The 72,089-nt window shown below is 41.8% G+C and overlaps 1 long non-coding RNA gene across 1 annotated transcript; it reads left to right on the top strand.

Annotated features, from left to right (window-relative positions):
• Nucleotides 1-27,101: 27,101 nt before the first annotated feature.
• LOC125465992 (uncharacterized) lies at nt 27,102-61,868 on the top strand. Its single transcript, XR_007250346.2, has 3 exons — nt 27,102-27,269; nt 61,295-61,367; nt 61,631-61,868. It is a non-coding gene; the product is annotated as an uncharacterized LOC125465992 (long non-coding RNA).
• The last annotated feature ends 10,221 nt before the right edge of the window (nt 61,869-72,089 follow it).

Below are 72,089 nucleotides of genomic sequence, written 5' to 3'. Positions count from 1 at the left end.
ATGTGCAGGTTAGGTGGATTGGCCATGTTAAATTTTCTATAATGTTCAGGGATGTGTGGGTTAGATGGATTGGCCATGAGAATTACAGGGGTACGGTGAAGGCTCTGGGTGGGATGCTTTTTAGAGGGTCAGTGTGAACTCGCCGAGTCAAATGGCCTACTTCCACACTATAGGAATTCTATGAACCTTTTCATTTTTCAATAGTTTTATTGTGGAATTAAATGCGAAAAGAAAGCAAGGATTATGGAAAGGATTACTGCATTTTTATTGGGACAAGTTACTGGGCACTCATTGTTGGGGCTGTTTCTACTGTTATCTATTCAAGCAGGGCAGGGGAGGTTACTACAGTCAAGGCAAAGCTAGGGGCTGTGTGTGAAAGGAGATTCTCCTAGCAACAAGTGGCTGATTGGTCCATGGAATGATGAGCAGCTTCCCATGTTCCTGAACAGCTTGTAGGTGTGAATGTTTGTTCAGAAGCAATCAAGATTCTGAAAAGGATGTTGCTGTCCTTTTCTCTGCAGTGTAAACATCCCAAGCCTGTAGGAAACCATTTTATTTCTCCTCATTGGTTGCCTTGTGGATTGTAATGAGGTCAGTCAGCTGACTGCACTGGTTGGAGCTGTTAGTCTGGTCCAAATTAGGGAGCCCTGGTTGACAGATAAAAATGGTGAGTGTCAGGGATACTGACACTCTGATGCCTGACTCTGTATGGGACAGTGCTATAGTGAAGGACTGTTCATGTGTATATAAAGAGTAACTTGATGATGGGATATCAACCTCCACAATGATATTTCAGTTGCTGTAAGCTGTGGCTTTTAACTAATAAGACAGTGATTTTTAATGGTGAACTAGTCACCCTGCGCCTCCTGCAAACAAGTAAATGCATCTGAAGAAGAAAGACAGAGGGGGTAGCAAGTCTTAACAAACTGAAAGGATTCTGGTTCAATTGTCCCAGTAAACTGTGTTCACAGGGACTATTGAATTATCTTCTTAGGCTTCCCCTCCAACCAAATATCCATGTTTTAATGTTCATCCACCTGTATGTGTATGTAAGGACAGTTTTATAGGGAGGAGTTAAAGTTGTAACTAGTTGAGAGAAATGTTGGTAGTTCATAATTGTTTACCTGTAGCTAAAATCTATTTATATGGAATAAATAATAATTCTGACTAAATGCATAAACCTGACGCATGTTTTCTATAAACCTAAGCCTAAAAGAGAGGTAAATTGGAAAATATTGCATCATTTTATAACTATTTAACTTTTGTGATGACTCAAGAAGTAACAGGACTTGATTTCCAATGTCCTACCCTAGTGAGGGGCAACATAAGTAGTGATTCCACCTCTACAGCCTTTCTAGTTTGTGACTGCTCCTTGGCAGAATATTATACCTTGGGAATTCCGGCACCAAGTAGGATTGAACCATCATGATTCAAGGAAATTAGATTCACTTGGCCATATGCATCTAGATTGAAGCGTCACTGTAGTACAGTAATCTGCAGGAAATAGCTCGAAGACTCAAAGTTCAACACTATCATTAAACTTTTTCTTAACAGGTGCTAAATTGATAACAGAAGATAAATCCAGTTTTGGCTCTTCTTCAGGAATTTGCCTTGTTGCCCATGTTTTCCATTGATGTTCATTGAATCTCTAGTTGCACTTTAGGAGTTATACACTCTTCTACTGCAGTATAATCATTTCCTTCTGTCGTATCACTTCTAATGTGTCAATCTTTCTGTGTTTACTTGATCGTGTTGCTTGACTGTCATCTTCTGAGGAGTCAGGTTCTTCTGTGCAACTTCCAGACAATCTTTTTGTGAAGCAGGGTGCCGATCTCCACAGAAGTGCTTTAGCCTCCATTTCAACTAGTTGGTCCATAAACAGTTTCTCAATGTTTGCTTCAAAATCTACTGATCTTTATTGAAAACATGTGACACAGAATGGCTTTAAGTTTTTGAGCTGAAACATGAAGCAACATGACACACAGTGCAAAGGGCAAGTTATTTGTCCATTTTTTGCTAAATCCCTTCAACTTCCAGCTGCTCTGAGTGATCTCAAGCCCACACAGAAGCAGTGGGTCTTTAAGATTCGACATTCTGCAGACCAAAACCCATTGTGGAATCTTCACTTATGACATAGGCCCGATATGGAAAATAAGAGCAGGGCAATGTCATTCGGCCCATCTAGTCTACCCGGCCATTCAAATAGATCATGGCTGATCTGCCCCAGGCCACAGATCTATTTTCATACCTGTCCCTCAACTCGCTGATATTCCAAAATATCTTTCTCTTTTTTCAATACCTTAGAGGTCTAGCCTCCACAATTCTCCTGAATAGAGATTCCAGACATTCACTACAATCTGGGAGATTAAGTTCTTTCGCAATTCAGTTTTAAGTGCTGTCCCCTTGTTCTTGAATTATGTTTGAGGCAACAAGGTGTAGAGCTGGATGAACACAGCAGGCCAAGCAGCATCAGAAGAGCAGGAAAGCTGATTTGTTGGGTTTAGACTGCTCTTCAGAAATGGGGGAGGGGAAGGGGGTTCGAAAATAAATAGGGAGAAAGGGGGAGGTGGATAGAAGATGGATAGAGGAGAAGATAGGTGGAGAGGAGATAGACAGGTCAAAGAGGCGGGGTTGAAGCCAGTAAAGAAGGGTGTAGGTGGGAAGTTAGGGAGGGGATAGATCAGTCCAGGGAAGATGGACAGGTCAAGGAAGCCGGATGAGGCTAGTAGGTAGGAGATGGGGGTGGAGCTTCAGGTGGGGGGAGGGGATAGGTGGGAGGACAGGTTAGGGAGGCGGGGACAAGCTGGGCTGGTTTTGGGATGTGGTCGAGGGAGGGGAGATTTTGAAGCTTGTGAAGACCACATTGATACCATTGGGCTGCAGGGTTTCCAAGTGAAATATGAAATGCAATCCCTGCGACCTGCGGGCGGCATCGTTATGGCACTGCAGGAGGCCCAGGATGGACACATCATCCAAGTAGTGGGAGGGGGAGTTGAAATGGTTCTCGACTCGGGGGTGCAGTTGTTTGTGACCCGAACATAGGTGTTCCGCAAAGCAGTCCCAAAGCCTCCGCTTGGGTTCCTCGCTGTAGTGGAGGCCATAATGGGTACAACGGATACAGTATAACACATTAGCAGACGTGCAGGTGAACATCTGTTTGATGTGGATGGTCTTCTTGTGGCCTGGGATGGGGGTAAGGAGGGAGGTGAAGGGCCACGTCTAGCACTTCCTGCGATTGCAGGGAAAAGTGCCGGGTGTGGTAGCGTCGGAGGGGAGCGTGGAGCAGACAAGGGAGTCCAGGAGAGAGTGGTCCCTCCGGAAAGCAGACAAGGGTGGGGAGGGAAAAATGTCTTTAGTGGTGGGGTCAGATTGCCATTGGCAGAAGTGTCGGAGGATGTTGCGTTGGATCCGGAGGTTGGTGGGATGGTACGTGAGGATGAGGGGGATTCCGTTTTTGGTTATTATTGCAGGAAGGGGTGTGAGGGATGAGTTGCTGACAAGGTGTAGAGCTGGGTGAACACAGCATGAGTCTCAGATTCTCTAGCATTGGCAGTTCCTACTAACTCTCTGATTACGTTTCCCAGTTTGTGATTTTCCCACTAGCGGAAACATTTCAACATCCACTATAAAACATTAAACATAGAAATATAACATTACAGTGCAGTACAGGCCCTTCAGCCCTCGATGTTGCGCCGACCTGTGTAACCAATCTGAAGCCCATCTAGCCTACACTATTCCATTATCATCCTTATGTTTATCCAATAACCATTTAAGTGCCCTTAAAATTGGCAAGTCTACTGCATTTGCAGGCAGGGCATTCCACACCCTTACTACTCATGAGTAAAGAACCTACCTCTGACATCTGTCCTATATCTATCACCCCTCAATTTAAAGCTATGTACCCTCATGCTAGCCATCACAGGCTCTCACTGTCCACCCTATCTGATCCTCTGATCATCTCTATTAAGTCACCTCTTAACCTTCTTCTCTCTAACGAAAACAGCCTCAAGTCCCTCAGCCTTTCTTCATAAGAACTTCCCTCCATACCAGGCAACATCCCAGTAAATCTCCTCTGCACCCTTTCCAACGCTTCCACATCCTTCCTATAATGTGGCGACCAGAACTGTACACAGCACTCCAAGTGTGGCCGCACCAGAGTTTTGTACAGCTGCAACATGACCCCATGGCTCTGAAACTCAATCCCTCTACCAATAAAACCTAACACACCGTACACCTTCTTAACATCCCTATCAACCCGATTGGCATCTTTCAGGGATCTATGTACATGGACAATGAGATCTGCCTGTTCATCCACACTACCAAGAATCCTACCACTAGCCCAGTACTCTGTATTCCTGTTACTCCTTCCAAAGTCCTCCGAACCTTGTATACTGCAATAAGATCACCCCTCATTCTTCAACACTATAATTAGTAAGACCAGAAAAGAAAATCAAGCAGAGTTGGTAACATCCCCACAAGTTTACACAGTGTCTCAGCAGAGACTAGTCGAGCTACATTCTGAATCAACCATCCTATCTCGGTCCCTGCCTCACATGTTCATTATTCTATGGGGCACTAGAAAAACTGTCCAGCTCTGAATCACCGCAGAATGGCTGGCGTGTAAAACAGAAACGAGGTCAAGCTGAAGCAGCTTTCTTGGCACAGTTGGGGTAATATTGTCGAAGGAGAGGAGTCATTGCTTTTATTCTCCCTCTGGCTGTGTTAATTCTGACCGGAAAGTACTGATGCTGAAATAAGAAGAGTTCCACCCCTCACTTTGTTAACCACACAAAGAAACATTTTAATAACCAGCTTTAAAACATATCATTGTTTAACTTGCAAATTAATGTCAACATTTCAATTTTCATGTGAAATATTATTTTGCTTCACTCTGTTATGCTGAGAGCTTAAGTGAGATGACAGCTATGCAGTGGGGAAATTGTCCCAAGACCATGTTTGAGTTGTGCCTACTCTCCTTATGTCACATGCAATGTATCGTGTCGATATGGAGTCGTTGTGTTGGTATAAGCTTACAGCAGCTGCCTCTTGGGCTGTACATCGTAATAGCAGGAAGTGATGGCTCTGAATCAGCAAACTGGTTGACATTCTGTGGGGGAGGAAGGCATCATCTCTGCCTCTGCTTTTATCTAAATCTTTTTATAGGATGTGTACATTCTCACCTTAGTTATTTTTGGGTTTGCTAAGTGGGTTTACTAGCGGTCTCTCTGGAGCGGTTTTTTAAATTAAATTTTGCTATGGTATTCATTGTTCTCCTGATGATGCTGACTACTGTTTGGGGTATCAGTTTAATCAAAACTTTCAGTACTTCACCCCTCTTCAAACATGAAACTGCACAATAAAAATCAAGAAGCTATTGTACGAGAGGGGGCATCATATTGGTGAGCTTGCATCTAGAGTAGCATTCATGTCGAACTTGTTGGAAGCAGTCACTAGGCTATCACCCGGAATAAACAGACTGCCTGTGAGAAAAGGCCAAGCCAGATCCAGCTTATGTCCTTTGGAGTTTAGAAGTGTCAGGGGTTACATGATTGATGCTGAGATACTTAAACGCTTGACCAAGCGGATATGAAATTGGGGACCATTAAAGACAAAGATGGGGGAAAAGAAATTCTCTCAGAATGTGGTGAGTCTTTGGAATTCCCTTCCTCAAAAGGTAGTGAATGCAGAATTTTTAATTATTTTTAAGTCGGGGTAGATAGATTCTCAATTACCAAAAATTGTCAGGGAAATTGAAAGGTGCAAAAAAGATTTACAAAGATGTTTCTGGAGTTGGAGGATGTGAGCTATAGGGAGATGCTGAATGGGCTGGGACTATTTTCCCTGGAGCATCAGAGGCTGAGAGGTGACCTTATAGAGATTTACAAAATCATGAGGGGCATGGATAGGGTCAATAGCTAAGGGATTTTTCCCACAGTAGGGGAGTCCAAAACTAGACAGCATAGATTTAAAGTGAGAGGGGAAAGATGTAAAAGAGATCTAAGGTGCAACTTTTTCATGCAGAAGGTAGTATGTGTGTGGAATGAGCTGCCAGAGGAAGTGGTGGAGGATGGTACAATTACAACCAATAAAAGGCACTTCAAAGGGCACATGAATAGGAATGGTTTAGAGGGGTTTGGGTCAAATGTTGGCTTGGGACTAGATTCATTCAGCATATGGTGGTCAGCATGGACAATTTAGACTGAAGTGTCTATTTCCATGTTGTACAATTCTATGCCTTGATGACTTTACATGCCGGGATGTAGACTTGAAGTTAAAATCAGACCAGCCATGATCTTATTGAACGGCAGGGTAGGCTTGAAGGGCCAAGTGGCTGACTCTTAATCATCATTCATATGTTTGTTTAGCAACACTTACCAGCAATGGAGAACACAAAATGCTAATGTCATGTTAGAAACAGGTTATGTGTACTATGGTGACAGAAAGGAAACGAGTATATTGTGGCAGCAGTGTACAACATCTATAAGGTGCACTGAAGGAACTCATCAAAGCTGCTTCTACAGCATCTTTCAAAACTGTGATCCCTTGTACATAAAGGAAGAAGGGCCGTAAACAAATGGAAACACCATCACCTGCACATTCCCCTCTAAGCCACATATCATCCTGACTTGGAAATATATTGCTGCTCCTTCATTGTAGCTGGGTCAAATTCATGGAACTCCCTTCTGAATAGCACAGTGGGAATCTATATACCTAGGACTACAGTGGTTCAAAATGGCAGCTCACCACCACTTTCTCAAGGGCAATTAAGGATGGGCAATAACTGCTAGCCTTGCCAGAGGTGCTTATTTCCCAAGAGTGAATAAAAAAAGAAATATCCTATTAAGACACCGAATCTGTATCAACCTGCAATTGGCATCGCCTTTCACCTATAAGGAAGCTCAGTTCTGTTTAATGGATTTTTCATTCATAAAGTTCCTCAGTATTTCACATATTCATTCTTTCCGCAGCAGAAAATTAAATAGCTTTGTGTAAATATGAGTCACAGTCTAAATTTGAATTGGTACATCATGTCATTTTGTCAAACAGAGGTTTTATTTACATTGTAAAAGGATGTGCAATCTGGTTCTCATATCCACTGACGTGAGTAAATTGTTGGGCACGTCTATTTGCAATCAATCTATGACCTGTACATTTTTTGGTCCCAAAGGATTCACGAACAGTCATAATCATCCACAAGCGAAAATGTTACCTATGTCAGTGTCTCTTGATGGTTTAACAGCTCATCAAAGGTAGAGAAGAGTGCAGTTGGAGGTGTTGTTAATGTAAAGATTGACTTAATCTAGAATTTAATCCTCCAAATTTTCAGTATAAAAGCTACCCTCAGGTGTGATGGGGTACTTTGCCAATAGCTCAACGCAATTTTTTTTTCTGATGAAGGGTCTAGGCCCGAAATGTTAGCTTTCCTGCTCCGAAGATGCTGCTTGGCCTGCTTTGTTCATCCAGTTCCACGCCTTGTTATCTTGGATTCTCCAGCATCTGCAGTTCCTGTTATCCTGTGTAACCGATTTGGCAACAGGTGTGCTCTATGTAAGAAATAGTTAAAATGCACTGGTGCATCCAGTACGTGAAAAATGTCTTTATCTTACTGTTTATTCAAAATTACAATGATCTGACCTTGTACAGGAAAAAGTATTGATATACATTGAGAATTAGGTCTGGAAATGCTTAGCAATGTGTTTTTCTTGTCAGTATGCTGCCTTGAAACAAATGGAACACAGCTTACTGGACCATCAATGCAGTCAAACGTGTTCTCGTGTTTTTGTGCTGCACTGCAAAACCTTGGCGCATCCCTCTGGCCTTTGCTGCTTCAGCTGTAGAAACAGGTTGGTGCGTGGGTGGGAGCACATCAGACTCCTCAGGGTCATAAGGACGATAATCTTCCATTAATACATTTTGTCCACTCTACTCATCCATGCCTCAAAGTTACTAGATGTCATCCAGGCAGTTTTATTGGCCTGATCCTGTGTGTTTAATGTTTTGACATTGTATTACCTTTCACAAGCTTTGACAACTTTTTAGTCCTATCCATTTTGGCACAGACCATAGCAGTGACATGTTTGTTGCTTCAATTTCAACCAAGATATGTTTTATCTTTAAACACTAAAGGATGATCAGATAGAAGTCACTGAAATAATTTGGCTTTGTCCATCATAAAGAAGTGCCTTGGTGCATGCTCATTCATGGTGTGGCATTTTACAGCCAATCATTTATCATTGTTACCATAACTGCAACACATTCTCACTTTGATTTGATTTATTATTGTCACATGTACCAAAATACAGTGAAAAGAATTGTTTTGCATGACAAACCATACCTTACATAAGTACATCAGGGTAATAGACAGAATGTAGAATATTGTGTTACACCTACAGAGAAGGTGCAGAGAAAGATCAACTCTAATATCATCATAGAATCCCTACAGTGTGGAAATAGGCCCTTTGGCGCAACAAGTCCACACTGACCCTCAGAGAATCCTACCCAGACTCTTTCCCCTATAACCCATCTAATCTATACAACTCTGAACACTACGGACAACTTAGCATGGCCAATCCACTTAGCCTGCACATCTTTGGACTGTGGGAGGAAACTGGAGAACCCAGAGGAAACCCACACAAACATGGGGAGACTGCGACAACACCAAAATCCTGGGACAAGCTAAACAGAGACAGCCACGGGAATTCCTAGAAGCCTGGTACTCCACGAAGAAAGCCGTCAATAACCACATAGAACTCGACCCCATATACACTCCACAACGGAGAAAAACCGAATGTGAGGCAACCCGGCTCAACAGACCCCAGAGTTTAAAAACCAGGTGGGAAAACATACTGATGATTCATTGGAGGCTGTACTGCTGATGTTACCCAGCATGGTAATGAAACATCTGCGGATCAACAAACCAGCTTGGCGAGCCAAATAATGTTAATGGGGAGAATGCATAAACCCCACACAGACCCTGAGGGTGGAATTGAACCCAGGTTCCTGGCACTGTGAGGCAGCACAGCTAACCACTGAACCACCGTGCTGGTCTGACTGTAAGTCTGAAAACAGCAGGGTAGAAGCTGTTCTTGAATCTGTTGGTGTGTGTTTTCAAACATTTGTATCTTATGTCTGTATGCATGAAGATAAAGTGCCTTGCCTTGAATGAGTCCAGCCACATCACACATACTTGCCTGTGAAATTGCTCTCTAACATGGTAATAACTAAAGCATGCAGAAGTTTGGCTAAACTGGAGTTAGTAATCTGGAACTTCAGTTTATCGTAAGCATCTCATTATTGAATTTTTCATTCTGGCAGCTGGAGTGGTTGGTAACTGCACCAGAATTGGAGTTATCTGAATTTGACTCATCATGATTTGGATTGAATTGTCACAAGCACTCAAATGAGTCCAGTAAAAAGTTTACAGTCGCTGCATTACAGCACCAGCTTAGTTACAAAGGTACCTATGAACAGGTAATTAAGATCAAATACTTAGGCACCAAAAAGAATTAGAAAAGTAAAGAAATAAATGGTGCAGAATTTTAGGTCATAAAAATAAATTAGAAAAATAAAGAAATAAAAAAGTTTAAAATATCTGTCTTTCTGACCTAGTCCATTCTGGCACCTAATCTCAGGGAGACCTCCAATGCCTCACTGCTGCCTACACAAGGCCCACCAACATAGGAATCACTCCACTTTAGGTACCATCTTGTTGCTACTGGGCCCAATTCGCTGACACACTCGCCCCACAACCAAGAGTCCCTCGCTCCACAGCGGAGCCAGGCCAGGCCGTCGCCAATACCACCATCTTGAAGATCCCACAGCCACCGACGCCACTGTGCCCGATCATTGGAAGTGTTTTGCTGCTGCTGCTACTGGCCCAGAACATGGGCCAAATGACCTGGCTGCTGTTGTCAGCTCCGAACTCTGGGAGGGTGACCTCACTACTGCTGCTACCAGCCCTGAGAACATCCTCATTGCCACCACCTCCTATCACCGGGAGAAGCAAGCCAGGCACTGTGCTTGCAACCACCCTTGTTGCAGTGGCCACTGCTGCTGACCAGCCTGTCACACAAATGAAGAAAATAATGTCCAAAAGAAAAGGAAAACAAAACAAAACTAAAGAGCAAAAGCAAGAGTAAAACAAAGAAGTATAACAGATGAGTGCAGATGGACCCCAGGCAAGAGCCTGCAATCAGATATGTTACTTCCCTGTCATCTTGCACCAGCAGAGGAATAGGCTGTTCAGACCATCAAACCAGCTCTGTCATTAAATAGGATCGTGGCTGATCCAATGTTTGTCGCATCCACTTTCCAGACTTTCCTCCTTAATTGTCCTCACTACCAAGAATCTATCAATCTCAGATACATTCAAAGACGATGAAATTGCTAACCAACCTGTCACTGGAAACAATTTCTTCTTGTTTATCTCCCAAAGCCGTGTAAGATTTTCAATGTCTTCCTTATAAGTCTTATTTTAACCTGTTGTTTTATAAGAAGGAAAAGAATCTTTAAAAATTACATGGGGTGAAATTTGATGCATTCATTTGAACTAGAGTAAAGTTGTACCAAGTAGAGTACCAAGAATCTATCAATCTCAGATTTTACATACAAAGATGATAAAATGTTGGAAGAAGAAATGTTTATTGGAAAGAGGGTAATCATCAGAAAATGGATAATGCAGGGTGAACAATGCCTTGCCTTTATTTGTATGTAAAATAACTGCACAGAAGCCAGTATCCCATCACCAAGTCACCCTTTATTTACAAATGCACAGTACACTGACTGTGGCCTGGCCAATTCAGAGTCAGTCCTCAACTGAAGAGATTCTAATATTGGTCAGCTAAGGCTTTCCTGATGGGCCCAGGTTAACAGCGCCAATCAAGAACCTCCTAGTCAATTAGGTCCGCCTGGTTCCATTCACTACATTATCCTTTATCACTTCTTTTTTTAACATCTGAGATAGATAGATTCTTGAACATGAGGGTGTCATTGAATCGTTGAGTTATATAGCACAGAAACAAACCCTTCAGCCCAACTTGTCTGCACCGACAAGATATCCTAAACTGATCCAGTTCCATTTACCAGCAATTGGCTCATATCTCTCTAAAACTTATCCATCCATATACCTTTTAAATGTTGTATTTATGCCAACCTCCCCACCTCTTCTGACAGCTCATTCCATATGCACGCCACCCTCTGCGTGAAAAAATTGCCTCTCATGTCTCTTATAAATCTTTGCCTTCTCACCTTATACTTATTGTTACAATGTTGAAAAGGCATTTCCTATTCATGGCTACGTTTGGAGGGATATGGGCCAAATGCAGGCAGGTGGGAATTGTTTACTTTGGGAATGTGGTTGGCGTGGACTGATTGACTCTGTGACTCTATGCCCTCTGGTTTTGGACTCTCCTAACCTAGGGGAAAGACCTTTGTTAGTCACCTGTCCATTCTTGTCGTGATTTGGTAAACCTCTATCATGCCACCCCTCAGTCTCCAATGCTCCACGGAAAATAGCCACAGCCTAGTCAGCATATCTATAGCTCAAACCCTCCAACCCCAGCCATATCCCTGAAAATCTTTTCTGAACCCTTTCAAGTTTGACAGCATCTTTCCAATAGCAAGGAGAGCAGAATTGAACGTAGTATTCCGGAAGTGGCCTCGTCGATGTCCTGTACAGCTGCAACATGACACCCCAACTCCTGTACTCAATGCTTCTGACCAATAAAGCGAAGCATGCCAAATGCTTCCTTCACTGCTGTGTCTATCTGCAACTCCACTTTCAAGGAACTATGTACCTACCCCCTAGGTCTCTTTGCTCAGCAACAGCCCCCAGGGTCTTACCATTAACTGTGTAAGTCCTATCCTGTTTTGCATTACCAAAATGTAGCACCTCACATTTATCTAAATTAAACTCCATCTGCCATTGCCCAGCCCATTGGCGCATCTGATCAAGGTCCTGCTGTAATCTGACATAACCTTCTTCACTGTCCACTGCATCACCAATTTTAAAGCTATTATAGCTATCCACGAGCTATTACAGACATGTGTCTTAGGGAGGGGCAAAACAGGCATTTTAATATTCCAGGGCATAGATGCTATAGATTCGGGGGGTGGGGGTCAGATGAGGAGGGGGAGTGGCATTTTTGATTGACAATAACATTGCAGTTGTACTTAGGGAGGATATTCCTGGGAGAACATCCAGTGAAGTTGTATGGGTAGAACTGAGAAATAACAAAGTGATGGTCACCTCATTGGGATTATACTATAGGTCTGTCAATATTCAGTGGGAAATTGAGAGACAAATATGTAACAAGATCTTAGATTTCTGCAAGAATAATAGGATGGTAATGGTAAATAATTTTAATTTTCTAAACATAGACTAGGACTGCCATGGTGTTAAGGGTTTGGATAGAGATGAATTTGTTAAATGCCAACAAGAAAATTTTCTCCTTCAATGTGTGGATGTACCTACCCAGAGAAGGAGCAAAACTTGACCTACTCTTGGGAAATAAGGCCGGCCAATTGGCTAAGGTCTCAGTGGGGGAGCACTTTGGGGCCAGTGATCATAATTGTACTTTTCTAAAATAGTTATGGGAAAGGATAGACATGATCTGAAAGTTAAAATTCTAAATTGGAGAAAGGCCAATTTTGACAGTATTAGGTAGGGAATTTCAAAACTTAATTGGGGAAGGCCGTTCGCAGGTAAAGGGATGGCTGGAAAGTGGATGGCCCTTAAAAATGAGATAACGAGAGTTCAGAGATAGTATGTTCCTGTTAGTGTGAAGGGCAAGGTTCTTAGGTTCAGTGAATCCTGGTTGAGTAGGAAAATTGAAGCACTGTTCAAGAAAAGGAAGGAGGCAAATGTCAGGTATAGACAGCAGGGATCCAGTGAATCCCTGGAGGAGTATAAAAACAGCAGGAGTATACTTAAGAGGGAGATCAGGAGGGCAGAAAGGAGACATGAGATAATTTTGGCATATAGGGTTAAGGAGAATCCGAAGATTCTCCTTACATTAAGGTCAAAAGAGTAACTAAGGAGACAATAGGGCCCCTTAAAGATCAACAGGACAATCTATGTGTGGAACCTCAGGAGATGAGTGAGATGTTAATGAATATTTCAAGTCAATATTTACTGTGGGGAAAGATATGCAAACTAGGGAACTTGGGGAATTAATTGTGACACCTTGGACGTGTCCACAAAACAGAAGAGGAGGTGCTGGAGGTAGATAAATCCCTGGGTCTTTTTTTGAATGGTTTCCCTACCGCTGATGTTAGATGCACTGTCTTGCAGTTACCTGGAGTATCCCTACCACCTTTCTTGAAGCATGGTGCCACATTTTCAGTCCTTCGGTCCTCTGGTGCCTCTCCTGTGGTCACAGAGGATTTAAAAATTAATGTCAGGGACTCTGCAATCTCCTCTCTTGCCTCACTCTGCAGACTAGGATACATCCCATCTGGACATGGGGTTTAAATCATTTTTATGCCTGCTAAAACCACTAAAACATCCCCCCTCTTAATGTTAATTATTTTCAATTACAGTCCTTTCTGCTATAACGCGATATCTGTCCTCTTGTGCGGCCTCACAACATAGAAAATCGCACAATAAAACAACAGGGTTTATGGAAAATATAGGGTTCGGGGCAGACCACCAAAAATAATACACAAAATCGAAACAAATATTGTAGTCAGCCAAACACAAAGATAGCACAGTTCCTTTGGCCGTGATCTCACCAACTTGATAGCACTCAGGCTTGTTCCAGCAATACAGCTTGCTATAATTTTTACTGTATTGTGTCTAATGGTGTGTAACGTAGACTCCATTATTCTTGTTGCACAAACAATGTCACACGTTCTTTCATTACGTTCAAAACGCTACATATCATCCAGCTTCTATCAAGTGTTATAGCCTTTCTTTTATGGTCACCACCCGCAGTTTTATCACCAGGATGCTTCTTGTAAGCATTCTTGTTATTTTGTCCTTGCATATTTATGGGTAACAGAAAAATTTGCAAAAAAAAACAAAAATTATGTTTCACCTCTCAAAAAGTACTTCACGACAAAGTGCGTGAGTCAACTGAACATGTGACACTGATGCGAAGACTGTTGGCGTAAAAACATTATATTCCTCTGAGCACTGTGACACTTGAAGTGTTGGGAATGGAATTACGTGATAGCCAACACAAGTATGCAAAAGTTCATCTCTTACAAACAGTGCTCACCCATTCATCAATTGTATTATAGCCAATTTGCATTGATGAAACATGCGTAATAGCAGAAAGGTCTGAATATGTATCACAGTCCTCCTCCCTGATTTCTGTATCTACAAGGCTCATCTCTATTGTGAACACAGATACAAAATAATCATTTAAAACCTCATCTGCAACTTCAGGCTCTGCGCACACAATATCATTTTCATCTCCAGCACGTGCTAGTTTTTACCAGATTATCCTTGCGTCCCCTAACATTCTTACAAAATGTCTTTAAATTGTTCTGAGGAAGGGTCACCGGGCCCATAACATTAACTCTGTTTTCTCCTTCACAGTTGCTGCCAGATCTGCTGAGTTTTTCCAGCAACTTTGTTTTTGTGTCTTTAAATTGTCTTTTGTTTTACTCCCCAGTGCACTTAATGTCCCCTCTTCACTCTCTTGTCTTCTTTTTCAAGCGTTCTGCAATTTTTATATCCCTAAGTTGTGCCCTCGGTATCTGCCATAAGCTTCATTTCCTTTGCTTATCCAATGCTGTATATTCCTTGAGATCCCTGAACTTGTAGGTCCTACCATTCAATTTCATGGGAATATGTTGGCCCTCCATTCTCTCTATTTCCATTTTGAAGGGCTCCCATTGCTCTGATGCAGACTTTCTTGCCGGTAGCTGCTTACCTGTTCATTTTGACCAGCATACTAAAATCAGCCTTCCCAATTTCAGAACCTTTACTTCCAGTCCTTCTTTATCTTTCTCCATAATTATCTTAAATCTTACTGGGTTATGGTCCCTATCATCAAAACTCTCTCTCATTGATACTTTGACCATTAGTCCAGATTTGTTCCCTATAGTTCAGCAAAGCACTGCCCCTCAGTTGTAAGATTTTGTACATGCTGGCTTTAAAAGCTTTCCTAGATTTATTTTAAGAATTCTACCAGCTCAGCCTTTCACATGTCTATCCCAGTTAATCTTGGGGAAGTTGAAATCCCCTACTATTATTTTTATATTTCTGTTACAGTTGCCTGTCTTTCTATCTCTTTCTGACCATTTTGGGGTACAGTACATTCCCAGCAATCTTGTTGCCACCTTTTTCCTTTCAACTTCTACCTGTATTACCTCATTTCAACAACTTTCTAAGGTAAATGAGTCCTTAATTAATGTCGTATCGCCAAACTATTACACCCAATCCCGGTCTCCAGCTGAAGATTCCATACTCCGGAATATCGAGCTGCCAAGTCTTGTCATTCCCTCAACCATGTCTGTCTGATAGCAACAATGTCATATCCCCATGCGTTAATCAACTCATTCATCTTACTCTCAAGGCTGTTTGCATTAAAATAAATGCCACTGAGACTTGCCATGCTCCCTACAGCCTGAACTTCATGATACACTTTCTGTCTTCTAGACTTTCTTGGTTTTCTTTCTATACTTGTCTGTGCATCGCTCCCCCCCATTATGATTCCATTCTGTATCTTCATCCTGCTGCCAGATTAGTTGAACCATCCACCAACACCATTAGCAAACCCTTTGCAAGGAACTCTATACCCACACTGACAATATCATGGATGTATTTCTTTAAAGGTATGCTCTGTTACTGATCATGAGGCAAAATATAACATCACCTTACTTCGCAGTGCAGACATATTGGACAGTGCAATCCCATAATCTTTCCTGAGTCTTTTTTTTTCTGAAATTATTAAATCTTGGCACAGAGCAACAGAAAAACCCTCAATTCATTTATGAACTGCAGTTAGATTTAGTCTCATTCTTATTTTGCAGGTGAAGGGTGTGGAAGCTGAGTTTGGCTAATCATGGTTAAATTACAGGATGGGCTGGAGAAACTCTGCCTAATAATGTCACGTTCAAGGTACTGATCTGACAAGTGCTCTGGTGGGCAATTAGTGATGGCTTCACTAGCAATAACAGTGGCCTAGACACACTGGCTGTCCTTGAACATAAATGTGAGTGGAGGAGAAGATGATAAAGAAGGCATGTAACCTAAGATGTTCAAACTCAAAATCTCCCATCGGCTACAATATAGAACAATCATTAATGCACAATGCACTCCATTATGAGGGAACAATAAGGGCTCTTGATGCAGTAAGACATTTTAAAAAATGATCCGGAGAGAGAATAGACACACGATATATGTGTCTTTGAAGGACTGGATCTGCAGGTGCTATGATTTCATCCTTTAAGGACAGCTGCCCTGCCTTTGGGTTCAGGCAAAGATGTCAGAGGCCACCATCACCAAATTAAATATACCAAATTTATTTAGCACATTGAAGCCTGTGGACATTGTTTTTGTCACCTAATATATAAAATGACATTAAATTAAACAACATTATAAATGGTTATTTATTAGCTGTGCTATCTGGAGCAAAGAAAACATTTCAATATCATAACTAGCTAGAAACAAATGAATAAAAAGCCTGTTTAGCATAATATCCTAAGGGATTTTGTCAATTAAGAATTGGAACCCAGACAATGTTAATGTTCACCTTTTCAAGCACAGGTGAATTATACATGGAGAATATTTATAGAGCTGCCTGTGTTTAAAAATGTACTGTTAATTATTCTGATGTTCTTTCTTTCTATTTGAATTGCATAGCAACATTATTTTAGAGTTTAAGTTGAATTCATTTTAAATACTGAGGCATCATAGCAGGACATTTGGTAAGCTAAATCAAAAGACCCACAGAGGAGAACATACTGAAGCTGTCCTGTTGTCCTTTAAACTACCCCAATGAAGGCAAAGGGAAGGGCAGTGAGGTGTAGAGAAATAGGTCCAGCGTAACTGTATACATCTGTATTAACAGCCAAGAAACAAAATTCAAAAGGGATGGTAAGATTGTTGAGAGGAGAGATGGGTCCAGAGTACAATCTTTACATTTCCTAAACTTTTAAAATAGAATAGAAACCCTAGAGTGCAGAAAGAAATCATTCAACCCATTCAGTTGGCACCAACCCTCCAAAGGGCATGCTACCCAGACCCTGCATGGGCTTTTACCATGGCTAATCCACCTAATCTGCTCACTACAGTGCAATTTTGAGCATGGCCAACCTAGCTTGCACATCTTTGGACTGTGGGAGGGAACCAGAACACTCGGCTGAAACCCATGTAGAGAATGTGCAAACTGCGTACAGACAATCTTCCAAGGATGGAATCGCAATTAGGTTCCTGGCTGTAGTGAGGCAGTAGTGCTGTGATGACATTGAGCCATCCTGCTGCACATCTGTGATTTCTAATCTCCCCCATTCTCTCATGTTCCACTTGATCCTCTCCATTTGTTGCTATGATATAAAACCTATCACATTTTGACCTCTTCTTACATAAAGTATAGAACCCCAATGGTGTTGAAGCACGCCATATGGCCCATCAGTCGACACTGAACCTACAAATAGCATCCCACGCAATCTCTGTTACCCTGCATTTCCCACCTAACCTGCATTTTCCTGAATGCTATGGACAAATTAGCATGGCTAATCCAACTAACCTACACAGTTTTGGACTGTGGGAGGAAACTGGAGCACCTGGTGGAAACCCATGCAAACATGAAGAGAATGCGCAAACTCCACACAGACAGTCACCTGAGGGTGGAATCGAACCTGGCACTGTGAGGTGGCAGTACTAATCTCTGAGCCACTGTGCTGCCCCAAAGTCCTGAAGAAAGCTAAAAGCATGAGTGTTCAAGACAGTTTATCAGTTTTACCTTCTTCATGTGGGTATTGCTGGGCCTATCCATAACTGCCCTTGAACTAAAGGTTTGTTGGGTCATTTTAGATGGCAGTTAAGAGTCAATGATATTGATGTGGATCTTGAGTCACATTTGGACCAGGCCAGATTTCCTCAGAGGACATTATTAACCAGATTTATTTTAATTACAAAAATTAATGGTAATTTTCATAGACAAGATAATTAGTACTGGTTCATATTTCAGATTTATTTATTAAACGTACATTTCACTAGCTGCCATTGTGGGATCTGGGCCCATGTCCCCAAAGAATTAACCTTAGCTTCTAAATTGGTGGCCTATGGCCTCTATACCACCATATTTCCCCCTGAGGAGACTGAGAGTAATCCTAGCCATGGACAAAGTTTGTACGTCAGACTATAGAATACCTCAAATTTGGTTAATTATTGCAGAAACCCAGCAGGTATTGCGAAATCCATGAACAGAATTAATATTTCAGGTCATCTTACTTGGGTCCTTACTGTCTGCGGTGAAAATTGTAAACTCCATTTTAATGGGCAGGATATAACTGCATGCTAAAAAGAACTTGAGCCATTGTAACAAACATTGAAGGAATTTGAAAATAGGAGAGCCAGTTCACACCTCCTCACCTAGTCCGAGAATTACCGAATCATTATCGCATAGGAGAAGGTCATTTAGCCCATTAAGAGTACACTGACTGTCTGTGGAGCACTCTGTAAGGATCCATACCTCACACTACTCACATAGCCCTGAAAGTTTATTTCTCTCAAATCTATATCCACCTTCCTTTGAAACTCTTTGAATGTCTTAACATCCAGAATCTGTGAATGCAGCAAATTGAATACCACTCATGATATAAAATGTTCCTCTGCAAATCTCTTGTGTCTCTCTTTCCCTAAACATTACATCTGTTCCCCTGGTCACTGCCTAGAGCTGGTGAAAATCTCCAACATTTATAAATACAGCTTGCCATGCAATTCTGTGATGCTTCCCAAATGATCATTCAGCATCTAAAGACAAGATGTAGCTGTTTTATCTGAAAGTACGTTGTGGAGATGTGTTACTGACTGTAATGTTTGATAGAGGAACACTCAACTTGCGCTGACCTTCGGAAACATTAGTAATGTATTCCTGAATTAGGCTCCGTGTAATTTCATAAATAAAAGCAGGAAGTGTTGGAGGAACTCAAAAAGTCTGGCAGCATCTGTGTAAAAGGCAACAGTGGACTGAATCTGAGGTTTTTTTGACCAAGTGCGAGTTGTGTTGAGGTTTTTGGGGAGTTTCCACTGCAAGAGTTAGCAGATTTTCTCACTGTATCTTGCAAATGCACCTCACTAACAAACTCTTGTGCCCCAGGGCATCCGTTTCAGCTGAATTCAGCCCCGATATACACTGTGCCATACCTGGAACAACTTGCCACTGCTTGAATTGAATCTTGGACCCATTCACATCGACTTTCAAAAGCCATTGTGCACCCGGGCAAGCACTAACAGCCCTGCACCAACCTGGATATGGCAGACAGGGATAGGCAGTATCCCACTGGCTGGGCAGGGACCCGGAAGTCCTGCTGGATTCAGTGATTCTGTCACAAACATCACCTTGGCCCACTTCACTCACAGCCTGGATGATTATGCTCAGGCTGCGGGCTTCAACTTTATTTTTGGAGCTCAACTGAATTGATCTATCCTGCCCTAGATGGCTTTGGAATTGTTTTTGGCCATCTGCAACAATGTATTCAAATCTTCTAGCACCCTATTAATTTTTTTTTGTTTCCTTGCAGGCACTTTAAATTTGCTCTGAGTCTGATAATTCTGCTAAGGTCCTGAACCCACTTGATGCAGTCATTCTGGGAGCACTGATTCAAGAGAAAAATGAGAAGGCCTTGGAAAATTCACTACATTTTCCTGTTACACCCACAGTGTAAGACACATTTTTCATACTTCAAGATGTGCTGGAAGATCAACCTGTAAATTGCATACATGGCCACATTTTGCTAAATATTAGACAGAGAGTCTCTACAAATTTCAAGGAAGTCAGTGAAATATATATTTAGAAGAATAGTTTATTGCATTCAACTGAAATATATCTTGTCACAGTGATGTGCACTTTAAGATGGCACATCCAGCAGCCCAGTGTAGAAGCTAAAGAATCTATCCATGAGCCTAAAAATATCAATATGTTTTAGCCTCATAGAGTGATTAGGTTCCTGCACATCATGCCAACACTTTATCAGAAATTATCTTTTTAAAACGTTGCATTAGATGTAGAATTGAATTATATTGGTTGCATTTTCAAACTTTAAAAAGTTCAGTACTCAGTCTCTGTAACATCATTGATATCCAGCAGACTGCTAAATGGTACAGCTGTCCCATAGGAAACTCTGCTTCATACAGCTTGATGGATGCTGAATGATTCCAGACCCATTTTGATTGAAAAGATGGAACTTCAAAAAGCTGTGCCAACTGTGCAGTGTAAAATGAGCCAGTCATTCATCCACACCACACATTCAACTGCCACAATAGGGTAGATACTGAAAGGAAAAGGCATACGTGGTACAGACTCTTGTACTTATAGGATCAGCTGTAACATGAGCCAATAATGGACCAATTTGTAAATCCCTTGCAGCTCTGCAAAAAATGCAGTTTCTGCACATTTTCCCACAAGTGCTAATTTGCTGATACTTTTTTGTGTGGAAAATTCCCTTTATTTGTGGGAAAATATGTATTCACTAATCTGGAAGCATAAACTCAGTAGAACGTACAGCTTTAGCAAAACTAGCTTGGGATTTTTGGTATCAGAAATGTACAAACAATAATTGAAGAACTGAAGGGATTTGCATGTATTTGGCCTTGAACTGTTCCAACTATTTTGAGAACGGGTGAAAATATTTAAGGATTAACACTGAAAGGAAAGAAAAGAAAGAACATCTCAAGGGGCAGAAATTATAAACACTCATATATCCATGTATTTTCATATATTTCATACACGTTTGCAACAATGCTTGCGCATGCATACATGATGCAGGCGAGACTCTTAATTTTGTGCATTGCACTTCAAATCAGCTGCCCAAACACAAAATTCTTTAAGAGGCCAAACTGTTCCAATGGTGACAGATGTCCTTTCATGTATTAGTACCCTTCTCACAGCAGACAATGCACCAAATCTGGGATCAAACCTCCCACTAAGTGCGTGGAATGACCGGAGGGAAATACCTAGCAGTCAAACATAGGAATTTTCCCAATTATCTGAGTCAGAAAGGTCATCAACATCATGGTCTAAAAGAAGTCTATAATTAAGAAAAGGAGCCAGTGAAACAATGAAGGGAATGTATATGGGCTGCTGTATCAGTTAGCTTTCTTCTCTTAACATTAAATAATCATCTAGGGATTTATGATCTGGCTGGGCATATCAACTTTGCTGTTTTATTGCTGAAATCAAGCATTCTTGGGCTCAACCTTACTGGGAATTGTTTTTGGATTTCTGCACTTGATTCATTAGATGAGGATGAATGATAAACTCTTTTCTATCATTAAATGCAGACAAATATTAAAAATAAATATATGCTTCTACATATAGAAAAGATCTGATGATACCACTCGAAGAGAATAAAATTGCTAACCTAACAATATGTGTGATCTTGTAGCATTGCATAACAGCTCCCATAAAGATTATTGTCTGTCTCCCTCATCTAAACAAACTCTTCTGCTGCTTCCATTAACTCTGATTCCTTAGGTTAGAAGGTTTAAAAAAAATACAAATCAAGAAGTATTATTACTCAGCGACCACGAAGAATGAACAAATGCAGACATCATTCCAAAATGGCGGCAGAGTAGAACACTTCAGCTGGAGCTCATTTGCTCCATCTGTTTCTTTTTCGTTTTTTAAATCTTCTGTAGTTATTTTCCTCTGTCTTCTTTCTACTTGTCAATGTCCTGAACTCCCAGCCTCAGCACAGATTCAGTCTCTCAGCCTCAGCGCGGACCCAGTGTGGTCGTCTCTCAGCCTGGCATGGTGACCTTTCACCCCAGCATGGTATCCTCTTGACCTGCATGACAGCGTCCCAGCCCAGCATAGCATTCTGTCGGTGGCCTGTGGCAGACGTTTGGCCCGGCACAACCTTGGCTTGGACTTCTGGCCTCAAAGTGATTCCAGACAAGTTTCCCGGCTTTGAGTGCCTCAAGGTGCAGCCTGCAGTGCTCTGGGGTTAAAACCTGGGGCAGAGAGGAGTACTGAGTTGGAAGGACTATTGTTCTGAACATTTTGTTTCTCTATTTTCTAATTTATTCCTACAATCTGTAATGCTAGGCTTTATATTTCTTTATTTTTCTAGTTTTGTTTCCTTAGAACTTGTCCTGAGGAACCTGTAATCAAATGCCTTGTACTTAGGATGGTACTGCAAGTGACGACATGCAAATATTTCACTGCACTAATTCAAGAGCATGTGACAATAAAGCTAATTCATTAATGAGGGGAGGACGGAAAATGGCTTCAATGCATAATACAACAGGGATTGTTTATCTATGTTACCTGATCAGATTCATGTGAAGAAAATTAGCCACAAAGCTTACTGAAGTGTAACTGAAATCATTCTCCAATTTACGTTACTGCCTTGAGAAGAGAAGGGGCATGTAGTCGTATATCTGGGGTCAAATTCAACTGTTATGTTGACCACCATGGTCTGGATGCTGCAGCACACACTATTGAAATTGTTGGTTTCTATCAGACTCATTATTTGCTAATAAAGAACTTGAGTTTGCTATTCTTTTAGAAAAACTCATTTGCTGGAAGCTTTTTGTCTTGCACTCATTAGGAATTGGTAAGAACACCAATGTAAAGAGGAACAGCATTTCAGACTGTTTGAGGAGAGAGTCCTAAGTGGACTATTTCCCAACAATGAAATAATGAAATAAAGCATTGGTGTTGGCTCACTCTAGCAATGCAGAGGGCCTTTAACACAGAAAGCTCTTAGGCCAAAATAAGGAAAAAATGGTGCGTGATTATAACACCCTTCATGACTACAGTGTGCTCACCAGGACTATTTGAGATGCTTTATTCACTTACTTGTTTCATTGTCACTTGTCCTTCTCAATGGTATAAGTTTGCAGCTGATTGGAAGTGGGGAAGAATACTCAACGTCTTTGGTAGAAAAGAGGGTTAGCCTTGATGAACACTGTAGGGTTATTGCATTGTACTTACTGGCTGGTTACGTGAGAGTCTTTTGTGAGAATTCATGATTGACCTAAGTGTAAGTGCACATTTAGCTATTTAGGGGTAGTGGCATTGTGGCAAATCACTGGATGAGTAATTCAGAGACCCAGACTAAAATTCTCGGGAAATAGATTTGAATCTCACAATAGAAGATAATGAAATTTGTAATTGATATTAAAAAAAGCTGGAATGAAAAGCTAATCGAATGGTAACCATGTAACCAATATTAATTATTGTAAATACTGATATGGCTCACTAATGTCTGCTATCCTTATACAGTGTGGCCTACAAGTAACTGCAGCCCCACAGCAATGTGGTTGTCTCTTCAGTGAATTCTGAAAGGCACGAACAAACCACTTCATTCGTGGGCACTGAGAGATGGGTAATAAATGCTGGCCCAGCCAGTGATACCTACATCCCATGAATGAATAAAGAAAAAGAATGTAGCACTGAAGTTGCACCACAGATGCAGGTGGTTCCTTGCAGGGACAGTACTTTATGTCCTTGGGGTGGAGATTATTTTTTTACGCCAGTTAACCCTTTCAGTTACTAACTGTCTGAACACAAAAGATATTACACAACGTTTTGCAAACAAAGAAATAGTGTTTTGGAGTGTAATTAGCTGTAATATAGGAAATACAGCAGCAATTTTGCACACTGTAAGATCCCACAGGCAGCAATGTGATAAGGACTTACAAAAATCTCTTACATGATAAGGATTCATCAGGTATAGGGGAATCACCTCCATTTTTTTAAAATAGTGCAAAGTTACCAGAAATTAGGATAAGTTCTTTATGTAAAAGACTGGTACCTCTCATGGTACAGAGCACCACTTGATGTTTGTGCTCATTCTCCTGTGTGAATCGTGAATGTACAACCTTCTGTCTCACAGGTAAAATGCTGTTAACTGAGCCACAGTTGGTGCATCATTGCGATGATACATCCTCTAATGTTTCATGTTTGAATGTGGTCTATTTAATAAAATGATCAGAAAGTTTAAGGTAAAATAGGAGATGAATCCTCTGTGACAATATTTAATACTGAATTGTTGGCCTAAGTAATCAATAATTTTCTATTTTATGTTCTCAAATGGCAATAACCTAGTGGTATTATTGCTGGACTGTTAATCTGGAGACGCAGGTAATGTTCTAGTGACCTGGGTTCAAATCCCACCACTGCAGATGGTGGAATTTGAATCCAATACAATGATAACTAAGAATCTATTGCCAATTGTTGGGAAAACCCATCTGATTCACTAATACCCTTTAGGGAAGGAAACTGCCATCCTTATCTGGTCTGGCCTAAATGTGACTCCAAATCCACAACTATGTGGTTGACTCTTAACTGCCCTCTGGGCAATTAAGGACTGGCAATAAATGCTGCCTGGCTAGTGACACCCTCATCCCATGAATGAAGGGGGAAAAAAATCAGCATCTACTTAAATGTACTCATGAAGAACTTTGATTTTCATTGTCTGTTTAGATCTTAGAATCCCGCCGGTGTGGAAACTGGTACTTCAGCCCAACAAGTCCACACTGACCCTCAGAGTGTCCCACCAAGACCCATTCCCCTAATCTAGACATCCCTAAACACAATGGGGCACAGACGATCTGCACAGCCTGCATATTCTTCGACTGTGGCAGGAATTTGGAGCAGCCCCACACAAGACACAGGGAGAATGTACAAACTCCACACAGATAGTCACCTGAGGGTGGAAGTGAACCCAGGCCCCTGGTGCTGCAAGCCAACAGTGCTAACCACTGAGCCACCAGGCCACCCTTAATAGGGCTAGTTGAGAAGAAAAGAGGTAAGTGCTGTGGGCACATGATAGCTCCGCCCCCACCCCATAGAACATGAGCTGAGTTATTGACAATAGATTGAAATAAAAGTGAAGAATGTTAATTGACAGCTCAGTTTGAACCAGAGTTCGCCATTTACCAGGACAAGCAAAACGTGCCATGAAATCAATCTATATGTCGGTCATCTGTATATTATCAAGTATGTAAGAACAGTACATTGAAGTTTGTTTTGTGCTTGCCAAAATGAATTCCCTGCTACAGCCAAAAATGGTCAGGCAGGGGTTCAGGTGTGTTGAATTTGTGGTGAATGCCAAACTTCATTGACGACCATCTGAGTTCAAATGTTATGAATTCCTGGAAGGTTGGCTTAGTGGATTTTCAAGGAAAAATGAAATCACAGTTCCCATACAACAATGCCAAAATATCTGTAAGAGAAAAGCAGCAGGCTCAAAAATCACACAACACCAGGTTATCTAACAGGTTTATTTGAAAGCACAACTTATCAAAGTTTTGCTCCTTCTTCAGACTCTGAAATCTCGTGTTTTCAAAAAAAGCTTGTTGGAGTACAATCTGGCGTCATGTGGCTTTTGACCTTGTCCACCCCAACACCAGCACCTCCACATCAAAATAGTAGCAGGCTTCAAAGTCACTCACCTAACAGGTCACTCTTTTGTGTCAAACCACATAATGGGCATCTGTACACTAAGCAAAGCTCATATCCTGAGAATGAGTAAAGTTCCTCCAAATAGTGTTGTATTAAGTAGTGCTTGGGCAGTGTCCAGTGCACACATTAGAGGGCTTACTATGCCATGTACCCTGATCTGCATATGCTAATACCCCTGGTCATTTACTTTAAAACCAGGTTAAATGACAAATATGACAGCGCTGAAAGCAACAGGATGTTAAGCTCTTTGCGATTTTGAGTTTACAGATCAAAACAAGGATCTAAAATTGGCTCCAAATCTGTCAGCTAACTCTGTGGCTGCACTTAATGGTGGTGATAGGAGATTCACTGTTTGATCTCCAGCTGCTTGGAGAAACATTACTCTTCCTTTCGGGAAGACCTGTCAAAATATGGCCAGTAGGGCATTGAACCAGTCAGCGGTAGGCTTTCTGTAAGGTCAAGGACCCTAGGGGGTGGAATTCTGGGCCAGCAAGTGATTCTGACTCATCAGTGGCTGGCAGCACTATTGAACAGCAAATCTAACTGAGAGGAACTAGCTACTGCCAATCCATCACTCACATGAGGCGCTGCTCCATGCCGGTTCCCAAGCCGTAGTTGAGAGTTTGTGGGAGACGGGCTATGAGAGTAAGGGTTTGTGGGAGAGGGGCAATGAGGGTGTGAGTTTGTAGAAGAAGGGGATTATAGCAAGGGCACAGGCGTAGCTATCAGCGGGCTCGACATTCCCAATATTGGGTCCCTCAGTCAGGCACTGAGTGCGTTCGACTGAGGTTACCCCCCCTTGCAACTCCCCTCCCACCGCCTCCATCACCTCCCTGCGCCACATTACCCGAGATCCACATGCAGCCCATGTCCACTTGTTTTTCATGCTCTTCACATCTCCACACTGCAAGGACCTGCCCGCCACTGGGTCCATTAATTAATTTTGTCCTCAACTATCTCTCCTACATTTCTCCACTGTTAGACTGCAATATTTCTCGCTCCTTTTTTTGGTATAGAAATGTAATATTCACAGTCCTCTAGCAACAGCACATAACCAAGGAGGACCAGAAGGATATAGCCTGGGCTACTGCAGTTTGTACAATTATTTCCTTCAGCAAAATTTAAATGCATTGTAGAGCCATAACATTAAAGCTGACAATTTGGCATTCGTTAATTTGTCATTCACAATATTTTCTGAACACTGAGCAAAACATTTTTAAAAACAAATTAGTGCAAAGCTGTTGCTGCTGTCATCCGTAAAGAGTTAAATTTTGAAAAGAATATCAGCAACCTGCGCGGTTTATAAATGTGCGCATAATACTGCATCTGCTTGTCAATCTTGGTCTGACTCCAGCACATTTATTTTGTCTGAAATCCCCTTTTAATTCATCTGCTGTCCATAAGAAAAGCTTATTAATTTCCCGCTGGTCGCCTTGTCTTTTTCATGATGCTGTCAAACACCACTGACATGTAAAAAGGGTTTTGCATTTGTATTAACCTGTCTAATTTGTCAGATAACTTAAGCCCATATTTGCAAGAAGATGTGGAAAAAAAAATCGCTTTCCTAATGACAGTAATCTTTGGCAATGTTACATATCACAGGAGGGGAGATCAGTCGGTCTCTGAGCATCACCAGCTGAATGACAAATAGCTTCCCAAAAATTACCCAGGAAGTGACAGGTAAACATATACTTTTAATGTTTTCCCTGATAGAGCGCAGTTTTGGTTTATTCCTTTGTTCTGTTCATGTTGTGTGTAAACTCTGCGTGAGATTGCTTCAGAATGGAAGGACAATAAACAGAAGATCCGAAATACTCGCCTTCTCTCGAATGATATATGTGTGCCTCAGGTTTATATGTAGATTTTGGAATATTCAAAGAGAAAAAGCAAGGACTTTGAAGGTCAGACCTGTCATTTAGAAAAAACGCAGAACACAACTGGAAAATGTAGCTGTCACTTGTCTCCTATCTGTCGCCTATCGACATTACCCGTGAATCCTACACAGATTGCACATCTACATCAATAACAAAAGCAATGAAATGAAATATGTGGGCAGCAATATCCTGTGAGAGGACACTCTGCCGAGCGGAAGACGGAGGCGGAGAGGAACGGTTTGAAGTGAAACAGCTTTGTTAATTCTGGCAGCTGCCTTTCAGCTCGACTTTCCAATGTAATTTTATCTCAGCCACTAACATCTACCTTAACCCTTAGCCCCCACTCGCCCAAAAAGATCATAATTTTCAGTTTTTTCCTATTTATGTGGTTCTGCTTCTATCCTTTTCAGATTCAGAAACGCAGTGTTCCTAGTCCAATTAAGCGAGCAAGTGACATGGCCTTTAATCCAACTATTGTGATTACACAATAGGCATATTTCATCCTTTCTGGCTTCGAGAATGTTTATATGATCATCTCCACCTTGTTACATTTCAAGTCATACGCCCCCTCTCCCACAAGCAACCAGTTGACCTCAAAATAGTATTTTTAGTTTTAATTTTCCTTTTTTTCGAAAGTTTCATGTTTCACCTCACCTAGGGATGTCCCACAACTATCTTTACAACTAATGAAGCACTTTTCGAGTGTAGTTGCTGTTGTGTTATAGAAAACACAGCAGTCAGGTAGCTGCTTCCACAAACAGAAATGCGTTAAATGGCCGGAGTGTCTCTTTGAGCGATGCTGTTGAGGGATTGATTTGGCCTGGACACTGGATGGAGCTGCCTTGTGCTTCCTCAAAAGAGTGCCTTAGGATTATTAATGTCCACCTGAGACGGCAGATTTTTAATGTTGTAAAAAGTAAATGGTTTGCATGTAGTTAATGTTCATGTTACCTTCATCTCCATTCAATCTGATCATGTCTCACAATCTCTTTGTGATATAGTTTTAATCAATCTGTTCAGAAATGGGTTATGACACATCTCTGGAGCATATGGGACTTGAATCAAAGTCTCCTGGTCCAGAAGTAAAGACACTATCACTATGCCAGAAGAGTCCTAATCCTTAGATGCAAACTGTTCAGATCTCCACAAATTCCTAAGAGGAAGGGATGTATACTGTGCAGTCTTAAGTAATTGTGCCTAGGAAATGAACTGTATTTAATGCTATCATGCAATAAATTACCTTGTTGTCTAGGACATGCACCTCCATTAAAGACTCACCAAAAACACATCCTCCATAACTGGTAATTAGACTGAGCCTAGAGAATGGAGAATTGTTGGCAGCAAACTGCTCAAACTAGAATATTTAACATCTCAAATAAGTTAATGAACATTGCACTTAAGAAGCCAACTCCAGAAAATGCACCTAGGTACCATCTGGTGGCTTGTGCCATTATTGAGAGAAATATCTCATTGACTATTCAAGAAGCAGTCTAATGTGGTCATTCTCTCGGAATCATAACATATAGCCAATGATCCAAGCACCACCATGACCATCCCTGTGTATCCCCTGTCCCATCGCTTCGATAGATCTAGCTGAGGTCAGGGCAAAGTTGTTTACATTATGTCCTCAGGACCTAGGTACAAATCCCACCCTGGCAGATGGTGGAATTTGAATTCAATAAATGTCTGAAATTAAGAATCTAATGATGACTGTGAATCCATTGTCGACTGTTGGAAAGACCCATCTGGTTCATTAATGCCCTTTAGGGAATGAAACTGCCATCCTTACCTAATGTGGCCTACATATGACTCCAGACCACAGCCGCTGTCTCTTAATTGCCTTCTGGGAAATTAAGGATGGGCAATAAATTCTGCCTGGCTAATGACGCCCTAATCCTGTGAATAAATAAAGAAAAAAGAAATGGCTCACAGCCTACAGATCTAATCAATGCTTTGCATTCTTGCCACATTTGCTTGTGGTTTTGGAAGCCAATTATCTAAGCCCCAAAACATAACTGTAGGAACTCCTGGAGGAAGTGGCCCAGGCTGCTTCAGTTATGACCTTTCCATTACCATAAAGGGATTGAAATTAAGATCAAGAGAAAATGTTTGACAGGTGTCAGGTAGAAAATAACACTGAAATTTAAACTGATAACAGAATGTTCAGAGGAGGGATGAAGAAGCATTAAGAGAAGCAAAAAAGGAGTATAATAAAAAAATGGGAATCACAGAGCCTTGTGTAGGCATATAAGAAGCAATGGTAATAGAGGTCACTCAGGCACCACAAAAATTGAAAGTTGCAAGAAAGAAGTATTGGATATTTAAGCGATTCTATTTCCTCTTTGTTACTGTTCTTCAATGTTGGAATTGTAAGAACAGAATCAACAAGACAAACAAATTTCGGCTCAACTATAAAGGTGCTAGGTTATTAAACCATTAAGACCAGAATACAAACTCCTTTATGATTTAACCGATACGTATAATTATGTCACATGATCAGTTGTTACCTGAGTTGATTGTTGGCCTGGATCTGAAGGCTACCATTCCCAATTATTCTTCATCCGAGTGTCCTATTTACACTTCCACACACCTGGGCCCCAGGCATTGATTCACTTTCCACCCTGCTGAATTGCCTGACCTTTTATGCCTCCTTATGTTGGCCTTTCAGTTTCCTGAGCTATGCAGAACTACAATGTTAGGGGCAGTTCCTTATCACCTCTGCTGCTGTTTACACAGCAGAAAGATGATGTGATTGCCCTCATCGTGATGGGCACTTAGCTCATAGCATTGTTCAGGTGTTAACACTCTCTCTATTCTTTCCAGGAACTGATTGTGATTCATAATTACCATTAACTTACGGCTTTGTCCAGTTCTTAATGCACTGCAAACTGATCATGGCTCAGGGCTTCCGTTAAATCGTTCCTTAGTAAGTCAAGGTTAACTCTTTCATGTCGCTCAATGATTATCTGCACTTATAGTTGATAAAGCACTGAGATTGGGTGCAATACACTTAAGGACACTAAGGGAATTGAGAATGAGAAGGGAATTGAGAAGCTGCTGAGTTTAATTTTCAGAGATAACAAAGTATGGAGCTGGATGAACACAGCAGGCCAAGCAGCATCTTAGGAGCACAAAAGCTGATGTTTTGGGCCTAGACCCTTCATCAGAAAAGAGGGATGGGGAGAGGATTCGGAAATGGTTAGGGAGAGAGGAGGAGGCGGAGCGAAGATGGATAGAGGAGAAGATAGGTGGAGAGAAGAGTATAGGTGGGGAAGTAGGGAGGGGATACGCCAGTCTGGGGAGGACGGACAGGTCAAGGGGGCGGGATGAGGTTAGTAGGTAGGAAATGGAGGTGTGGCTTGAGGTGGGAGAAGGGGATAGGTGAGAGGAAGAGATAATGGGAACTGCAGATGCTGGAGAATTCCAAGATAATAAAATGTGAGGCTGGATGAACACAGCAGGCCAAGCAGCATCTCAGGAGCACAAAAGCTGACGTTTCAGGCCTAGACCCTTCATCAGATGAAGGGTCTCTGATGAAGGGTCTAGGCCCGAAACGTCAGCTTTTGTGCTCCTGAGATGCTGCTTGGCCTGCTGTGTTCATCCAGCCTCACATTTTATTATCTAGGTCAGAGGAAGAACAGGTTGGGCAGGCGGGGATGAGCTGGGCTGGTTTTGGGATGCGGTGGGGGAAGGGGAGATTTTGAAGCTGGTGAAGTCCACATTGACACCATTGGACTGCAGGGTTCCCAAGTGGAATATGAATTGCTGTACCTGCAACCTACTGGTGGCATCATTATGGCACTGCAAGAGGCCCATGATGGACATGTCATCTAAGGAATGGGAGGGGGAGTTAAAATGGTTTGTGACTGGGAGGTGCAGTTGTTTATTGCGAGCCGAGCGTAGGTGTTCTGCAAAGCAGTCCCCAAGCCTCCGCTTGGTTTCCCCAATGTAGAGCAAGCCACACCGGGTACAATGGATGCAGTATACCACATTGGCAGATGTGCAGGTGAACATCTGCTTGATGTGGAAAGTCATCTTGGGGCCTGGGATGGGGGTGAGGGAGGAGGTGTGGGGGCAAGTGTAGCACTTCCTGCGGTTGCAGGGGAATGTGCCGGGTGTGGTGGGGTTGGAGGGGAGTGTGGAGTGGGCAAGGGAGTCATGGAGAGAGTGGTCTCTCCAGAAGGCAGACAAGGGTGTGGGTGAAAAAATGCCTTCATTGGTGGGGTCGGACTGTAGATGGCGGATGTGTCGGAGGATGATGCGTTGTATCCAGAGGTTGGTGGGGTGGTATGTGAGGACGAGGGGGATTCACTTTTGATGGTTATTGTGTGGACGGGGTGAGAGGGATGAGGTGGGGGAAATGCAGGAGGCACGGTCAAGGGCATTCTCGAACACTGCGGCGGGGGGGACGTTGCCGTCCTTGAAGAACGTCAACATCTGGGATGTAAGTGAGTGGAATACCGCATCCTGGGAGCAGATGCGGCGGAGGCAAAGGAATTGGGAATAGGGGATGGAATTTTGCAGGAAGGTGAGTGGGAGGAGGGGTATTCAGCTTGCTGTGGGTGTCGGTGGGCTTGAAATGGACATCAGTTTCTAGGTGGTTGCCTGAGATAGAGACCAAGAGGTCCAGGAAGGTGAGGGATGTGTTGGAGATGGTCCATGTGAACTTAAGGTTGGGGTGGAAGGTGTTGGTGAAGTGGATGAACTGTTCGAGCTCCTCTTGGGAGCAGGAGGTGGCACCAATACAGTCATCAATGTAACGGAGGAAGAGGTCCCACTTCCTACAGACAAAGGGGGTGGCCATGGGTACTTGCATGGGCCCAAGCTATGCCTGTCCCTTTGTAGGTTACATGGAACATCCCTCTTCCGCACCTACACTGTCCCCAAGCCCCACCTCTTCCTCCGTTACATTGATGATTGTATCGAGGCCTCAATTCCTCTTTTCTGTCAAATGCACATACCCTCAACTCCTCAATATTTCTAAAACCTACCTCCTCTTTAAATACCTTGTCATTTAACCTGCACAACTCTCTGCGGTAGAGGATTTTCCTCATCTATCAGTTGTAAATAAGTGTTACTATGTCAAGATTCTCAAGAATCTCCACTAGTGGATATATCTTCTCAGCATCTAACCTATCAAACTCTCTCAGAATCTTGTGTTCCAGTAATATGATCCATCTTTCTTGTAAGCCCTTTGAATAAAGGTCTAAGCTGTTTAACCACTCTTGATCTGTCAATCCCTTCATCTCACGAATTAGCTGAGTGAATCTCTTGAAATACCTCCAATAGCAATATATCCTTTCGTAAAGGAATTAAAGAGGTGCAGAAAAGATTCCTGAGAATGATTCCAGGGATGAGTACCTTCAGATATGAAGATAGATTGGAGAAGCTAGAACAGTCTTTCTTGGAGAGAAAAAGGATCAGAAGAGAGTTGATGGAAGTACTCCAAATCACAAGGGGGCTGAACAGAATGGGTAGGGAGAATCTGTTCCCACTTGAGAAATTATTTTTAAGGCCAGCCACTGAGTGATGTTGCCCAATTCATTGTAACTCCAAATGAGGTGAGAAGGCAATCTGACTCCCTTCAGATATTCACCCACCTTCTTGGCTGGTTGCAGCAAGATTCGTTTTGAAAGGTCCCTTCCCTTGTAAATACGTTTCTCCCAGACTCCAATAAACTTATGTTTTAAAAGGAGCCAATTTACCCAGGCTTTTAAGTTGACAAAAAGAGTAAATTTTTAAATCGCTAGACGTAAGAGGAGATAGTAAAGTAATGCATGTACACTCCATTTGGAAATGAAAGGTAAGGCCGTAAAAAGAAATCTTAAAAAAAATGTACGGATCAGAATCTGAATTGTTTACGAGGCGCAGATAGTTAAATATTGTTGCAGTAGATATCACATGTTTCATTGATTCTAGTGGTTGAACAGTCAATTTTGAGATTCTTGGCTATTTAGGTTGATTAAAACACTTTGTCATGATTCTTTTTGTCTTTGGCTAAATGGCAACACTCAGTGAGAGAGCCTGTTTAACATTTTAATTCTACCAGTTGTGCAGGGAGTTTAAATGGTATTCTCACAGCAGTGATCGCTCCACACTCCCCTCCAGCTCCACCACACCCGTCACTTTTCCCTGCAAACACCGGAAGTGCTACACTTGCTCCCACATCTCCTCACTCACCCCCATCCCAGGGCCCAAGAAGACTTTCCACATCAAGCAGAGGTTCACTCGTGCATCTGCTAATGTGGTATAGTGCTGTACCCGTTGTGGCCTCCTCTACTTCAGGGAATCCAAGCAGAGGCTTGGGGATCGTTTTGCAGAACACCTACATTCGGCTCACAATAAACAACTGCACCTCCCAGACGCGAACCATTTCAACTCTCCTTCCCATTCCTCAGACCTGGGCCTCCTGCAGTGCCACAATGATGCCACCTGAAGGTTGCAGGAACAGCAACTGATATTGCGCTTGGGAAACCTGCAGCCCAATGGTATCAATATGGATTTCACAAGCTTCAAAATCTCCCCTTCCTCACCTCATCCCAAAACCAGCCCAGTTCTTCCTCGCCTCCCTAACCTGTTCTTCCTCTCACCCATCCCCTCCTCCTAGCTTAAGCCGCACCCCCTTTTCCTACCTACTAACCTCATCCCGCCTCCTTGGCCTGTCCATCCTCCATGGACTGACCTATCCCCACCCTACCTCCCCATCTACACTCACCTCTACTGGCTTCATCTCTGCCTCTTTAACTTGCCTGTCTCCTCCCCACCTATCTTCCCCTCTCTCCATCTTCAATCCGCCTCCCCCTCTCTCCCTATTTATTCCAGAACCCTCTCCCCCTCCCCCTTTTCTGATGAAGGGTCTTGGCCCGAAACGTCAGCTTTCCTGCTCCTGAGATGCTGCTGGGCCTGCTGTGTTCATCCAGCCTCACATTTTATTATCTCTTATCCTCACTGCTCACTAGTCTGCACACACGAGGACATCAGGCTACTAACACACAGACTAGTGTTGTAAATGCTTTTAAATCCCTTTCTTTGTATATTCCTGAAAGGCCAAAACACCGAAATTCTGCAAGAAGTAACATCTGCTAAGAGGCAAAGATAGTCCATCCTCTTATTATCTCTTCCTGTTATGTTTGTTTCTATGTTTAAAGTTGATCTGACTCTCTACAATTATACTACACGGTCCCAAACAGACCCTTGAGGGACAGTGACTGAATTTACATTTGCAGTCAATTTTTGACTGTAGCAGGTTTCCTTTAAAAAATGGACTTGAAAATTAACAATGTCTGCAATAGTTCAGAGTTCTGATCCATTGTTATAACACTGTCAAGAATGAAATGACACTGATTTAAAGTCAAAGGTAAAAGAATGTTTTCACAGTGAGTCGCTAGAATCTGGAATGTACTGCCTGTGAATGGAGGTAGGTTCAATTGACACTTTCAAAAGGAAGCTACGTAATTACCTGAAAAGGAAGAATGTAGAGGTCTACAGGAAGAAGGCAAGGAAACGGTACCAGATGAATTGTTCGTTCAAAGAGCCATTGCAGATAGAAAATGGTCTCGTTCTGCACTGAAGAAATTCTGTGATGTGTGTTAGGATCAGAATTGGGAATGTTCACTGATGATTGTAAGTGTTCAGGACCATTTGCAACTCCCTAGATCCTGAAGCAATCTGTCTTCATCTGGACGAAGACCTGCATAATATTGAGGCCAGGGCAGATAAGTGGTAGTTACCTTTCCTGGCACAGAAAGACAGTAACCAACTCCAACAAAAGTGAATCTAGCCATCACCCTTTGATATTTAATACCTTCACTAAATCCATCGCCAATCATGGGATTTATCACTGACCAAAACATGAATCAGACAAGCTGTATAAATGCTGTGGCAATAAGAGCAGGTCAGCGACTGGGAGATTTGAGGAGACTAATTCAGTTTCTTACTTCCCCAAGCCTGTCCACCATCTACAATGCAGGCATGAGTCAGAAGCGTAATTGGATGGATAAGCATGGTTCCAACAACATTCATAAAGGTCAATATCACCTTGGATGAAAAATCCTGCTCAATCAGCAGCCTATCCACCAAATTGCACAGTCATTCCCTCCACCACCAACATACAGTCATGATGTGGAGGTGCTGGTGTTGGACTGGAGTGAACAAAGTCAGAAGTCACACGACGTCAGGCTAAATTCCACCAGCAGCACTCCAAAAGCTTGTGATTTCAAATAAACCTGTTGGACTCTAACCTGGTGTCGTGTGACTTCTGACTTTGACCAACATACAGTTGCAGCAGTGTATAGGATGTATATGATGAACCAGAGTAACTTTAGTGAGACTACTTTTACAGCACACTTTCCAAAATGCTGATCTCTGGCAACAAGATGGACGAGTGCTACTGACTGAAAGGAACACCACCTCCTGCAAGTTCCCCTCCAGACCACACACCATCCTGATTTAGAACTATATCACTGTTCCTTCAATGTCACTACACCAAAATCCTAGAACTCTTTTGTTAAAAGCAGAGAGATTGCTCTGACACCATGTGGAATGCAGCAGCTCAAGAAGGCAGCTCACTACCACCTTCTCAAGGGTGATTTGGGATGAGCAATCCTTTCTGACATTGTCGATGAAGCCTACATTTCATGAAAGAGTTTTATAAAAGCCAAATGTATTCGGAAGAAATGATTGTTTTCTTACGCTGAGCAATGAACCCTCATGTATGATGTCAGCAGGCACAGAAACTAACATCTGCTAACATTGCAAGCAACAGCCTATTGTCTTTGAACAAAAATCATGCTACATTTAAAACAAAATGTTATCGAACCAAATCATTTTGCACAACTACTGGCTACAGATTTTTGGAGGATAAGTCAATGTTTGAAGTTGTGAGCTCCATGTATCTCACTTGTCGATAAGGCTTTAGCACCTCTGACACAGTTGTGTCCTTTCTATAGCTGTCAACAGTGCTCTTGGGCTCAATTGTAGTCAATAATTTCATTCAGTATGTTTGGCTTTTCTTTAATAAAATTCCTACTTGTCGCCTACATTTCCTGCAGGCACACTTGCTGTGCTATGGTCTCATGAGTGCTGATTGCAGGAAATCTGTATGGGCGATAAATTCATGCATGTGTTGCATAATTTTTCAGGATGTTTTTGCCTAGCTCTACTGATTTCCAGTTACTGGAATATATGTACAAGTCTGGAGCTCACTGCATGTACAGACTTTCTGCTATACCTATTGTCCAAGTGAATGCAGAGAGCAACATGAATAGACTATATAACAGTGATGGCCTTACTGCTGAGGCTGATACCCATTCCCAGTTAGTTTCTGCGCACTCTCTAACAGAGGTCACCATCGTCAGTAAGGAGCAAGACTCTCTGTGAATTTTCATTTGATTAACTCTTCTAAGGTCAACAGATAGCAGCAGGATTGCCTGACTAAACTCAGCCAACACAACCTTTGTACTACTGTTGTTCAAGCCAGCCTCATTCTACCAGATCTGACTGCTTTATTGAATCATAAATCTGATACTGCATGAATCAGGCCATTTGGCCCATTTTGTTTGTGCTAGCTCTCCACAAAGCCAAATCAGCGATTTCTACTTCACATCCTTTCCCTGCAGCTCCGAACGAGAACAGCCATATAAATATTGTGGCTATAAGTGCAGAAAGATGCTTGGAATTCTGCAAAGTGAGTAACTCAACTACTATCTCCACAAAGCCCACACACCATTTACAAGCCGCAAGCCAAGAGTCTGTTGGAAGATTCCCCAGTTGCTTGGTTCGGTACAGCTCCAGACACGCTAGAATCGCTACACCATCCATGACAAAGCAGCCAGTTTGATAGGTTCCCTGTCCACCATGTTTAACATTTGCCCACTTCACCATCAGCACATGATTACAGCTGTGTGTACTGTCTACAAGATGCTCTTCAGTAATTCAACAAGGCTCTTTCAACAGATTCATCTAAACCCCCAATCTCTACCTGGAAAGCCAAGGGCAACAGGTACATGCAAATTTCCCCTCCAAGCCACATACCATCCTGACTTGAAACTACATTGCCTGCCACTAAGTCAAAATCCTGAAACTCTACCCCTATCAGCCCTGTGGATGGACCTACAATGCATCTACTTCAAAAAAAAGCACCATCACCTTCTCAAGGGCAATTAGTAATAGTCAATTAATGTTGGCGTAGCCAACAATGCCCACAACCTATGAATGACTTTAAAAATCTGCCCCCCAGAACACTGTCAGGCAGTGCATTCCAAATCCTAACCACTTGCTGCATAAGAAAGCCTTTCCTCCTATCGCTGATTTGCCAACCAGCTTAAAAAACTGACAGTTTAGTTTTCTCAGACTTGTTCTTCTCAACCTTACTGCTTTATACAATCTCAGATCAGGGCAGCATGGAACTGGCTATTGGCTTATTGTGTCTGTCAATGGCAACAGTGTTTCTCTTGATCTGCTCTGTCTCGATCACTCGTGATTTTGAACATCTTTACATAGAACATAGAGCATAGAGCAATACAGCGCAGAACAGGCCCTTCGGCCCTCGATGTTGCACCGACCTGTGAACTAATCTAAACCCCTTCCCCTACACTTTCAACAGATTCACCTAAACCCCCAATCTCTACATAGAAAGCCAAGGGCAACAGATGCATGCAAATTTCCCCTCCAAGCCACATACCATCCTCCATATGCTTATCCAAGGACTATTTAAATGCCCCTAATGTGGCTGAGTTAACTACATTGGCAGGCAGGGCATTCCACACCCTTACCACTCTCTGAGTGAAGAACCTGCCGATGACATCTGTCTTAAATCTATCACCCCTCAATTTGTAGCTCTGCCCCCTTGTACAAGCTGAAGTCGTCATCCTCAGAAAAAGACTCTCACTGTCCACCCTATCCAATCCTCTGATCATATTGTATGTATTTATGAAACCTCCTCTCAATGCATTTTTTCTTGAAACAGAACCTAATTCTTCAATTGATCCAAACATAATTAAACTTTCGCAACCCTGGAATAATTTTCAGAGATATTTTCTAAATCCTTTCAATACAGTGCCCAGATTGGACAGAGTGCACCAACTGAAGAACCTTTCTTTTCTCAAAAGTTCATCATGACTCCTTTGAATTCAATGCCTCTGCTTCAAAAACTCAAAGTCTCATATACCAATTTAGAGATTTGCTACGACTGCGTGCTACCTCTCATATTGACATCTCCAAGTCTTTCTGTTCCTGAACCAACTTCAGAATTGAACACTTTGCACTGAATCTGACCAGGAGTTGGCTATGAGCCATTTTCATTATGTTTCACAGACGGTTTTCCTCTGTGAGGTTTAGCAAGACTTCTCACACCACTGTGCCAAAATCACCTCATTAACTAAGTACCACACCTTCCCGAAATAGCACCTCCCTGAACTTGACTAAGGACTCCCCTAGACTTTGATCGATGGCAATTTGCTTGAAGCACATGCATTGCCTTTGGCACATACATGGCTGGTACATGGGCGGGGCTACTACTATTCTAGCATGGTGCTGCATGGCAACATTTCCACCCCCTTGACTGGGGGGTGAGCAGTCAGCCTGATACAATCCATGAGCTAGGTGCTTGCCTAAAAGCAGAAAGTCTCCTTGGGTCTGCATTGTAATGTGAGGTGCTGGAGAGCTCCAAAGTGAAGTACAGGAATATATCGTAGTGGATTTAAGATAGGCCATGAGTTTTTTTTTTATTCATCTGTGGGATGAGGGCATCGCTGGCTAGACAGAATTTACTGCCAATCATTAATTGCCCAGAGGGCAGTTAAAAGTCAAGCATGTTGCTGTGGGCCTGGAGTTACATGTAGACCAGACCAGGTAAATATGGCAGTTTCCTCCCCTAAAATGAACCAGATGGGTTTTCTCCTGACAATCGGCAATGGTTTCTTATTTCCAGATTATACTTGAATTCAAATTCCACCATCTTCCATGGTAGGATTTGAAACAAGGTCCTCAGAACATCAATGTTCTCTGAATTAACAGTCCAGCAATAATACCACTAAGCCAACATCTCCCCTGGTATGGAGAGGCTGGTATGTGCTGTTGTCAATGTCTGTTGACATGAGATGCATTTGACTACTACCCATGGAGCATGCCCTAAGTTATTTCCATGTGTTGTCTGAAATTGAGGAGCAAGTAGTAAGCTGGAGATGGTAAGTGCCCATTCAGACTTTCATGTCTGGATTTCTCAGCACTCCAATTTCTATTCAATAGATAAGAGAATGGAGCCTGCATGGTAATTAGACAGTGATAACAGCAATAATGAGTGATAATATATGTTAGCAGGCCTCTTGCCATTCATTATCAGGAATTTTGTTTTTTTCTATCCAGGAATGATTTAAAAAATGTGAGCTTTTGGGGGTCTCAATTTGAAGAAGACCTTGCTTGACATCTCACCCAATTTTCCCAAATTTCTCACCATAGACCACATGGTTCACCATCTGGGATGATTTCATCCACGATTTTATGTTGTCTACCAATGAGCTCTCTTACAAAATTCCAATCCCCCTGTCTTCCTACTGTTTACTTAATTTTACTCGTAGAAGTATTTTTGATTCCTTTTCATGTTAGCTGCCTATACCTCCTCTTACTCTGCCTTTGCCTTTCATATTTTTAGTTATTTTTGTTCGCTGAAATTTTTGTATTTGGCCTGATTGTCATTTGTGTTACAAAGGGAACACATGTCATTAGTCACATTCTCTTCTTTTTTATCTTCTGTTCAGAGTTTAACTGTGTGCCACAGGTTCCGTCTTTGGGATCAAATGCAACTGTTGTGTTTGTGCTGGCAAATGGAGAGACCACAGAGATGCTGCTTTGCTAGAATTATTCCTAATGGTGTGCAGGGCACCACTGACTCACAAACATAGTTCTAAAGGCCATCTGTGTCAATGGGAAGTGTTAAAAACCATAAGGCCCTCATTTCCTGTGTAGATCTGGCAATGCCATCACTTTGGTGAACGGCCGCTATCCTTGGAGGAGCCATGATGTATTCTGGATTGGCTCGACACAGCAAGCAGAAGCTGGTTGTGGGGAGATACCTGGTCAGCTTATGATGGAAAGGAATTGCAGCCCCTACAATCATGAACCATGGCTCCAACCAACAGACATGCATGTAAAATGGAATGTTGCCACAGCAACACAGCCTCCTTGATGCTGGTTGGCTTGGACTGCTGAATGGCTTGTTTGGATCAGGTTAGTGCCAACAGCAGAGGGTTTGGACCCCTGTTCTGCGTGGGATAAATTCAGGAAATGCCTCCTTAACCTGCCTGTTGTGTAGATTTGAGGCAATGTGTGCCAGGCACGGAAACCAGCCAGGGAACTGAAGAAGAAGATTCCCATAGTGCTTGTCTTGTAGGTGCCTTTGCCTGTGCTGCCTAGGTCACTAGCTGTGAGACTTGGATCTGCCTCAGGTTTGAATGCTGCCAATTTTGGAGCACTACGACAAGACTTGTTAGTGCATAATCCAGGTTGATATTTAAATGCGGTATTAACTAGGCGCTGCATTGTCAGAGGTGCTGTTCTTTAAACTGCAGCCCCATTTACTACTTCAAGTGACTCCAAAGGTCTTCATGCTAGCTTTCAATTAGCAGTCGGGAGTTCTCCTGTGCATTATTGAACACAATCAAACACAAATTATTCAGTCAACCTTAGATTTGCTGTTGTAGAATCTTACCTTGCAAACCTGCTGCCATGCTTAATTTTATATAATAATAGTGAGTAAATTGTCTTCAATGTCCTAATAGGACTGTCTTAGCAGGTGAAAAGGCACAACATAAATCCAAGTGGGTTCTTAACCCTTTTCACTTTCCTATCTTCAACTTTCCATATTAGTTTGCAATAAATCTTCACATTGACACCAAGAGAGTTAACCCTTTTCATATGTAACAAGAGCATAAGATTTACAGCTTACCATGTTGCATCAATCTACAACATCTGCGTGGGAATAGAATAGATTCATACAGGTTTGACATGACTGTTTTATTTTGAAGACTTTCTATCATTTCCTGAAATCGGTACACACTCTTTCTAATGCTGAGATTATGATTATTATCTGAAATACAATTATTTTGAATTTGCTCTAGGGCAGCCCACTTGAAGTCCTTCTCAGTTCCCAGCAGGAACAGTGGCCAATTGGCTACTGCAACTATTTCTGTAACCTCTGGTCGTTGCCTGCTATTGCGTTACCTGGCATAAGTCTAGTGTATGTGAGCAGCATGGTGCACCTCGGAAATACATGAGTAACTTTTTCAACTTTCTTGGCACTCAGACTGAGAGTTCATATCAGAAATAGTCTGCACACATTGACTGATTATCCTTACATTAAAATTAATAATGCATAATGGTGGATTTTGAGTTTAAGCTCTGAATATGGCCGAGGCTTTAAGTTAGGAGCATGAAGATGGAAAGCATATCTCACACTGCGCATTTGGTTACCTTAGAACAGCACACAATGAAGGTGTCATATATAACACAGTTTAACTAATTTACAAAGTAACTTCGAAGTGGGAGTAAGCAACAGAAAGGATATTCATCACTGGTTTCTCCAATGGCCTTGCCACGTTTAGATTTTTGTCCGCATTGTGTCTTTGATGGGTTACGCTTCTTTCAATACAGGTTAGTCTCTGGCACTGGCTGAATGGATGTTCTGGAATATCAGAAGGTTTAACAGTCTGACAGGGCATCACAGCTCAACACATCTGGTTCTCATTGGATGGCATGTTGATTCATCAGGATTACTGGACAATGGCCAGGAGCGAGGGCACAGGCTAAATTCCTTCTCCCAAACTCTGGAGTAGTGAGGCCAATTGATGCATCTATCTTGCAATGAGGGCAGAGGTCAGCTAACTCGGTACAGACCAGAAATGGGACTTGTAGCCCCTCTAGACTGTAATATTTACTGGAGGTAGTTTTGACTTTCTATAAACACTATCAATGGTCTCACACTGTCTCACAAAGTCAAAATTACCACCACTATGTCAGCAGGAGCTAAATAAGCAACACAAAGATAATTTTTGCTCTGAAAAGCTACTTAAAATAGGCAATTATTTGAAGACAAAATGTTCATAATAGTCTTAAATGATTACTATACCCTCAAGTAAAATTTATTTTTTGCTGAATATAAAGCATCTTAAATTGTGAACTAGTCCTTTTGAGTCATCTTCCATCCCATTATAGAAACCAGAAGGTGCACATTTATCAGAATTAGATTTTGAGTAAATACTGCAATGACACCAAATTAGACTGCTGATGTAAAATAAGCCCTGCTTTTTTTGACTGTGTATCAGTTTTATTCAAAAGTGCCATTGATGTCACAGTCCAAATGAAGCTGCTGAATTCTGCCTCTGAGTTGCTGTGACAACAATTTTTAGGGTTTGGCAGTGTCTCAGAATCTACTTATGGAGATTGTTCGATTAAATAATTTAACACATTCTCAGCATTCAAGACGTTAATACAATTGACTGAGCTTTAATTTTTCCATTGTACACATTCTCACAACAAAATCTTCTTCCATACATAACACAGGCAAAAATGTATAACAATAACCTCACCAGATATAATTGCTTTCTAACTGTCCAGAGCCTCTGGGTACCTTATGTTTTCTGAATAATTGCCAAAACATTTTGATGTTTTCAAAACTGAATGGGGAGAAAAGACTAATATTTAATAATTATCTTTCAACACAATGAATTGTTAGCACCCTGTAAAATCTCTATGAACTTGATTCTTAGTGAATGGCTGCACAAAATAGTTGTTTGCACTGATGCAAAAATGGAACCTGTTATCTAAATACCCAAAGCAATCTGGAATTTCTATAACACAGCAGAAGGAATAGAAAATGTTGGCTTGATTTTCTGTTTGCAAGGCACAACTACTGCTGCTGTCCTGCACATGTGGAAATTCTAACATCTCATGTCAACACGCCAGCTTGCCATAATTCAGTAGCAGAGTGACTGCCAGGTTCAGCAGAGTGCCCATCTTTACTAAAACACAGGCAATTGAGATCGTTAACAAATTAATTAACCTAAATATTACACAAAGCATAGTAGGGCCTGGGACAAGGGGTACACCAGGGTCCAATAACCAGGGCACAGACTCCCAGGGGGCTCACTGTGGTCAAGCTGGGGGCCAGAGCTGAGGACGGAGCAACTTAAAGGTCAATAATTTCTGTCCTTGTTCCTGTTCACGTCATAGTCATGGAGGCCTGCAGCACAGCAAAAGGTCCTTCGGCCCATCATATCTGTGCCCCTCAAAAGTAGATAGCTAACTATTTTAATCCCATTTCCAGCTCTTGGCTTATAGATTTCTATGCCTTGGCATCACAAGTGCAGATCTGAGTGCTTCTGAAATGTTGGGAAGATTTTTTTGCCTTACCATGATCACATGTTTGGCATGGGCAAGAGGGTGAAAGTGGGGAGTCGATTTTTCACTACCTGAGGTGTAAAAGCAGGAAAAAAAGGGTAAAACTGTGCAAGATAATAAAGTGTGGAACTGGATGAACACAGCAGGCCAAGCAGCATTTCAGGAGCACAAAAGCTGACGTTTCGGGCCTAGGCCCTGATGAAGAGTCTAGGCCTGAAATGCCAGCTTTTGTGCTCCCAAGACGCTGCTTGGACTGCTGTGTTCATCCAGTTCCACACTTTATTATCTCGGATTCTCCAGCATCTACAGTTCCCATTATCGGTAAAACTTTGCATACACTGGAGGGGGGAAATGGGGAGTGTCAGACAGCCTCCAAGAAGATACCCAAAAAGCGGTTCCCACTTTAGCCTCCCACAAGCCTCCTTCACCTCCACCCCTTTACCCTCAGAGCCAGCCGGGGCCACAACTGAGTTCCGCTAATGCTGGAGCCAATCGAATTATACCGCAGCCCTTGACTGCAGGCCTTCCTCCCATTGAGGGGATGAGGCCCCACTCTGAGCATGTTGATACTCTTTGCAGGACATTATTTCTGTGAGGTTAACTTTATAATGGAGAGGTGCCAGTGAAAGCTTGCTCTCTATGTACGAACATTAAATTAAGCCCACGTCAAAAGACTTGGCCTGAAGTTTTGGGTGTCCCAATTTTGCCTTGTGTCATGGCCAAATTCTGTGCACCTAATTAACGAGGACTTTGTCAAAGTGTTGCCAGAGTAACAATGAGGGCATGATCCAAAGAGAAGTGCAAAATTACTAAGCTGCAGAAATTGTGGCAACTCACAAAGGGAATGAGAATCATGGCCAGAAGACTGTGACAATTTGATTTGGGGTTCAGAAAATCAGGCTTTGAGGTGACAACTAGAAACTCACAACACATTCAAAAGCTCATCCTGGCAAAAGAAGCTAATTGACATTGTTAATATGGCACCATTTGGATTTATGTTTTCTGAATTTGAGTTGTCTGACTCTGAATCTATTTCGTCCTCACAATTTACCGGCCAGAGCCTGGGTTAATGCAATCACGTCATAATCCAACTGTGTATCTGTTTCTGTCTCCTCCAAGAGCAGATTTTGTTTTCTTCCTCCTATATCCACCTCTGCTCCTATTTCCTTGGATGCATCATTAAAAGCTGCAGTTATATTCACGTAATGTTCTTAGTGTACCATATCTTTACGTCACACTTGAATCCTAAGTCGATTTGTATCTTAATGGTAGTAATTATAGCGGAAAGTGTTTCAAAACAACCGCCTGAACTCCACCTCTCTGCTTTCATTTACAAGCTGCAGATGAAACACAGAAGCAGCAGAGTTAAAAGTGAGCCTGCCTTGCAAGTTCAATTTCTGCATGTGTGTTTTTCTATTAAAAAGGGATCTGAATTGGAGCCACCCACACTCGAGTGTATCCAATTCTAGTCAGCAGGAGTGTTTGGGGTTATTTTGCCGCATTTTCTTGGAAATGAATCACTCAGATAAGCCTTTTCATTTTCTTGGCAATGCATCATCTTTGCTCAAAAGTGCCAGCTTCAAAACCAAACGGAGTACAAATGGAATTAATTCCCCCTGGGCCATAACAGCGGTGATGTGGTTGATGCAGAGGACAGCTCGACCAGGTTTCAACATCTATTATTTCAAAAGGACACAACCACCCACAGCATTCCCCTGCAATCTCTCTCTCCCTTCCCTGCGCACTAACCCCCCCAAGCTCCCACCTCCACCCCCATCCCACCACTTCCTTGTGACAGGTTTACAGCTGTGACAACACACTCTTTCTGCGCTGAATGTCAGATGGAGCTGTGGGTGACTTGCTGTCATCAAGCCACATCTGATACAGCACGCTCAGCCTGTTGTCACTACTGTGATCACCCAGGAGAGGATCCAGCTCCAGACCCACTCGCCACCTCAATCATCTCGCAGCGTCATTAATATCATTATTAGCAGCATGCGTGTGACGTCTGAGTGATAGAGGCTTCATTTTCTCCTTTATTTTCTTGGCTCAGACAGGCGAAAGTGAGCACAAACAGCAGCAGCGTGACTCATACGAAATGTGAATGAGACTTTTTTTTTCTGAACGATGGCTGACAACAAAGAGTTTGATTAAATGTAATTAGAGTAGCAATGTGTAATCACGTATGCATCATCATGCTCTAATGATAACGATAAAATAGATTTACAGTGTCCATAGGCCAAGCGGTGTAATAGTAAATAATTCTTGAGAGAGATTCTGCTTGTTGTTATGGAATGTACCTTCTGTGTTCAGTCTGCACAGATCACAAACCTGCTGATGAACGAAGTATCATTGACCTTTCCTTGCTCACAGCTGCAGTAAAACTGACTGGGATTATGCATCAGAAATGCAACTGAAGTACAAAAGGGATAGGTGCTGGGCTTCTTCATTCAATTTTCCATCCTTGAACAATGATCAAGATACAGGCATGCTGTGCAATATTTGTGGAGCTCCACAGAAGTCCAACAAAATAGCTTGTATTTTTTATATTTGTTCTGACGTCAGTGGGTTGCCTACAGTATATAATATAATGCATTCATACGTATTTGAAGCAGCTGAAGGCAAAAGTATCACTTTGCAGATTACCGAAAGGCTGATTCAAATGTAATATGGAACATTTTTGCAGATTGATTCTTTCTAAGTTTATTTGGCACATCCACTGTTCAAGGGGAAGGAGACTGGAGATTTTAGTTGTTGATAGGGACAAATGCATTTTCAAGGCATCCATCCCATTGACAATTTAACAGAAGCAATGACCCATTCATTTAAAAAAGGTAACACCTCAATGAATAATGGATAGAGGAATTTCATGAATACATCAAGCATTGAGGTCAGTTTCTAGTAAATAAATTCAGTATTGGGTGTACTTTGGAGCTTTGTCAAATTCACTTTGCTGAATAAATTTAACATAACCAAATGCTCAGTTCATGTCAAATCCTTCTACATCCCTTTCCCAACATTTCCCTGCTTCTGAGAACACTAAATTATCCTGAAATACAGTACTGGATTGCTGATGACCCTTCTGTACCTTGCCCAAGTAGGTAATCTTCATATTTGGACTAAACAACAGGGCAAACCTTCAATCTGTTGGAATTAGGCTGGTGGCACATTTCAAATTGTTGTCTGTGCAGAAATGTATCCCTAAGACGTCAGCTCTCCTGCTCCTATGATGCTGCTTGGCCTACTGAGTTCATCCAGCTCTACAGCTTGTTACCTCTTTACTGTAGGGCAGTTCGGCAGCCCACTGCGTCAGCCTATTTAATATGGTGCCCATTTCACCCTTACTGTCATTTTTAAAGAATTCTGCTGAAGCATGCTACAGGTCCTTACTGTCCAACGTCAAGTGGAATTCCAGCCAAAGAGGGGAGGTAAAATGAGTTCTCTTCAGTTTTTTAGAGGCCAAGAGGGACTCCGAAAACTCAAACTCTAGAAACGCACCATTGCCATGTCACTCCATTGCCCTGAGGTACCCTGTCTCTTGTCCCAGTGGCCCTTATTTACACCAGCCATGACCTGGTATAAATAAGGCCATGCCCAGAAAATAAACCCAAACTACCATGGGGGCAACCAGGTAGCATGCGCACTGTATCTGAAAATAACCCTGTGGTGAGTGATTTTCATTATCATTCTCCTACAGAGAATTCAAACTGTTGTAAATTATTTAGATTCCAATCATTCCTATTTTATTGTCCTGCTGATTTCTGCTTTTTCTTTTATTAAAGCAGCGAGCAATAATAAAATCATCAAGGGGGAGTTTGGTTGGGAAGTGACTGAGCTGCTGCATTAGGAGCTGGCTGAATTAATATTATTTGAATGTATTTGTAGCCCAAGGTATTGCGTGAGTCACTCATTGTCAGGCTCAATAATCCCTCAGAGCCAGGCACTTTCTGATGTTCTCATCAGCACTCACTGCTAAAAAAGAAATCAATAGAAATAGGCCTTGTCTCTAAAAACAACATGCTCTTCAAGAACAAATATTTTTAGCTCCATAGAGTGTAAGGAAAGATTAGGCTTTTCAGATTATTTTAATTCGAAGCCTCACCAGGAGAACATAAAACTCCCCTTTGAATAAGAACATGGAAACTTACCCAGTGTCCTGGTCAACATCACTGAAAAATAAGTTTACCTAATCATTATCATCCTATTGCTTGTCGAGTTTTCCTGTTTGCAGTTTGGCTGCTCTGTTTCTTACATTAGAACTTGTTTGAGATTTTTGAAGAAGTAATAGAGGGCAGAGCAGTTCACGTGATCTATATGCACTTCAGTAACGCGTTCAACAACGTTTCTTATGGTTGATTGGTTAGCAAGGTTAGATCACACAGAATACAGGGAGAACTAGCCGTTTGAGTATAGAACTGGCTCGAAGGTAGAAGACAGAGCGTGCAGGTGGAGATTTCCTTTTCGGACTAGAGGTCTGTGTCCAGTGTGTGCCACAAGGATTGGTATTGAATCCACTGCTTTTCATCATTTATGTAAATATTTGGATGTGAATATATTAGGTATGGTTAGTAAGTTTGCAGATGACACCAAAATTGGTGGCGTAGTGGACAGTGAAGGAGGTTACCTCAGAATACAATGGGATCTTAATCAGATGGGTCAATGGGAGGCAATGGCCTCATGATATTATCACTGGACTGTTAATCTAGAGACCCAGATAATGTCCTGGGGACCAGGTTTGAAGCCTGCTGTAGGAAATGGTGGAATTTGAATTCAATAAATATCTGAAGTAAAGAATCTAATAATGACCATGAATCCATTGTCTATTGTCAGAAAAACCCATCTGGTTCACTAAAGTCCTTTTGGGAAGTAACTGCCATCCTGACTGGTCTGGCCTACATGTGACTCCAGACCCACAGCAATGTGGGTTGACTCTTAACTGCCCTCTGGGCAATTAGGGATGGGCAATAAATGCTGCCTGGCCAGGGATGCCATGAATGAATAAAGAAAAAAAAATGCATGTGGAGTGGCCGCTGGAGTCTTGTTTAGATAAATGCGAGGTGCTGTGATTTGCAAAGGCATATCAGAGCTGGACTTATACACTTCATGGTAAGGTCCTGGGGAGTGTTGCCAAACAAAGAGGCCTTGGAATGCTAGTTCATAGTTCCTTGAAAGTAGATTCTCAGGTTGACAGGATAGTGAAGAAAGTGTTTGGTATTCTCGCGTTTATTGGTCAGTGCATTGAGTATAGGAGTTGGGAGGTCATGCTCTGGCTGTACAGGACATTGGTTAGGCTATTTTTGGAATACTGCATGCAAATCTGGGCTCCCTGCTGTAGGAAGGATGTTGCAAAATTCAAAAGGGTTCAGAAAAGATTCACAAGGATATTGTCAGGAATGCAGGGTGTGAGCTACTGGGAAAGGCTGAATAGGCTGGAGCTATTTTCCCTGGCGCATGGGAGGTTGAGAGGTGAGGTTTATAAAATCATGAGGGACACAGATAGGATACATTGACAAGGTCTTTTCCCCAGGGTAGGGAGCCCAAAATTAGAGGGCATATGTTTAATGTGAGAGGGGAAAGGTTTAAAGAGGACCTGAGGGGTACCTTTTTCACAAAGAGGGTGGTCCATGAATGGAATGAGCTGCCAGAGGATATGGTGGAAGCAGGCACAATAACAACATTTAAGAGGCATCTGGATGGGTATATGAATAGGAAAGGTTTAGCGGGATATGGGCCAATTGGTGGCAAATGTAACTACATTTATTTAGGATATCTGGTTGCCATGGATGAGTTGGACTGAAGGGTTTGTTTCTGTGCTGTATCTCTCTGTCTCTATGACTCTTAACTGATTCAAGATGGCATTGACACCAGACTACTACTGGCGAGCTACCTACACAGATCTAACGCTAACATTTCTTACAACTGTTCTATACTTTTAAACTTAAATTCTAAACTTGTAAAAATTACTAATAATGCTCTTTCAGATGATCTCACTAATGTTGATTTTACCTAGCACACACCCTGTGCCAAGTAACCTGCAAGCCTCTGTCTCAACCTTTTTGACCTGGACATCACTTGCTGAATATGTTCTACTTGTACCGTTTGTTTACAATGCTTTTCACTGTACTTTGGTACATGTGACAATAAATAAATGAAGCAAATCAATCGATCAATCAAATTCAATTCATGGTTTTCTCTGTGTTCTTGTTGAGTCAGATATCTTGAAGTTAATTTACAAGATTATTAACACTGCTACCAGATCACACATAGTCTGGGTTATTTGCTTATTCCTAAGTACTCACAAACAGTAATTCACCAACATAGCAGTGGAATAGCAGCGCCGCATTCAAGCTCCTCAGCTTGTCTGCTTTTCTTGTTTTCTCTTTCGACTTACTTTTGCTTTTTTACCACCTTTTGTTTAAATTATTTTGCTTCGGTGAGGCATTGGTGACAGGCTGTGCCCAAATATGTTCCAGGATCTGGTGATTGGAGGTGCATGCTCCAGGCCTCAGTTGCAGCTTGGTTAGTTATAGAATTGGAGGCAGCGGCAGGAGGAGATTAGAGGTGGTAGCATCAGCAACAGCAAGCAGCCAGCTCCTCCCTAGACTCCAGGCTGTGGCTTGCCCCATGTGCCTGCAAGGAAACATGACTTAAACAAGACTTTATTATCTGGACGTTTCTTGTCCCTCTTGGCTTTGATTCCTTTATTTCTGCTTCTTTTTTATTCCGGTTTTGTAGTCAAGTGTCTAACCAAGATGGTGCATTTTGCATTGGTGGAGATGATTTTTATTGCAGCAGCGACAGTGCAGTGAATGGGACTTGTGCCTGGCCACCAGTCCCATGGCTATGATGGAGCACTTAACAAGAAGGACTCTAAAGTTGGACACCTTCTTTATTTCTTCATTTTTCTGCTTTTATATTCTACGTTTTGGCTTACTTTCTGTGTTTTAAGATGGCGCCAGGGAGTAGTGCCACAATACAACAATTTTCATTGTATTTTGTACTAAAATAAATAAACTACATCAAGCTATTAACCTATGAACATGACAACAATTCTGTAAAATTTCACTGAACTCAAACTGTTAATACTTCTGTTGAAATGATAAACAAAAATGTCTTGGAAACCTGTTAAATCCATACGTAATTGTTTACAGTAAATCAGAGAATAGAATCACGCTTATCAATTGTTACGGTTTCATTACTTTTCCTTGTGTTACCTCTTCCGGCCCTGTCCTGATCCTTTCTCATCCCTATAATTGTTCATCTTGCTTCAATCTTATTCTTTCTGTTCTTGTGGAATGTGATTGGTAACAAGACATGCAAAGAAGCCACCAATACATGGAAGTTTGCATTTGAAATAAAGCCATTGAGAATCCACCCCATATCACCCTTTCTCCAATTTATGGTCAGTGGCTCCAGTCCCCTTTCAGCTCTGCTGCATTGAATGTGCCTCTGTACATGTTTTAATACAAACAAAAATTCCTGCAAAAGCTCAGCAGGCTTGGCAGCATCTGTGAAGAAAAACCAGAGTTAATGTTTTAGGTCCAGTGACTCTTCCTCAGTTCTGCTGCCAGACCTGCTGAGGTTTTCCACCAACTTCTGTTTGTGTTCCTGATTTACAGTATCTGCTGTTCTTTTGGCTTTCGCATGTTTTAATATCTATTTTCCCAAACAATGTTTTGTTCATCTCCTCTGACTCTTCCAATAACTATGAACAATTATTGTTAGCAGATATTTACAGGGAAATGAATGGGGAGGAGTGCAGTTTGTGGGAAGAAATCATTGGTTGGTGTTCAATGTATCCATAATATAGTAAAATACCTAACACATTCACATTTGTCTATCAATCCACATTTCTCATTGTTACATTATTGTCGCACTCTTCACTTATAAATTGCTATTTCTGCATTTATGATAGAACCTGCCAATTTCAACTTGCCATGAATAATTACACCTCTGCCAGTAGTTGTGATGTATTAACTTGGTTCTTGTTATTTTAACAGAGGCGTTAACCTTTCTGAAACAAGCTGTCTCCTTCAAATAACCAAGAAATGAATTTGATACAAGCATATTAAGTACTGGCATAATAATTTCACTATTGTTGAAATTTCAGCTCCATAACACTTACCTTACACACCAAAGAACAAATATCTAACAGCTCAGATCATTTAGATGTAGCAGTGTTTTGGGCTTTATTTGATACGGTTCTCCCTTGAGGTGAGAACTAATGTCCGGAAAGTAATACATCATTCCACCCATTTTTCTAACAATATAAGCTATAAATATGACAGGTATTTCCCCTCATTTTGATCTCAGTGTAAAATTACATGAAGTTCTCACTGAACTTTCTGACAAAAGGAGTCTATCTAGGCTTGGTTGCATTTTGTATCACATTTTATTGATCATATCACTGAGAGACTTAGATCTGTTGAATGACGATGGTTCTATTCAGGAGTAAGCTCGTGGAAGTCTCTGTCATCTGTGAGGTATTCTTTCTATCCTACGGGGGTGTGTTAACTAGTGCTATGTGCTGAACCAATCATTGAGTGTTATACAATTTCACACTGCGAATTGTCAATGTTCAGCGATGGCTCTCACATTTCTGATTATGTGACCTGGACGGGCAGGACATTATTATATTCCCGATATTAATATTGTGAACTGTAATCTCATATGTTCAGATTTACTCAGCCTGTGCTGAGGTGTTTTTAATTTTAAATACAAAATTGATTCTGTGCTGAAAATATGAACTATTTGTTTCTTGACACACTGAGCTACCACATAGATTGTTATATTGAAGAATAGGGGGGAAATATGGAAGGAAATGAGATAGGAGTTTGGTAAGGGGAAAGGGCAAATGAAAAACCAGCATCAATGTAGTTCATCAACATTATATCAACAATGGTTATTAAACTCTTATGGATTAGATAGCTGAAACTTTTTAAAATCTGTTACATAAAGTGTCAATCTACTGTTAGTAATAGAGATAACAAGGTGTAGAGCCCGATGAACACAGCAGGCTAAGCAGCGTCATAGGAGCAGGAAGGCTGGTGTTTTGAGCCCAAAATGTCAGCCTTCCTGCTCCTCTGATGCTGCTTGGCCTGCTATGTTCATCCACCTCTACACCTTGTTATCTCGGATTCTCCAGCAACTGCAGTTCCTACTATCTGTCAGTCTACTGTTGGTGTCATTTTTGGGCATGTTCATATTTATCTGCAGAATTTTCTTTTCATGCTGGCTAAACAGAATGCTGAACTCTAAGGTTACTCATCAGTATTAATATTGTTATTGCGCTGCTTCCCTTATAAATCTGACATTTTCACAGCCCCAGAGGCTTACTAGCAGATGAAGATCATTCTCAGGCATCTAATTCTAGGTCAGTATAGATATTTTGCAGGATTGTTTGCAGGAAATTGTGCCTGTCGATTCGTTTAGCACCTACCCATTGCTTGAAATTATTACCATCAGTGAACTAGACTTTTAAAAGGAAGAGAGGAAGTGTCCTAGGGAGCCACTGAGAGCAGAAACAAAATCTGAATATTTATTGTATTGATTGGTCCTCAAGTGTGTCATCTCTTTGTAACAATAATATGCGACTCAATTGCATTCTGTTTCAAACTTGTTCATATTTTATCCACCCTTTTCAATTCTGGGATCATTGAGTCACATTGAACTATGATTTCCAAAGCATCAGCAGCTTTGCTCCACCTCATCCATATGATTGTAATTTTTTTTAATGTCTGAGCTGAGATAATGAAGAAGTTTGCAGAAATGGCCAGGTCAACCATCTGTTTGAACTGTTGTCTCCATCATGCAATTTCAAGGAAAAGGAGAGGAACTCGATCAAAGTTTTGTTCCATGAATTCTGTCTTATCTCTTCATCTTCACTCCCCTATCATCATGTCCGTCCAGGTTTCCAATCAAGTTCAATAAATTAAACTTAAAACCTATTGACGATCTTTGAATTTAACGCATTATTGAGCAGAAGTTTCTGTTTTTGAAACTGAAGATGAAATTTTCCCTTCCCTGGATTTGGTGGAGAGGGAGTAAGTGGTTGCTTTTGCCCTGGAGAAAAGTTTTCCCCCTTATCATCACTTCTGCAAGGCAAGAAGGTACATGGGCAATTTTCTCAATGTCAGCAATTAAAGCCCTTAAGCAGTCAAATAATTGCCCCTTTTGAGTTCAGCCTCGCTAGCCTGCCCTAGTTGCTGTTCGTTGGCATTAGCCAGTATTAGTTGCTCATTTGCGCTAGCTAGTGGGTCAGACATCACCCCTCTCTATGTAAGCTTTTAACTGCAAGAGAGACAGATTACTTACAACTGAGACTTGTGATTAGGTGATAAACAGTGACAGGCTTCATTCTACATTTTCTCACCAGAATCTGACGGAAGTCCTCCGGTCCACTGGGTGCATCCCTTAAATATATGCTTGGGTTTGTGAACATTTGTGATTCCCTTTTTTGGATAACTAGATATATCTGGTGAACTCAGTTACAGTGGGCTGGTGTGTTAATGAATTTTCCCTGCATCCTGATGAATGCAGAGAAGGTTCCCAAACATTGACTCACCTATTGAAAGATTCTGAGAACTTATAATGGTAATTTAACCTGCCATCAGGGAACTTTAGTTTTGCCTCACAGCCAATTATTTTCCCCTACCTGCCCTTCTAAAATATCCAGACGGCACAGAAAATTCCACTCAATGTCTCTAATTAAGATAATGTAGATAAAGCAGGTGTTCAAGAAATACGCCTGTGTATGCAGCAGTTAATTTACATATAAAATAGTTTTAAAGCCAGAAAAAGACACAAATGACTTAATAGCAAAGAGGCAGCAAGCAAGATTTAAAGCATTGTAGAATACAGAAGGAAGCCATTCAAGCACATAATGCCTGTGCCAGCTTCTTAAAAGAATTAATCAAATTCTCTTGTTACTTTTCTGGAGACCTACAATTTTTTTTTACTTCATAAATAAAAGTCCAATTCTGTTTTGAAAGTTATTGTAAAGTCGACTTCCAACACCATTTCATGCAAAGTGTTCAAAATGTAAGAACTTGCTTGAATAAAACCTCGCTTATCTCCCTCTGGTTTATTTTGCTGTTGTAAATCACATTAGGAGCAGTGGCTGACAACTTCAAAGGATAGCTTTTGAAGGGAAGGCGAGATACAGCAAGATGACCCTTACAGTACCTTGCAGGCTATCAAAAGAAACCTCTGAATGATGTCTAAATGTTGTGTCATTCGTAGTGGAGCAGAAGGCAAGGGAGCAGAGAGTAAGTCAGAGATATGACAGAGCAGAGGCTGAGAATTCAAATACCGGGCTAAGGCTATTGCAATGTGGGGCAATGTGTAGATCAGCAAACCAATTACTTTAGTGAGGACAACCATTAAGCAGGCCAGTATACAGGATAGCAGATTTTAGGATGAGTTGAAATTCATCACACTGGGCTTCAGAGGATGACATATACAATTTTAGAGAAGTCAGGTTTGGAAGAGACACATGAATTTTAAGTGGCTGTGAGGATGGAAATGGGGATTTTTCTAAAAATGTCATTCGTGGGATATAGGCTAGCTAGGCCAACATTGGTTATTCCAAATTGCCCAGACAGCAGTTAAGAGTCAATCTCATTGATGTGTGTGCAGAGTCACGTGTAGGGCAGATCAGGTAAGGATTGCAGATGTCCTTTCTTAAAGCACTTGAGTGAAGCAGATGGGTTTTTACAACAATCAACAGTGGTTACCATTAGTTTATGATAACACAGTGTGGACCTGAATGAACACTGTAGCCCAGGTAGCATCAGAGGAGCAGGAAAATTGACATTTTGGGTCAGGATCATTCTTCAGAAAATCTCTGAGTTCCCATTATCTATGAGTCACCATTAGTTTAGATCTTTATTCCAGATTTTAAAAAACTGAATTCAAATTTCACAAACTGCCATGGTGGCATTGGAAGCCAGGTCCTCAGAACATTAAAAATTAAATGAACTGTGGATGCCGTAAATCAGGAATGAAACAAAGTTGCTGGAAAAGCTCAGCAGGTCTGGCAGCTTTTGTGAAGAAAAAATCAGAGTTAATGTTTCAAGCCCTGTGACCCTTCCTCAGAACATTAACTTAAGTATTTGGATCACTAGCTCAGTGACATGTCACACCTCCCTTGATGATAACATAAAATGTTTGAGAGAATCTAAATATCTGGATCCTGTGATAAATTGGAATGGGTTGTGAAGTTGAGGCACATCCATACCACACAACTCTCCCATTGTACTTCACTTACCTTCCAAAATGTCTCAGAATTCAAATGGCCACATTGTACTTAGTGATCAATTACAAAATACAAGCACTAGTTGACCATATGTAACCCCAATGCTGAGATCACGAAATTGGGATAAAAAAAGTACTGGAAAGTAGACCTCAGCCAGTAAGGCAGCATTTGAGACAGAAGTTAGCTTGTTGGTCCATTAGATAAAAATTGTGTTTTTTTTTACATTGAATGAGACATATTAGCACCATTGATCAGATGGGTTTCAGGGATTGCTCAATGTGTTAATTATTTCTTGGGATCTGTATCCAGCAATGTTGCAAGAAAGCTTCTCTTGTGATGGCCACAGTGAAGTATTGGTAAAAAAAATGCCAAATTATCCTTGCCCTTAACAGGAAGATCAGCTTATTGCAGAATAAGCAATAGCAGTGCTGTATAGTCCCAGATGAATGTCACAGAAACTCCTCACCTGCTTAATCTTTCTCCATGGCCACCTGGAATAATTCTTCAAGACTGGTCCATTTCAAACATCAGTTGAAAAGACCTTTCATTCGGAGAAGCAAATGATGGTTTCTGCACTTCAATAATGTCAAATTGTTCAATTTTACCTCCCCTAAACCATTCCTGCTCATGGCACTGTTCCAAATGCAGTTCAGTAATAGCTAGTACAGTGCTTAGAAATTGACATAAATAAAATTATTTTTAATCAGACGTTATAGTAACTTAATTTTCATTGGTCTAATCAGTGTAGAAACTCATGATGACCAGTTTGGCGTATCACAGTCCCCTTTGGGATGCCCTAGTAAAGCCCTTTACTCCTGTACTTAAATGGCTTTTGCCGTCCTTTACTTGGAGAATTATGACAGCTGAATTTTAATTAGCCTGATTAACTCAGAATCATTTTGGTGTCTCACAGTTAACATCAAAAACCTCCACCAGGGTTCCGCAAAAAAAAAGACACCTCATCCATTCACAGTAGCAGTAGGAGAAACAGAGTTAATAGCTCTAATGTCTGAACCCTCATCAGAAAAGTTAGGGATGTAATCGGTTTTGAGTAAGAGGTGGTTCGGACAATGGCGAAAATGGAGGTCTATATTAAGGTGAAAGGCAAAAGAGACTGAATGACAGAGACTGAGTCAAACAGTCATGCAACCACCTATCTTACACTACACATTTTTAAAGTATGTCTCTTAGATAATCTTCTGCACTGTTTTGTGTGTCATTGGCTGTTATCTGTTCGGCAGAACAGTCTATTGGCTTGCTCAAAGGCCTCAGCCTTGGGTTATCCTAAATCAATGGTGCATTACGATGTCATAAATTCTCTTGGGGGAAAGAAAGCAAAGTTCCCACTGAGGGGAATCTCATCATAAATGTGTGTTCCAGCACTGCGTGGAGTAGTACCATTATTTTTGGAGTGGGAGGTGGAAACTGCTGATGAAAAGTAAGTGAGAATTCATCATCCAGATTTCCTGGAACTACAGCAGATTCCTGATACACTCACTAATCATTCCGGCAATCTACTTTCCCTGAATGTTTAATCTTATTAATGGCTCTTCAGTCCTCTTCAATCAAATGGCCTTAAAGGAAGGAACTTAAGACTTGCATCAGGAGTTCATATTAATGAATATTGCCTCAATTTTGATGGCTAGAAAACACTCTGGAGTAGAGATGAGGAAGGGAAGAGAAGCAATTTCTTACAAAATACCAGAACTGTTGCAGAATGCAAGCAAGCCAGTCTTCCAAACGAGTAAAGTGAAGCTTGACAGCTTCACAGCAATGTCGCTAATTGTCTGTTGGATGACGCCAACGTGAAAAGCTCTAAGTAACACACTAAAGCCCAGTGTCATGCATAGTCAAGATGGAGTGGATCTCTGCTGATGGTTCATTTTCGCCAGTCTGATGTGAAGCACTTTCTCCTTAATTTACTTATTTCCCCAAGGAACCCCTGGGAATGCTCAATCAATCACATGTCTCTTCGTTTCAAGTGTCTCGACATGCAGCCCTGCAAACAGTGACCAGTATTAAAAGCTGAAGTACCGAATTTGATGCAATTAATCATTTAAAGTGTTTTCATCGGTAATACAAAATTGAATCCATATTAGAATTTGAAAGCCACAGGAAACAACTGGACACAGCTGTTCCCTAATAAAACATGCCAGCAGCTCAGCTGTCCTGGCCTTGCTCGCTATGACATTATTTAACAGTGTTTTAGATTTTTTTTTCTACTTAAATCTTTCATTCATCCTAGTTTTTCTCTACCATCTCTGAATATGGAGAAAAGTTATCCGTACTTTTCTGAACATCAGGCTTATCTTCAAAAGTAAAACCAACCTAAAAATGTGTGTTACCTGTAAGGTACTTAAAACATTTAAGTGGCATTCCTTTGTCTAGCATTTTAATGGAGGCATGAACACATTAAACAACTATCTGCTAACTTCATCCATAATTATTTATAGAAAATAGCTCCATAAATTGCCCTGTTGATAAAAGTAAAGGTGAAAGAATTCTGCTTCTTTAATAATGAACCCAAAAGAAAAGGTGAAAGAATTCTGCTTCTTTAATAATGAACCCATAATTGTAGGCTTTTTCACCTTTCTGAGGCTGGTGAGGACTGGAGGTAAGGGCTTACCCTCACTTCCATCTGAGTGACACAGATGTGGAAGTAAACAAAAACACAAATTGCTGGAGAAACTGAGCAGGTCTGGTAGCATCTATGGAGAGAAAGCAGAGTTAATGTTTTGGATCCAGTGACCCTTCTTCAGAATAGACCAGAGAGCCTTAGGCTCGTGATCTGAGTCAAGGCCCCAGTTGACATGTTATATTCATCTGAGATGAGAAGAAGGTACCAGCTCCCAAGTCATTACCTCTGTTATACTGTTGTTCTCATTTGCATTTGGCAGTAGGACTGATAAAAATTGCAGACGACTTTATGGTCAACAAACATTATCTTTTATCAACATGGTAAATTACACAGGGCGAGATTTCACAAAAGGTTTCCAGAGAGATATAACACCAGCAGTCATTTAATCTTAGTTCACTTCCCCAGATGATGTCAACCCCCTTATTGCATCTTCACATTAGCCCTTTATATTACTTTGACTAATAGCCCCACATCCTCCAGCGCCCAACTACTCATTGGCTGCCCCTGAATAACAGGGTCAAATCCATCTGAGATGACGGCCAAATAGCTTGTTCACACTTATTGGCGTCAACGTGCACGTTTAGGCAGTGACCATTGCTTTGGTTCGCAGCAGCAGCAGATTCAAGGTCTCAAATATGAGCTGAAGCTGACAAGGGAGCTGCAGGCATCAAATGGACATCCTCAGTGGTACCCATTGTTTTCTTGACTGTCAGAATGTCATCTTGCTGTGGCATCAATCTGGAAAGGGCAATAATAGGTCAAGGGATGAAGGATGGTATTTGGGGTTGAGCAGGGGCTGGCTGGTGTTTGGGAGTGTTACAGATTGGAGCAGTAAGCCTGTCTCTGTGGTTGTTGTGGTTCTCCAACTCAATTTCACAAAAGGCCTCACTGTTTGGGCCTACTTACAAAGTCCAACCATATAGCGAATGTATTGAAGGCCATCTGTGCCCAACTGTCAGCAACATTCGCTAATTGTCTACCTCAGAAATTCCGTGCTCCTGATCATGGACTCTGTGGGTCCTTGTGTGGCTGAGGAACCCTGTTCTGGAGCCACATCTCCAACCCCACAGTGGGCAGCTGTTTCTGGGAGCTGCAGGTGGCCCTTGGCCGCATGATCACCAGTATTCCTTTCTTAGGCTCCTTTTCCATATCTGCTCTTGAAGAATTGTGTCCCATCAGACACGATGTTCATCCAGATCGGTTTCTCTCTGATCAGTTAAACAGGATGTGACTATCCACTCACTGGAGGAAGCAAGGAAAATGGCAAGAAAAACAAGTTAGCTCTGGAGAAATACTTGAGCCTTTCTGACATCAGCAGATTATGTGCCAGGCAAGAAGGTCCATGGGTGACCTTTCCAACTTGCTACCAATTCAGATTGTTAATTGTTCAATGAATGGCCACCTAAGGGCCTTAACTCAAAACCAGCCTGTGCAGCTGCCTTCCCAGCAGGTTGAAAAGTGGTTGATTTTCCAACTGGAAACCCAATGCAGCCTGACTGCTGGGTTTGTGAGGAAGAACCTCCTTTTGCCCTAATATGAGGCTAACTGAGCAAGAAGTGATGGGCAAACAGGGTGGCTGTCGAAGGCCACCCAACTGCCTTTATCTCCAACCAACTAACCACACACCACCACCAACAGCCCATCCCTGACACCCCTCTCCCTGTGAGATACAGAAGAGAAGCTCTCATCTCCTCATCATTTAAGGCCCCTTGATCTTCCAATGACAATTTCTGAGACCCAAAACCTTCCAGCCTCTGATTAGATAATAGCTTTTGGCAGTGCAAGGGCTCAGTATCTAGGCTCATCGTTTGCCAAGGATCTCACCAGCCAGTTCTATCATAACTGATTGGAGATTGATCCAGTTGGTGGGGGCTGGGAGTCTGTCACTTGTGAAAATATTCACCCCCACACTTTGTGTATATAACACAAATGATAGACACAAGGAAGATGAAGCCAAAAAAAGTATTTTTACTTTTGGAAGAAAGTTTCTGAAGTGACTATCTCCAAAAGAATGAAAATGACACAAAGGAAAATTAGGCTCAGTGAAAAGAGCTGTGTTTATGATTGTTATCCCAAGACTGGCTGGATAGTCCATGTAGTTCATTCAGTAGTGCCTCTTATTTTTTTTCATTTGTTTAAGGGTGCAAGTATCACTTGTAAGGCCAGCATTTATTGCTCAGCCCAAATTTCCTTTGAGAAGGTAATGGTGAGTGGCCCGTTGGAACCTATGTGGTGTATTTACACTCACAGCACTGCTATATGAAAAGTTCCAGGATTTTGATTCATTAAGGAATCATTAAGGAGATAAGGAACAGTCTTCAATACGGGGCGTTTTTTTAAATTACAGGGGAAATTGGAGCTGGTTGCATTTCCATGTACCCCCTGCCCTTGTTTTTCCTAAGCAGTAGAGATTGTGGGTTTGGAAGATGCTGTTAAAGAAGTCGTAGCAATTTGCTGCTGTGTATTTTGTAATTAGTAGTACAGCATATGTTGTGGGAAGAAATATATTCAATTTTTACAATGATTGCAATTTGTATTTATGCAGAGTTCACCACACAAGAGAAATGTAACAGAGCATTTAACTAAGTGGTCAAGGAAGATTCCTCGCAGAAAACTTGGTGGGTAAACAAATCATACGTTATGTAATAAAGAAGAGTACATAAGGATTTTAGAGCCATGTGTGGAAGTCTCACAGTCAGATCTTTTGAGAAGAGAATTCCAGATGATTCATTGAGAAATTAACATTTTAAAATGTGACTACGTTTGTTTTTCAGAATAGCTTGGAAGTGAATTTCCATTTCCTCATGATGCTTGTATTACGTGCCTTCAACATTTAATTTTCAAATTTGGCTTCACTAGCTTCTTTTAACATTATCCACAGAATAACCTGAAAAGTAAGAAAACGCTACAGGATGCAGTCAAATGACACAGTAAGACTACGCTTCAAAAAGCCACCTGAACAACTGAAGCATGAAAAACTCATTTTCAGGATGCCAACAGAATGCTTGATTGCTGACTGAACGGCTGTCTAATCTTCATTTTCCTTGCTGTCACAAGATAAAACACTTATGAATCTACAAACCACTGTCACCTAGAGGAAAAAGTGCAGTCAATAGGAACAAATGGTGAGTCCTCTGATGTTAGAGCACTTATATGAGTGCATGCATATCATTTCAATTAAAAATACTTAGTAACATGCTAGCCATCTCCCAAAAATGCTTACCAACCAATTGACCACAACTGGCTTTGTAACTTATAAACATCTCATCAAGTTATAAGTAAGTGAAACTGGAAAAGTCACAAAAGATGCAGAAAGGTCAACATTCATATTAGTGCTGACATTCTTTCAAACAAGTGGCAGTAGATTTACAGGACAACGATCCTGGTACGTAGTGTACGGCACTGAATGAGAAAAATATGCAGCTTTGATCACGACATCAGGAAAATCTGCAATGTTGTAATGAAAGAAATGAACACAATTCACTGTTGCTTGATAATGTAATTTTGCATGAAAAGTTGTGTAATAACTTTCAACTCCAACCAAGACATGCCACATTAACGATGATGGTCTAATGATCAATCTCTTGTCAAGAATTGATTAACTCCATGTGTTAGTTTATTTAAAATGGAAAAAGGAACATAATTCACGAAACAGGCATGACAACAAAGTGCCTGATCTCTGGGTATGCAGTCTGCAAACCCACAACAGATTAACTGACAGGCAGAGTCACAGCATTAGACCATAAGACCATAAGACATAGGAGTGGAAGTAAGGCCATTCAGCCCATCAAGTCCACTCCACCATTTAAATCATGGCTGATGGGCATTTCAACTCCACTTCCCTGCACTCTCCCCGTAGCCCTCGATTCCTTGTGAGATCAAGAATTTGTCGATCTCTGCCTTGAAGGCATTTAACGTCCCAGCCTCCACTGCACTCCGTGGCAATGAATTCCACAAGCCCACCACTCTCTGGCTGAAGAAATGTCATCTCATTTCCATTTTAAATTTATCCCCTCTAATTTTAAGGCTGTGCCCACGGGTCCTAGTCCCCCCGCCTAACGGAAACAACTTCCCAGCATCCACCCCTTCTAAGCCAAACATTATCTTGTAAGTTTCAACGAGATCTCTCCTCAACCATCTAAACTCTAATAAATACAAGCACAACTCATCCTTTCATCATGTACATCATCAAATTCATTGAATCCATTCCAAGGAAGGGTCACCACACCCGAAATGTTAACTCTGATTTTTTTCTTCACAGATGCTGCCAGACCTGCTGATCTTTTCCAGCAACTTCTGTTTTTGTTCATCAAATTCTTGTTTGTCTGACATTTCACATGAACACTTCTGGTGGGATACCAGATTGTAACTTAAAAATACTCCTTGAGTGAGGTTTTTTTTGGCTGGTGCACAGCTTTTTGTAGCTACATCAGCATCTACTCTAGTGCACTGCTTCTGGCAAGGGATAGCTTTCCTGACACATACCTTTCAAAGTTGATTGATAGTTATGCATTTCCTGGTATATGCAGAAGGCCATGTCTTTCACCTATGTTCCTATGTTTGGAATTTCTAGTAATTGTGGCAACTGTTTGGTCAATACTGAGTGCATGTAATGTTTATCGACATCCTTGTGCCCATCCTTTGGTAGCTGCGCAATACATTACATTTTTGGTTTGTCCAGTAAATCTTTCTGGAACTTTCCATAGGAGTTGATATGACTACCAAGACAACAATTCTGTCATAAGCTCAATTTCTCTGCATTTATTCATAATGTATTCCTAAATAATGTCTAAATAACTTGAATCCTAGTCAATAAATATGGGAGTTTGAACTGGCATTCCAATATGGTCCAAGATAATAAAATGTGAGGCTGGATGAACACAGCAGGCCAAGCAGCATCTCAGGAGCACAAAAGCTGACGTTTCGGGCCTAGACCCTTCATCAGAGCCCATGCCTTTTGAAAACCTATTTGCCCTTCAGCCGTTAGCCCTGATGTGTTAAATCTGTGTACCATTGCCCTGGGCTAAATGCTAAACAAATCATAATAGTTTGTTCTTAGACTCATATCTAAATCTAAAAATCATAGCTCTGACTGCTGGTCAAACATTTGACATTTTTTTAGGAGTTCTGCTGCACACCAATTTAAACCACAACATTTTGTGGACATTCTGAAAATATGCTTTGGATGTTCTCTTGTTTGCAATTGATCTGATATGTACTCTGATCAATTGCTTTTCTCAGGTGGACTACACTAGCCTCTTGTTTGGTTTGTCTGTCTTCCAGTAAAATATCACTTCAACACTGTCCAATGTTGTCATAAAGATGTTGAAGGTTGTCACAAGTGCTTAAGCAAGATTTAAAATGGTTGACCGTGCTCATGAATAGATTAATAGATTAAATAGTTTTGTTGATTGTTCATGTGCAATTGGCCTCATTAGTATGTTGTTTCCATCATTATTCATCATTTCATTTTAATGATAATGGTTTAATGATCAATTACTCATCATGCATTGCTTAACTCTGGTTTAGAGCATTTGAAACAGCAAAACACATTATCAGTTATAAAGCAGATGTTACAGAAAAGCAACAGATTCTGTGTGTGCAGCATGTAACCCCTGTACACACAACACATGGAATTCTTAACAGTGAACTCTTTTTAAGGCAGCTTACATAAATACATACCTTAGGATGATGTCTGGTGATCCTGTGATGACAATAGCAAGATTTGAAAGATGGGCTTCATTGAGACTTTTTATTTCCATCTCAATGCATTATCTGACTTTGCCTCATCTCAACTCATTTTCTGCTAAAGCCTTCATTCATACCTTTGCTACCACATGACTTGACTGTTCCAACGTACTCTTCCTAGCTTCGATCCTCTGGAATATTTGAGACCATCCAAAATACTGCTCCATGTGCTTAGTCCCATTCACCAGTAATAGATCCACCTTTTGCGGGCAAGTTTTCAGTTTTTGTAAAGCTTCCAATTCTGGAATACCTTCCCTACACCCTCCACCCTTTCTTCTCTCTCTTTCTCTCTCTCTCTCTCTCTTCCTCTAAGGCACTCTTCTAAGACATCTCTTTGACCAAGCTTTTGGTCATCTGACCTACTATCACCTGACATGGATTGATGTTGTGTTTTGTTTCATAAGGTGCCCATGAAATGCCTTGGATTATTTTATTTTGTTAAACTATGCATAAATATAAGTTGTTAGAGTTGATGTTGGCAGAATTTGACTTTGAGCAATGATAAAGATGAATTGGATGACTGCTTTAATCTGTTTTGATTTTATTGCCATGGATTTCATTCTGTAAAACATACTGTGGATAACAACTTGAATTTCTGTATCACCTTTAACATAATATGAATTCCTCAGCAATTTTCACAAGTGTCATCAAATAAAATGTGACTCAATTCACATGAAGGAGAACCAGTGGCCGAAAGCTACAAGAAATCGGAACAAAAGACCTGCATTTATAGAGCACTATCGTAGAGCCAGGCTATTTCAAAAGTACTAGCCAAATATGGTGACTGTTGTAATTTAGGAAACACTTGCAGCAACGTCATAAAGAAGGAAAGAGAGGCATCAAGACAGGGGTGTATAGGGTGGTAGAGCCAGACCTAAGGGCCGAGGCAGCCAAAGGCCAGCATATACCAATGCACAGTCAAAACCCATGCCCATAAGAGCATATTTAGTTAAAGTTTTGATAAAAATAACAGCTATTCAGTCACTTGACACTATCTATCTCATATGTTCACTCATATGGATAAAACTGGATAATTTCTTTTGGATCTCAAGTTATTTCAATACTTTTTTAAAGTTTAGTATTTGTATAGTGTTGTCAAAAGTTTAATTACAGTTGACAACAAGAAAGCCCCTTTTTAGTGGCCACATATATAGAATGAGCTCTCAAAAGGGTAAGATTTCCTCTGCTTGATGCATTTTAATTAAGGTCCTTTGGTGCTAATCTATAGCAGTTACTACTCCATTTAAATCAAACACAGGTTTCAGAGGATCTCCAAAAAATTTGTCACAAGCTTATTGAGCTAGCAGAGGAAATTAAACACCCTGGTGGAACTGATTTGACAAGTACAGAGACCCCAGTACTGAGTATTATAAACGCAACCTATTAACCAGTGAAAGCTACTAACCAGGGCAGAAGTGAATTGGTTCAACATATTTGGGAGTTAAGAGGATTTTCTTGCTCATGTCAGCATTTTAATTGGCTTTGGGAAGCATTTTGCACTTGGAGATGGTACCATTTTATTTGTCTATACTCTGGTTTAACAGAAATTCAGAAAAGGACAATTGTTGAAAAATTCCAAATTCCAGAGTACCAAATGAGCTTTTAGTATTCACAGACAGGAATTGGTTGGCTACAATATGGTACCATACATTTATGAATATCATATTATTCCTCCAAAGCACACATAGGTTGCTTTGTGGTCTCACAAATTAAAAGATAATTACTTTACACAAACTTTCAATTTTAAGATGAAATATGAAAAAACCTCTAGATACCAATATGTTCAAACTGTTCAGTGTGTGAGAGGTTTCTAAGAAAATCAGTGGGGATAAAATTAGAGCCTTTTCACTTATGAAGATAATGGATGTAGCATTGTAATGTAAACAAGATGGAACACATTGTCTTGACTCATGAGCTGCCTCCATAGGAACTGTTACCAAGTGGTTCATGATGACAATGCCAGATGTCTATTGCGCTGCTTGAGAGAACAATGAAGGCAGCTTCATCTGAAGCATTCAAAACAGAATTAGATTGTCATCTGAAAAGGAGGAATGTGCAGGAGGAGAAGGCAGAGTGACACTGAGTCAACTGTTCATTTGGACAGATGGTACAGAGATCGTGGGCCAAATGGTCTCCCTTTGGAGATTGTGTTGTGGCCAGGAAGTTAACCCTCTAATACAAACCAAAAATATGATTTTCAAATTGTTTGCCTGTGTTGGCTTTCCCCAAAAATTGGAATATATTTCCTGTTTGGGATTACTGAGAACAAATGATCACTTTAAAGCCTTGAGCATGTGATGTTTATATGCTTTAGTTTCAGCTTTAGCTCACTGGTAACACTATCACCTTTGAGTAAAAGGTTTCTGGGAGTCTGGACTCACTTTAGACACTTGAGCACATAATTCAGGCTGATAAACTCCAGTGCAGTACAAAGGTAGTGCTGCACTGCCAGAAGAGCTTCCTTCAGAATCAAATGTTAAACCTTAGTGGTCTTCTGTCCTCTTGGGCGAAGGGTCTGAAAAAGCTTATCTGGATGTTCTCACATTGTCATTTGCAAGGTCTGATAGAGTGTGAATAGACAGTCATATTTCCGACACACTAATAAAAATGAAATGCTGCAGATGCAGGAAATCGGCACCATAAACAGAAAGTGCCAGAGAAATTCAACAGGTCTGCCTGTGGAGAGAGTGAAACACAGTTAATATATCTAGTACAATATGACCTCTCTTCCAAAGGTATTCATCATTCTTTTGCGGGAAACAGGATGTGAAGAGATGAGACCGAAGTAACTGTGAGTCTGCGTGTTTCTAGTGGACACTGGTGAACAGCCTATGCCCAGAAATTGAAATATTGAAGTCATGGAAGGAAAGGGAGGTCAAAGATGGACCAGTGAAAGTGAAAGGAGGATGGAAATTGGAAGTAAAACTGATTAATTTTTCCAATTCTAGATGCAAGCAGGAGGTTGCACAGATTACATTATTGGTGTGTCAGATGAAGAAATGTGGGTGGGATCCTAAGGAGTACTGGAACATGGAATATTCCGTGTATCCCATAATGAGATTGATACCGCTGGGATCCATGCTGGTACCCATGCATGGTACTCGTCACCACACTTTGACCTGGACAAAATGAAACAAGTTAAAGAAGAAACTGTTCAAAGTGGGAATGAGTTCAGACAGGTAAAGGAGAGTGGTGGTGAACAGGGACTGAGTGCAGGTCTCTTTTCCAGTCAAGAAGCAGAGAATCTTCAAACTATCCTAATGAGGGAATGGGCATGTAGCGGGATTGCACATTCATGGTAGTTAGGGCCAGGAATCTAGAAATTATGCAACTGATATAAAGCATCAGGGAAACCTTGAAGGTAAGTTAGAAGATACTGAGCATAGGGAGAGAAATAGGGGGAGGCGGATCGAAGATGGATAGAGGAGAAGATAGGTGGAAAGGAGACGGACAAGTTAAAGGGGTAGGGCTGGAGCCAGTAGAGGAGAGTGTAGTTGGGGAGGTAGGGAGGGGATAGGTCAGTCCAGGGAGGATGGACAGGTCAAGGATCCGCCTCCCCCTCTCTCCCTATTTATTTCAGAACCCTCTCCCACCTCCCCCTTTTCTGATAAAGGATCAAGGCATGAAATGTCAGCTTTTGTGCTCCTAAGATGCTGCTTGGCCTGCTGTGTTCATCCAGGCCCACACTTTGTTATCTCAGATTCTCTGGCGTCTGCAGTTCCCATTATCTCTTATCACATCATGAGACCTTTTCCATTGGAATTAGATTCGCAAAGAGAAACAGTTCTACTTTAGCTTCCACACATTCCTCGGCATGCCAGTCTGGATTGGGTCCTAAAATTCACTCTAATATACATTCCCCTTTGAGACTATCCATACCACATGAGCTAAAATGTTCAATTTTGATATTGTTGTTGCCCCAAATACCATTTTCTTCCCCAATGTGGTCAGAATATGATGCTTGGGATCCATGTATATGATGAAGTGATTAACTGCCAACATGAAATACATTTACCACATCAACGTAAAGTAAATGATTTGAACTTTGATCCAACACCTAAAAAAGTGAACTGTTTTTCTCTGTCTCTCACTCGCTGCAGAGTCAGTTCTCCAATTACCATATATCCTTTAGCAGCTTTCAATCTCCATCACACACTTGACTGGTGTGAACAATTAATTGTAGTTCAGCGTTATTGTGTTTACTGTATTGTCCCACCCTGTTGCAGCAATGTGTTGTGGTTTCAGGGAGCCAGAAGTAAGGATTTGCACTGTAAATTAAGCAGAGGTTTAGGATAATACAGTCTTATCCCCTACTGCACTTCCCAAGGGGTCTTTTTATTTTCTGTTTAAAATCTTAGTATTGGAAATTTTGCTTAGTGATTAAATAAAGGGCAGCATTAGGACATCTGAGGTGTACAAGAGGCTGAATAGTAAATAGATGTTTCAAATCAAAGAGCTTGTTTTTCTGACAAATCAAATTTAAATCTATTGACCTGAATTGAATTCAATTTGCTTGCCAATTATATACATATCTCTGGCTCCTGAAAAAGGCCGTGTACTGGACATCTTTACAAGTGTATTACACTGGAGATTCCAAGATAATAAAATGTGAGGCTGGATGAACACAGCAGGCCAAGCAGCATCTCAGGAGCACAAAAGCTGACGTTTCGGGCCTAGACCCTTCATCAGAGAGGGGGATGGGGGGAGGGAACTGGAATAAATAGGGAGAGAGGGGGAGGCGGACCGAAGATGGAGAGCAAAGAAGATAGGTGGAGAGGGTGTAGGTGGGGAGGTAGGGAGGGGATAGGTCAGTCCAGGGAAGACGGACAGGTCAAGGAGGTGGGATGAGGTTAGTAGGTAGCTGGGGGTGCGGCTTGGGGTGGGAGGAAGGGATGGGTGAGAGGAAGAACCGGTTAGGGAGGCAGAGACAGGTTGGACTGGTTTTGGGATGCAGTGGGTGGGGGGGAAGAGCTGGGCTGGTTGTGTGGTGCAGTGGGGGGAGGGGATGAACTGGGCTGGTTTAGGGATGCAGTGGGGGAAGGGGAGATTTTGAAACTGGTGAAGTCCACATTGATACCATATGGCTGCAGGGTTCCCAGGCGGAATATGAGTTGCTGTTCCTGCAACCTTCGGGTGGCATCATTGTGGCAGTGCAGGAGGCCCATGATGGACATGTCATCAAGAGAATGGGAGGGGGAGTGGAAATGGTTTGCGACTGGGAGGTGCAGTTGTTTGTTGCGAACTGAGCGGAGGTGTTCTGCAAAGCGGTCCCCAAGCCTCCGCTTGGTTTCCCCAATGTAGAGAAAGCCGCACCGGGTACAGTGGATGCAGTATACCACATTGGCAGATGTGCAGGTGAACCTCTGCTTAATGTGGAATGTCATCTTGGGGCCTGGGATGGGGGTGAGGGAGGAGGTGTGGGGACAAGTGTAGCATTTCCTGCGGTTGCAGGGGAAGGTGCCGGGTGTGGTGGGGTTGGAGGGCAGTGTGGAGCGAACAAGGGAGTCACGGAGAGAGTGGTCTCTCCGGAAAGCAGACAGGGGTGGGGATGGAAAAATGTCTTGGGTGGTGGGGTCGGATTGTAAATGGCGGAAGTGTCGGAGGATAATGCGTTGTATCCGGAGGTTGGTAGGGTGGTGTGTGAGAACGAGGGGGATCCTCTTGGGGCGGTTGTGGCGGGGGCGGGGTGTGAGGGATGTGTCGCGGGAAATGCGGGAGACGCGGTCAAGGGCGTTCTCAATCACCGTGGGGGGGAAGTTGCGGTCCTTAAAGAACTTGGACATCTGGGATGCCTTAAAGAACTTGGACATCTGGGATGCCTTAAAGAACTTGGACAATGCTACACTTGTCCCCACACCTCCTCCCTCACCCCCATCCCAGGCCCCAAGATGACATTCCACATTAAGCAGAGGTTCACCTGCACATCTGCCAATGTGGTATACTGCATCCACTGTACCCGGTGCGGCTTTCTCTACATTGGGGAAACCAAGCGGAGGCTTGGGGACCGCTTTGCAGAACACCTCCGCTCAGTTCGCAACAAACAACTGCACCTCCCAGTCGCAAACCATTTCCACTCCCCCTCCCATTCTCTTGATGACATGTCCATCATGGGCCTCCTGCACTGCCACAATGATGCCACCCGAAGGTTGCAGGAACAGCAACTCATATTCCGCCTGGGAACCCTGCAGCCATATGGTATCAATGTGGACTTCACCAGTTTCAAAATCTCCCCTTCCCCCACTGCATCCCTAAACCAGCCCAGTTCATCCCCTCCCCCCACTGCACCACACAACCAGCCCAGCTCTTCCCCCCCACCCACTGCATCCCAAAACCAGTCCAACCTGTCTCTGCCTCCCTAACCGGTTCTTCCTCTCACCCATCCCTTCCTCCCACCCCAAGCCGCACCCCCAGCTACCTACTAACCTCATCCCACCTCCTTGACCTGTCCGTCTTCCCTGGACTGACCTATCCCCTCCCTACCTCCCCACCTACACTCTCTCCACCTATCTTCTTTTCTCTCCATCTTCGGTCCGCGTCCCCCTCTCTCCCTATTTTTTCCGGAACCCTCACCCCATCCCCCTCTCTGATGAAGGGTCTAGGCCCGAAACGTCAGCTTTTGTGCTCCTGAGATGCTGCTTGGCCTGCTGTGTTCATCCAGCCTCACATTTTATTATCTTGGAATCTCCAGCATCTGCAGTTCCCATTATCTCTCTTACACTGGAGAAGTGGGTTTAATGACCATTGACATAAAAGCTCTAATTTTCCCCTTTATTCGTTCATGGAATGTGATTGTTACTCATGTTTCCCTCATTCTATCTGGATTGACTGGCTTGCAGGGCTGTTTTCATAAAACCATAGAATCAAAGAATCCCTAACAGTGTGGAAACAGGACCTTCGACCCAACAAGTCCACAGCAAACTGCAGACATCCCACCCAGACCCATCCCTATAACCCACCTAATCCCTGAACACTATAAGCAATTTAGCATGGCCAATCCACCTCGCCTGCACATCTCTGGACACAGCATTAGAATCAGCCACATTGCTATGAATCTGGAGGTAAAAACCAGGTAAAAACTTCCAGCCTGAGAGGGTATGAGTGAACCTGATGGGTTTTTTACAGGAAGATTTTGATAGTTTCAGATTAATTGTTACTGAGGGCAGTCTTAAACTCCGGAATTACCAATGAAATATCACAAGCTTCTTTGGTAGCAATTGAACTCATGTCCCCAGTCATTAACGCTAACGTTTTGGGTCCAGTGACCCTTCAGAACTGAGGAAGGGTAACAGTACCTAAAGCATTAACTCTGATTTTTTTCTTCACAGTTGCTGCCAGGCCTGCTGGGCTTTTCCAGAAACTTCTGTTTTTGTTCATGACTAACAGCATCTGCAGTTCTTTGTGCTCCTGAGATGCTGCTTGGCCTGCTGCGTTCATCCAGCTTCACACTTTATTATCTTGGATTCTCCAGCATCTGCAGTTCCCATTATCTCTGCAGTTCTTTTGTTTCTTTTCCACAGATCATTAGCCTGAATCGCCAGATTACAAGGCCATTGAACTTTGCCACAGCACTGAAACCTCTGAAACAGGTTGCG

The sequence above is a fragment of the Stegostoma tigrinum genome, chromosome 30 (assembly GCF_030684315.1).
Source record: "Stegostoma tigrinum isolate sSteTig4 chromosome 30, sSteTig4.hap1, whole genome shotgun sequence".
In the NCBI taxonomy this organism is placed as follows: domain Eukaryota; kingdom Metazoa; phylum Chordata; class Chondrichthyes; order Orectolobiformes; family Stegostomatidae; genus Stegostoma; species Stegostoma tigrinum.
The sequence above is the reverse complement of the archived record's forward strand: the minus strand, read 5'-3'. Positions and strand labels throughout refer to the sequence as shown.